This window comes from Macaca nemestrina, chromosome 8 (assembly GCF_043159975.1).
Source record: "Macaca nemestrina isolate mMacNem1 chromosome 8, mMacNem.hap1, whole genome shotgun sequence".
In the NCBI taxonomy this organism is placed as follows: domain Eukaryota; kingdom Metazoa; phylum Chordata; class Mammalia; order Primates; family Cercopithecidae; genus Macaca; species Macaca nemestrina.
This window is the reverse complement of record NC_092132.1, coordinates 8,897,239-8,969,327: the sequence shown is the minus strand read 5'-3', so window position 1 is coordinate 8,969,327 and position 72,089 is coordinate 8,897,239. Positions and strand designations below refer to the sequence as shown.

General features: G+C 37.3%; 2 long non-coding RNA genes across 2 annotated transcripts; one reads left to right on the top strand and one right to left on the bottom strand.

Moving 5' to 3' along the window:
* The first annotated feature begins 17,519 nt into the window (after positions 1 to 17,519).
* On the top strand, positions 17,520 to 41,329 carry LOC105488259 (uncharacterized). The gene is made up of 4 exons (XR_011606705.1): positions 17,520 to 17,703; positions 18,349 to 18,473; positions 19,727 to 19,947; positions 40,496 to 41,329. It is a non-coding gene; the product is annotated as an uncharacterized lncRNA (long non-coding RNA).
* A 9,083-nt stretch (positions 41,330 to 50,412) lies between these two features.
* Positions 50,413 to 51,455, bottom strand: LOC105488260 (uncharacterized). Its single transcript, XR_011606704.1, has 3 exons — positions 51,420 to 51,455; positions 51,109 to 51,242; positions 50,413 to 50,677 (listed from the first exon to the last, which is right to left on the bottom strand). It is a non-coding gene; the product is annotated as an uncharacterized lncRNA (long non-coding RNA).
* Between the last annotated feature and the right edge of the window lie 20,634 nt (positions 51,456 to 72,089).

Genomic DNA, 72,089 nt, shown 5'->3' with positions numbered 1-72,089 from the left:
AGGTTATGCATGAGCTCAACAGCATAGTTTTCTACTCATCAAGGCTGATCTGGCTACAGCCACTAGTGAGTCGCCAACCTGCTAATGACATAGACCAATACTATTCCCCAAAGGGATCAGTCAGTGTGAGGGTAGGTTGTTTATATTCTACCATGTCCATCCTGGATGAAGCAGTAGATTATTCTCACTGGAATGGGCACTTACTCTGCTCAAAATGCTTTGCCCAAACCATGATCTTTTGACTTAGAGAATGTCCTATTTATTATCATGGTGTTCCACTTAGAATTCTTTATGGCCAAGAAATTCATTTTACAGAATATGAAGTGCAATGATGGACTTTTGCTCATAAAATTCACATGTTTTTTAATGTCACCCATCACATGAAAGCTGAGAGAAAAATTGAATGTTCTTTCTGGAGTTTCAATTGCAGTGCCAGCTGAGTGACCATGATTTAGGGGCAATGCAATATTCTATAGGATGCATATGTGCTCCAAACTAGCTAGAATAATATGGAATTATAGCTCCTCTAGCCAGAACCTATGGGTCTAAAATCAAGGAGAGAAATGGGAGTGACTTATTTCACTATTAACTCTAATGATGAATTAGTAAAATTTTTGCCTCTTATCCCCACAACTTTGGTTTCTGGTTTGAAGATCTTTGTTTCTTGAAAGGAAAGTTCTTAGCAGGAAACATGTTAATAGTATGTTAAACTGGAAAGTAAAGGTGTCATTTGACCACTTTCTACTTCTCAGGTCCATGAATCAAACAGGAAAGAATGACATTATTACCTTGGCTGGGGTAATTGATTTTGAGTTTTGTTGTTATGCTCAAGAAGAATAAGGAAGATTATGTCTTGAATGCAGGAAATCTCCTTGGATGTATCTTAATATTTTCAAATCCAGAGATAAAAGTGAATGAAAACTCACAGCACAATACACATAGGACTGCTAATAGTCTAGACTCTTCAGAAACAAAGGTTTCAATAACCCCACTAGTTGAGAAACTAAAAACAACTAAGGTGTTTGCTAAGAGAAAAGGAAATATGTAATAGTGGAGGTAGAGAGAAGTTTTAACTATTAATACTGCAAACATATGACCAGATGCAGAAAGAAACACTATATTGAGTATTTATTTTTAATTTTAATATGAATATAGTTGTTAATATTTTGACAATTTTTCATTTTTCCATCTGCTAATTGTATATATATTCATAGGAATTAATGTTATATCTCAGTGCTTATGTTACTAGACATAAAATGGTGTGTGATCAAGTACAAAAAGCAATAAGTACATCACTGAAAGATGAATAAGATGACACATGAGACTTGATATTCTCTTTGGGGAAATGGTTAGCACAGTTTTGTTTACAGGAGGAATATTTGCATCTCGTTGGGTAGAAGCAAAATTTTATTAGTATTTTCATTTGAAAGTTACATCAGTTAACAGAGATATTTAAGGACGGAAAGTGGACAAGAGTGGGTTGTGGTGTTGTGTGTTGTGTTAACTTGTCTAAGTTATAATTAACTTCCTTAGGATTTCTCTGGCCAGAAGAAAAAAAAAAATCTGTGGGATTTGGGTGGCAGAAATGAAACGCTCAGCCTTTGAAATCTGGAGGTTGTCTTTATAGTTGTTGAAACCCGGAAGCAACAAAGATGCGCTTTCGTAGTTGAATGAATAAACAAACTATGGTACATCCACACAATGTGATATTATCCAGCAAGAAAAGAAAATGAGATATTATATCATAAAAAGATATGAAGGAAACTTAAGTTCATTCTGTTAAGTGAAAGAAACCAGTTTGGAAGACTTTGTAATTCCAACTACAAGACATTCTGGAAAAGGTAAATCTATAGAGATGGATGAAAATAAAAAAAGGCTAGTGGTTGCCAGGAAGTTGGGAGAGGGAGGGAAGAGTAGGTGGAACATGGAAGCGTTTGAGGGCAGTGAAGCTGTTCTGCATGACATTGTGATATTGGATACAGTGCATTAGGCCTTCATCAAATCCACACAGCTCTACAGCATAAGGAGTGATTCCCATTGTAAACTAGGGAATTTAGTTAATAAAATAATCAATACTGGTTCATTAATTACAGCACTTCTGCCACACTAAGCAAGATGTTAGTAAAAACTGGGGGCAGGAAATGAATATATGGAAAATGTACTTTCTGCTCAATTTTTCTCTAAACCTAAAACTGTTGTAAAAATAATCTATTAATTAAAAATAAATCTGAAGGTTGTAGTTATTTAGAAAAGGTGAGGGGAGAATGGTCTCCTTCCTTACTTTAGCTCTGCTGGTCAAAGCCTCTCCAGGACCGCCGCTGTGTGCTTTACTCTGCATTCACTGAGGTCAGAACCATGAAGACCAGGACCCGCACATCCACTTCTATACCTGCCCATCATGGTTACAATCCAGCAGCTGCATTCAGAAATGCATGACTTGCTCATCCATGCCAGGGCTGGCTGGGACTCTTTTCTGATCCTTTCTATAATTTTACCTCCCCAACTTCACCATCAATTGTATGAGATTTAATTCCTGATATAAAGTCTGTATCTCATAATACTTACACTGCCTCTGCTTCCCTAATTGAACCTTAACTGAATCACAAATTTTAGAATATCCTCTCTATTCTATTCTAAAGATTATTTAGTGAAAGCAGGGCTATCGTGTTTGTGATCATAAAGTGAAATTAAAAGACCATTAGGAAAAAAAAGGAGGACATTTCTATTGCTTCATTCTCTGGTCATAGGCCTTCAATATTTGTTTCTCATTTGTGGGTCTATGAATATAGACTTTATCTGAAATTGCTTTGTATATTTAAAGTGACTTGCTATTAACTTCTTGCAGAATTGGTAACATGCTCCTCTACAAGCTACTTAATTTGTGTACCTTATCCAAGCACATGTTTTGCATAATAAATAAACAGTAACTCACTGTCCTGCTTGATGAGTGACTACACATTGTATATTTTAAGCAAGTAGACCACATCTAATTCAAACTGCTTTTAATGGCTTTTATTTTTCTCCCAACAGCTGCTCCATGCAGTAGAGATAACTCTGAACTAAACCACAAGTGTTTATGTAAAAACTCTAGCACAGGGTATATTATCTGACATAATTACACCTTTGAAAGATGCAAATGTGCAACCTGAAACCCTGAACAATCCGTGAGATGTATTCTAATGTACTAATTCTCTGTGTTTCTTGGCCATTGTTACAGATACCATTTTATGCTTAATCAGCCTGTAGGAAGTGTGTGTGTGTGTGTGTGTGTGTGTGTGTGCGTGCGTGTGTTCACGTTGTGATGTTTTGGCTATGGCACTATTTCTGTTAGCTGCTCTTATGAGTATCTCCTAGGAGACAGGCAAAAATACAATTTTATGTCTTCCACTCTTCCTGTCCATTCCATTTGAATGAGAAGCTTGTAGTCACTCTAAGAAAAAACTAACAATAGAATTCTCAAGGGGATGTTTTTGTACTGTTTGACCTAATAGGATTCTCAGCATAACGCACAAGAATCCTCATTATTTAACTCCAGTCAGCCTCACTAGCATCATCTTTGTCTATTCTCTTTCTTTGTACCACAACCTCAGGGCATTCCACACTACTTTTGGTTCTCTGAAACTATCATGTTTTGCTCACCTTCTGGGCTTTGGTTTGTGCAGTTGTATATCTCTAAAATGATTTCTCAAATGCCTAATTTTTTTTATCCATTTAATTTCTATTTATTCCCAATGATGTGCACCCAGCTTCTTTTGGGGCTTTTCACATTGAGGTGGCACATGGTAAATATTGGTTACTGATGGACATCTTGGGGTTCCATTTAGAGATATTTGAATTTTTAATTTGTGTTCTGTTAACACTTCTATTTTCATGTAGTACCATGCCTTGATTAGTGATCCTCCAGCAATGTGTGTGTGATTTTTCAAGCCTACTGAGGGCAGACTCTTCTGGCTTATTCTACTCTTATTTCCTGAACACAGTCTATTGTTATTCTGTGGTTATCAGTTGTTACCAGTTCTATCAGTGCATTCTGGTTCAGTGAAAATGACTGACCAGGCTTCTCTTCAAACCTTCCCAACTCATGGTTTGAGCCTTTGGGATAGAGAAGTCAGGCAACACCATCGGAAAAGAAATGGCCCAATGGGGCATCACAAGCATAAGTTAACTCACTGATGTCTTGTTACTCATCTGGGAGAGATACTATGTCCTTATTTAGAATATACGTTTGATTAATGTACAAAGATGGTAGGAATTTGTATTTACTAATTCAATAGCAATATCAAGAACTTCTAGAATGTATTGAACACTTAAAGTAATGTTGACACAGTCTTAAGCACTTGATGTGTAGTAACTCATTATCCTCATTAAAAATCTAAGAATTAGTTACTATGACTAATCCCACTTCATGGGGTAGGAAATCAAGGCATAGAATCAGAGTGTGTTTTATTTTAGCAATCAAGAGCATAAAACTAAGGCTTTACTTAAGTAAAAATAAAAAAAAGTGATAGAATTGAATTTATATATTTTATGAGCTCCAAGATAAGACCTTTATGTGAGTGACCTCACAATGCAGTTCATTAAGTAAATAGCTAATTCTTACTGATCTTTCTACCAAGTGTAGTTTATATGAGACTTCCTGAGAGATTCTTCTCTAGTCATTCTCCATTCTTTGTATATCATACCTTTTTATATATGCCTCTTATTTTTCTTGACAACACTTACCAAAATCTGTTCTAAGGTACTTACTTCCATGATTTATTCCATGATTTAGCCAGTAAACAGGAATGGAAGCTCTCTCTTTGGGCCATGGTTTCAGATTTTTCTAGTTGAAGGTGAGGTTTCACTGGGGACCTGCACCATCTGCCTCCTGCCTCTATCACTTGTATTCCCCATAACCTAACAGATCACCATGGATCAGATTGGAGAAATCAGTTGGTTTGCTAAGAGGAAGATGCAGAAATAATAAGAGAGATTGAGATGTTGGCAATATCAAATCCTGAGATTTCCATAAATTCTGTGAGACTTTTGTACTTTCACAAAGGAACTTCTCAGAGAAGAAATAGATGCAGACATTAAGGCTACAACTCAACAAGCAGATGTATCCTCATGATACATTCTACACAAGAAGAGACATAACTTCCTTAGAGAACATCATCCTTTTACAAAATCTCAAAAGATGATCTTCTGTGGCACAGAAGCAATCTCATAGAAAATACATATTCAGGACTTCTCGTTTATTAAGCCATTTAAAGGCCTGAAAATTTCCCTCATTTTAACTCAAAATTCAACAATTCAGGCATTTTCTGTCAGAGTCCTCACTTAATCTGTTTACTTATGCTTCTATCCATCCATTATCTTTTGTTCATTTAAGATTATTTATTAAGTATTTTCTCTGTGTTAGACACTGGTTAAGGCACTGGGAATACAAAAGTGAATAAAACAGACAACAAACAAAATAAAATGAAAATACCTTGCTTCATGGAGCTTACATTCCAGTGGAAATACTTGAGTCCCAGAGTACTAATGACAGAGTTATCTGTAATACACAAGTGAGACATTTGTACCAAGCACCTCATTGACTTTTGAAAGGCTGAAACAGGAGCATCCAAATGAAAATATCTATATAAAATAGTATTTCCTATGCAGCTGAGCTATTAGCAGTAGTCTTATATAAAATTAAATCATGCCCTTTCACATTTCATGGGAATCTCCACTACCATTCCAATATCTAACTTTTTTGATTTATTGTAAAATGAAGGAATCTTTACTCCTGGATTTATTCAGCACTGATTTTCAGCTTCTACTGAATTCTGTCACACAGCTCACTTCAGGCGACTGCTCCTCTTTCTTGGTCACTGTGTGTTGACCTAAATGTGGAACATAACCCCTTTACCTTCAATTCTACAAAGCACTACTCATTACAACCCACTATGTATAGTGGATTTTTACAAAAATTCAGGGTAATGACCGGTGATTATGGTGCACAAACCCAACAAAGCACAAGAAGGGGAAAATTTTACCATTAAATTTTAGCTAGACCGAATAGTTTTTGTTTGTTTTGTTTGGAGACAAGGTCCTGCTTTGTCCTCCAGCCTCCACAGGCTAGAGTGCAGAAGCATAATCACAGCTCACTGCACCTCAACTTCCCAGGCTCAAGTCATCCTCCCACCTCAGCCTCCTGAGTAGGTGGGACCACAGGTGCCCACCACCACACCCGTGGTTAGTTCTATTCTTAAAGCTTCCAATAACCTTGCTATCCTACCAGTATCTCCCCTAGAAATGAGTAGACCCATGCAGACACGTGCTAATACACTCCCCGAGGCATCTGCACACTCACCATTTTCTTCTTAAGTTCTAACTTGTTTCTATTTTGCTGAACGTTTTCTTTTATGTTGGACTTTTTTCTTTTCAACCTCACTTACTCTCAGTAGAATGTAAGCTCCAAATGTTCCAGGGGTTTTCAGTCTGATGCATTCTCTGTTAAAGCTCTAAGATTTAGATCAGAGGTCAGCAAAGTGCAGCCTACAGGTAGTATTTGGCCTGTTACCTGTTTTTGCATGAGCTTTCAGCTAAGAGGAGTTTTTATATTTCACATGGCTAAAAACTTATTTCAAAAGAATAACGTTGTAAGGCACGTGGAAAGTACATAAAGGTAAAAATGTTAACCTTCATGAGTACAGCATGTTTGTTCGTGTTACATTCCATTTGTATGGAATTCTGTGGCTGCTTTTGTGCTATAATGGCAGAATAATAGCAACAGAGAGCTTGTATTTACTGTTTATCCCTTTACAGAAAACATTGCCAACTCCCAAATTAGAGGGTTTCCTGTTATATAGGCATTAAAACAACATTTTTAACATTATATCCAAAAAGGACTTACCACTACTAAATTGAAGATTTCATCCTATGTCCATGAATAATCATTTAATACTCACTGAATGTCAGTATCACTGAATGTCAGCATCTTCAGCTAAAACCTAGAGGAAGAGTTCTATCTGTCTTGTCAAAATAAAAAAGCCGTGAGACTCAAATGAGATGTAAATAAAGTTCTTTGAAATCTGACAAACTTGTAAATTTACATGTTAACTGAGAGTGGCAGGAAAAGGGGTAAATTGAGATGTTAGACAACATCTGAAGTGTTACATAGTTGCAGATCCCTTTATAACTCATTGAAAATGGCAAGGAATGAATCCCCACAAGTCAACTCCTCTCTGACCTCCAACTTTACAAGCATCATATGATTATATCGATATAATAATATAAATAGGCCGGACATGGTGGCTCATGCCTGTAATCCCAGCACTTTGGGAGGCCGAGGCAGGCAGATCATGAGGTCAGGAGATCGAGACCATCCTGGCTAACAGGGTGAAACTCCGTCTCTACTAAATAATACAAAAAATTAGCTGGGCATGGTGGTGGGCTCCTGTAGTCCCAGCCACCTGGGAGGCTAAGGCAGGAGAATAGTGTGAACCCGGGGGTTCCCGCCAATGGTGGAACTTGCAGTGAGCCGAGATTGCGGCACTGCACTCCAGCCTGGGCAACAGAGCGAGACTCCATCTCAAAAATAAATAATATAATATAATATAATATAATATAATATAATATAATATAATTAATATAAATAAAAGCAAAGAACAAAGCCCAAGTTTTTATGGAAAAGTGATCCCTAGTCATCCAACGGACTGTCTAAGTATCAAGACAGTGAAGAAGAAAGAAAGAAGACTCATGTGCAATGCACTTGAGCTCACCAATAAATCTTAAACCTCAGTTTTCTCATCTGCTAAATGATACATTTTTTCTTTCCCTCATCATATTGTTTTGAAACTTTGGAGAGAGATTGCAAGCAGTCACATTCTACATATTTTCCCCCTTAACCAGCACACAGTAGGTGTATGCTGATTAAATAAAGTTTTATGGTTCTGAAAGGAGTTTTGGAATGGAAACTTTTATCTGCCAAAATATGTATGCCAAAGACATGTGTTGTTTGAAGCCAGTCCCAAATGTCCTAGACTCTTCTAAAAGGTAAAGTTCAAAAAGAATATTATTAAATTCTACAAAAACAATTCAAAACGCCCAAAACAGATGAAAGTGTCATTGTGATTAACCAACAGTACACATTTTAATGCTTTTATAATAAACCAGGGTGAGTACCTTGCATTCCCATCAGCAGAGTGAGTGGTCGGGAATATTGCACATTAATGTGAGTTACAGTGTCTGGGAGTTGTTCTTTCCAAAGACGTATTAACAATTCTCACTCCATCTCCAGGGAGATTGCCATGGAACTCTTTCAGGGTGCTTATTTCAGAAACCTGAAGCCTAGATCAGGTCCATATGATTAAAGTAAAGTGGACGAGGAAGGCAAGATTTCAAATCATAAACCCAGCCACCTCCTAAAATGTCGCAAAGATGATCTAAGTTAGTCATGTCCTCTCAGACTTTGGAATGTTTCCAAACAAGCTGGGAGAAGTTGCCAACAATAAGGATGAATACAGCTCATTAGGGACACAGACTATCTACTGCTGCCTTTCCAAAAATCTTCCTACCTCTCTGATTCTCTTTGTATTTTTCTTTGACTTCATTTGTTAATTCATTCATTTATTTATGCAAAAACGTCATTTTCTATGACTTATATTCGATTCTGAATATTTATGTATAAACAAAATAAACATGGTCATTGTCTTCGAGTTGTACATAGCACATAGGGCCTACCTCTTTGATTTTGAGTTTCTACTAATGACTACCCTTTATTCTGATGTCCACTCTTAGCTTTCTGAGGCCTATGTCCGCAAGAGGCCAGATGAATTCAAAGAAGGATTCATAGTTCCCTTGGGACTTTTTGAACATTTTTCCATTTGTTTCACTGCAAATTATTTTATTTTTTACTGGTTTAGTCCAGAACTATTCATGACAAACTCTTCTGTGTACTTGCACCATTTTAGGTACTGAAGATAACATATCCTGAAAGAATTACAAAAATGATGAGGGAGACTGAAAATAAATAATACTGATATATAATACAGTCTAAAATGATTCACACAAAATACAATTATCTAGATGTAATTAAATGTTTATTTTATGAATAGGGTGATTCATCGACTGTCATGTACTGAAGATGAAGTCACAGAAAATCTCTTTAAAAAAGAGAAATAATAGAAATACTACATCTTCTTCCACATAGAAAAAGAGGGTCATTGCTGCACTGGGTTCCTTCAAAATTCATATATTAATCTTTTTTTCAATTTTTGTTTAATTGTTATTAAAAGTAAGTATTTCTTTTCTGTTTGAAAAGGGGCTTTTTGCATATTTATTTATTTATTTATTTAATCTTTTATTTCCATAGGTTTTTGGGGAACGGGTGGTGTTTGGTTACATGATTAAGTTGTTTAGTGGTGATTTGTGAGATTTTGGTGCACCCATCACCAGAGTAATATATACTGTACCCAATCTGTAGTCTTTTATCCCTCACCTCCCTCCAGCTATGAAGATGCAAAGCCATATATTAAATTTTTAACCTCTAGCACCTCAAAATGCAACTGTATTTGGAAATATGTTCCTTAAAGATGTACTTATGTTAACAAGAAGTCGCTATGAGGTGGATTAGATAGGATGGGCATAACCTCCCTTAAAGGGGAACAAACTTGCCAAATAGATGCAGAGGAAAAACTGCCCAACAGTGCACAAACCACATCGTGGGCTTATGGTTAGAGTATCCTGCAGCAAGGAGGTAGAAGAAGAGAAGGGGAAATCTCCAAATTCATGAAAGTACAGAAACCCATGATTAATGTCCTTGGGTTGACCTGTTGCTCATTATAATAGTAAAACACACACCCCTGGGTGGAGACTTAAGATGCCAATGTGACATGCGATGTATGTACTGGCATGTACATCAATAGCACATGTGCATCCGGAAGACCACCCAGAACATGCTTAATAGCAACAACCCTTCCCACCCACTTTATAAATAATCTCGTAAGCGTCCCATAAAGGGACACTCCCCAGTGTCAGTCAGTGCCATCTTACCTTTCAGCAGCCCGCTCTGACCAGCTCTCAGAGTACACTTTCCCTTTGCAGTAAATTCTCTTGTTTACTTTTATTTTGGATTCACTCTCAAATTCTTTTGTGCAGTGAAGTCAAGAACCTGAACCAGCCCACTGGCTACAACTAGGGTTGTCCCTAATCCAATATGCCTCAGAAGAAGAGAAAATTTAAACTGATACACAGGAAAGCAATCCCACGTGGAGCCACAGGCAGCAGACAGCCAGCTGTAAGCCAAGGAGAGAGGCCTCGGAAGAAACTGAATCCCAAAAATTTGAGACAGGTCTCAGTTAATTTAGAAAGTTTATTTTGCTGAGATTGAGGACATGTGCTCGTGACACAGCCTCAGGAGGTACTGATGATATGTGACCAAGGTGGCCAGAGCACAGCTTGGTTTTATACATTTTAGGGAGACATGAGACATCAATCAAGACATGTAAAATGAACATCGGTTTGGTCAAAAAATGTGGGACCACCCAAAGCAAAAGCGGGATAACTGAAGCAGGAGGAGGCTTCCAGATCACAGGTAGGTGAGAGACACATGGTTGTATTCTTATTTATTTATTTATTTATTATTATACTTTAAGTTCTAGGGTACATGTGCACAACTTGCAGGTTTCTTACATACGTATACATGTGCCATGTTGGTGTGCTGCACCCATTAACTCGTCCTTTACATTAGGTATATCTCCTAATGCTATCCCTCCTCACTCCTCCCATCCCATGACAGGTCCTGGTATGTGATGTTCCCCTTCCTGTGTCCAAGTGTTCTCATTGTTCAATTCCCACCTATGAGTAAGAACATGCGATGTTTGGTTGTCTACTCTTGGCAATAGTTTGCTGAGAATGATGGTTTCCAGCTGCATCCATGTCCCTACAAATGACATGAACTCATCCTTTTTTATGGCTGCTTAGTATTCCATGGTGTATATGTGCCACATTTTCTTAATCCAATCTGTCATTGATGGACATTTGAGTTGGTTCCAAGTCTTTGTTATTGTGAATAGTGCCACAGTAAACATACGTGTGCATGTGTCTTTATAGCAGCATGATTTATAATCCTTTGGGTATATACCTAGTAATGAGACAGCTGGGTCAAATTGTATTTCTAGTTCTAGATCCTTGAGGAATCGCCACACTGTCTTCCACAATGGTTGAACTAGTTTACAATGCCACCAACAGTGTAAAAGTATTCCTGTTTCTCCACATTCTCTCCAGCACCTGTTGTTTCTTGACTTTTTAATGATCACCATTGTAACTGGTGTGAGATGGTATCTCATTGTGGTTTTGATTTGCATTTCTTTGATGACTAGTGATGATGAGCATTTTTTCACGTGTCTGTTGGCTGCATAAATGTCTTCTTTTGAGAAGTGTCTGTTCATATCTTTTGCCGAAGTTTTGATGGGGTTGTTTGTTTTTTTCTTGTAAATTTGTTTGAGCTCTTTGTAGGTTCTGGTTGTATTCTTTTGAGTTTCTGATTAACCTTTCCAAAGAAGGCAATAAGATGCATTTATCTCAGTGTGCAGATGGATATCTTTGAATAGAATGGGAGGCAGGTTTGCCCTAAACAGTTCCCAACTTGAATTTTCCTGTTAGCTCAGTGATTTTCAGAGCCCAAGATATTTTCCTTTCACAAAACCAACCCTCATGACAGCTTGATCTTGGACGCCTAAACTTCGGAATTGTGAGACAATAAACTTATATTGTGAAAGCCACCCAGTCTGTGATAATTTGTTACAGTGACTCTAGCAAAATACAGAGAAGAATGGAACAGGGTCTCATCCCCTCCTCTGTGAAGCCTTGTCCTGTGAGGCCCATCTTCATTGCTTTTGCTGTAAGACTCCTGAGCTGCTGCTGTTTTTCCCTTATTTTTATTCTATTAGTGCTGACACTTTTTTTTCCTACCATATAAGCCTTACGTTTACCATGTTGACACTGAACTCTATTCTGAAATTATTTGTGGAGCAGGGAAAAGAAACAGTGTCTCAAGACCCCCCAGAATTCTGATTTTGCCACTTACTCAGTGACAGTAATTGAATCTCTTCACAATTTTGAGCTTCCCTGGCTGTACTAGCCCACAGAGATACTGCCCAACTTACTAGATGGTTGTCAGGAATAAATACAAGACTACAAGCCCAAGTGTCCAATAGAGTAAGCACTTAACATATTTATACTCTTGAATATGTTGATTCTAAATATCCTGGGGCAGCTTGTTCCAATTTAATGAAACTGAGTTGTGGAAAAAATATCTATATTGAGTCCCAAGATTACACAGGTACCTTTTACTCTTGAATGTAAGTTCTGCTGAACGAGCCAAGGCACAATATTTCTCTGTGGAGTCAGAAAGTAAATTAAGTAACTGTTTTCTCCTTGGTGCTTTGTTTTCATGTTTTTCTTCCAGTTGTTGAGTGTGATGCTCCACTGATTTTAGAGCGACCAAGGCAATTTAGGGGATCAACACTGAGAAATATGGGAGAGCAGAGACAGCCTAGATTGTTCACAGGGTCGATGCTGAGTCTATGTTTTTGAAAATCTAGAAGGATCTGGGTAGAAAATCCAAGGCCTTGTACAGAACCAGATGAAAAGTGGAAGGTCAGACAGAGGAAGGTGAGAGATGGCCAGTGAGACCACAGTGAAGCAAAACCAGACACAGTTCTAGAGATGTTTGTATATTAGTCTGTTTTCACGCTGCTGATAAAGACATATCCAAGACTGGGTAATTTATAAAGAAAAGGAGGTTTAATGAACTCACAGTTCCACCTGGCTGGGAGGCTTCACAATCATGGTGGAAGGCAAAAGTCACATCTTACATTGGGCAGGCAAAAAGGAAAATGAGAGTCAAACAAAAGGGGTTTTCCCTTGTGTAACCATCAGATCTCCTGAGACTTATTCACTAGCATGAGAACAGTATGGGGGAAACCACCTCCATGATTCAATTGTCTCCTACTGGGTTTCTCCCACAACCTATAGAAACTATGGGAGCTACAGTTCAAGATGAGATTTGGGTGGGGACATAGAGTCAAACCATATCAGTTTGTCAACATTAACACTGGCTTTTTCTTCACATCCTCTAATAAAAAAGCATAACTTTTCATATTCTCAAGGTAATATTTACCCATTTAAAATATTAGATTCAATTAAATAGAATAAATTTTAAAATACCTATAATTTCATCATAGAGAAAGTAGCACTATCAGCTCTTTGCAGTCTCTTTAGCCTATATATATAAATTATTGGTTTAATTCCTGAAATGTTATCATGTTGTGTACAGTCATTTGTAGCATACTATTTGGTACTTGAAAATTGAAAAAAATATTAAACATCTCCACATGTCCATACATACTTAACCTTATGTGGGAAACTGAAATTTATTTATATTTTTGGTTGCTCTGCAAATTGGTAGAATCTTTGTACCAGGTTACTTGTTAATGCAGGAAAAGCTTAAAGTGACTTGGCCCTTTGACACAGTATGGTCTTACTGATGCTTTAATTTGGACTTCTTTGATAAGAATTTAAAAGGATATATTTTATATATTTCATGGCTATTTCCATTTATTATTAATCAAGTGAAATATTAATATACATTTTCTCATTTTTTCTATTATGTATTTAAAATTCCTCACTGATTTTTTTTACATATTAAAAATATTGATCCATTATCTGTAATATATTTTGACAATTTATTCTTTACCTTTTTATATTGTAATGTTGGATGATAACACATTCAAGTCCTTTCATAGATTGATGAAAGAATCTAGGCCCTTCTTATTAGGAAAAAAATGTGGGTTTGCAGGATATTGAAAATTAAACAAGAGGGAAAAATTGAAAGAAAAAAATAAAGGAAGGAACGAAATACAAGAAGGAATAAATCCCAGTATAGATCAGGACCAACCTTATTTTATGCTAATTTTTCTTGAAGTTTGGACATAAATGTAGACAGTATTTATCAAAAGACAAGAAAAAGATAAATTTCAAGTCAATTTCTTCTTGAAGCTCAATATGCATTTAAATGGTTTGACTAACCTTTGAATTCACTAAATGAGTTAATTGAATTATGTGGTTTCAACCAATGGAGCTTCTAGTCATTTGTCTCCAGAAGAGTTTGAAAGTATTGAGCCCTTTTACCAGAGGTCAAATGGTGATAGCCTCTAGGATCAATTAGTAGGCCAGCTAATTAGGTGTGATTAATCAGCTCTGAACCATGAATTGTTCTTGTGTAAGTGTTGTCTCTTTAGCATATGAGCTTTGCTGACTAGCTGGGCTACTTCTGATGGACTGGATACAAAGATAGGCTTTGCCCATATATAGAAATTATGTCCCATGAAGGAGATGGAAGAAAATAGCTAGTCTGGAAGCAGCATGTCATATCTGTCATTTTCACTTTTTTTGCAACATGCCTAACTCCTAGAAATATATTTGGGCCGTCTTGTGTTGAGCATGATAATAATGTTAGTGCTAAAAATAGGAACTTAGTCTATGATTCTGTTTTCACTTAAGAGAAAGTAAGTGTAGATGAAAGATAATGAGCATGGAATCTGAACAGTCTCGGTCCAACTCCTGACTCTATCATTTACCCTGACTCTTAGCTAATAATTTTTATAATACTTTTTCTGAGGCTTATCACTTGTACACAAGTTCTAGATATTCCACTAAGCCTTCTTCTAACTCCATTTCCCTAAATAGGGCTAATTTTCAGGTAGTCAAAAATAACCAACTAAAAAATAATTGCCATGGTTTAGGAGTGACTTTGTTTCCCCTAGGGCTTACTAAGGTATTTTTGCCCTTGGTGATTTAAAATGATGTCGAGGAGACACCACTCAGTCTCAGGAAGAACAATAGAAAATCACCAATCACTGACACTTGATCTTTGAGATGTCAGTTCAAAGTCATCTCCAGTAAGTTCCATCTATTTATCTTTGTTTTGTTGCATTTGTTTTGGGTTTTTGGTCATGAACTCTTTACCTATGCCAATGCCTAGAAGAGTGATTTTTTGATATTATCTTCTAAATTTGTTATGGTTTCAGGTCTTAAATTTAAGGCTTTGATAAATCTTGAGTTGATTTTTATATAAGATGAGAGATGGGGATCCAGTTTCATTCTTCTACATGTGGAGTGTCAATTATCCTATGCATCCAACAAAGGACTAATATTCAGAATCTATGAGAAACTCAAACAAATCAGCAAGACACAAACAAATAATCCCATCAAAAAGTAGGCTAAGGACATGAATAGACAATTCTCAAGATACGCAACAACAAACGTTTAAAAATAACATCACTAATTATCAGCGAAATGCAAATCGAAAGGACAGTGCAATACCACCTTACTCCTGCAAGAATGGCCATACTTTAAAAATACAACAATAATATATGTTGGCATAGATGTGGTGAAAAGGGGAACACTTTTACACTGCTGGTGGGAATGTAAACTAGTACAACTACTATGGAAAACACTGTGGAGATTCCTTAAAGAACTAAAAGTAGAACTACCATTTGATCCAGAAATCCCACTACTGAGCATCTACCCAGAGGAAAAGAGGTCATTATATTAAAAAGACACTTGCATGCACATGTTTATAGCAGCACAATTTGCAATTACAAAAATATGGACCCAGGCTAAATTCTCATCAACCAAAAAGTGGACAACAAAAATGTGGTAGGTCCAGGTCCGGTGGCTCATGCCTGTAATCCCAGCACTTTGGGAGGCCAAGGCAGGTGGATCACCTGAGGCCAGGAGTTTGAGACCAGTCTGGACAACATGGCAAAACCTTTTCTTTACTAAAAACACAAAAATTAGCCAGGCGTGGTGGTGCATGCCTGTAGTCCCTGCTACTCAGGGGGCTGAGGCAGGAGAATTGTTTGAACTTGGGAGATGGAAGTTGCAGTGTGCCAAGATCATGCCACTGTACTCCAGCCTGGGAGCTTGGGTGACAGAGTGAGACTCCACCTCAAAAAGAAAAAAAAATAAAAATCATGTGGTACATATATACCATGGAATACTACTCAGCCACAAAAAGAAATAAGGATGAAGTTGGGGACAACTATTCTAACTGAAGTAACTCAGGTATTAAAAAGCAAACATTGTATGCTCTCATTTACCAGTGAGACCTAAGCTATGAAGACACAAAGGCATAAGAATGATACAATGGACTTTGGGGACTCAGGAGGGAGGGCAGGAGGGGGTTAAGGGATAAAGGACTACACGTTGGGTGCAGTATACACTGCTCGGGTTATGTGGGTGGACCAAAATCTCAGAAATCACTACTAAAGAACTTATCCATGTGACCAAATACCACCTGTTCCCCAAAAGCTATTGAAATAAAAATAAAAAATAAATGAAAAACAAACTCATCACCAATGCAGGAGCTTTTCTGATGATCCCCATTACCTTGCTTCTTCCAAGCAGTAAATTTACAGACCTGCCTTTATCTGGTATTTGTCCCTGGCTGTGACACTCTTTCATCACGCCCTATATGCACAATCAGTTGCCAAGTTCTGTTGACTCAACCTTCTAAAATCTCTGGAATCCACTTGTCTCATGTTTCTCAGGACCCCACCACCACCACCCCTGTACCTTACAGGTAATATTACACTCATTATACTCACTTACATTATTGCAACAGCCTGTTTTCTCTGCCCCGATATTTGTGCCCTCACATCTATTTTCACCATTTCCCAACTAGGGAGATTTCTACTAAAATAAATACCAGATGATGTCACTTTTTCCTAAAATCTTTTAGAAGTTACCCATTACACAAAGAGTAGAATCCCATCACCCCAGCAAATCTTCAGTCCTGTAGTGTGATTCAACCAACTTACATTTTCTGCAAATTGACCTTCATAATACATCATATGTGAAATCACGTGTCTTGCAGTTCTCCAGTCCATCAGTTCTATGTCCTTATAAAGAATGGCTGCCAGCTTGTGTACTGGTCTTTTAGGACCTTCTTCTATGAAGTTTCCACCAGTCACATTAGGTGTTATTTCTCCCAGCTCCAATGACGTTCAATCATACCTCTATTTTTAGGGCTTATGCTGGAATGTGGTTGTCAAATGATTTAAAAAAAATCTTCAGAAAAGGGATCACGTTTTTATTCCTGTGTCTCCAACTGAGCACACTGTCTGCTTATATTAAGTTTTCAGAACAGGTGTATTGAACATGTGAATCAATCCACGAATGAATTTTTTTTTCCTCCTTTGATTCTCAATTGCCTTTGACTTACTCTTGTCTCACCATGGGATGTTGCTTAGGATGCTGATCTCTACATATGCCTATCTCTCTGGTAGCATGGCAAAAGTCTAAGGACTTTTGTTTCAATTATTTTTGTATTCTTTATAATACATTCACAATATATGACACATAGTAGGAACTCTAAAAATTTGTTGAGTAATCCATAGATCCATTGATTTATTTATTTACTTGTTTACTAATGGAATATTTTGAATACCCATGGCCCACTGTATTAACCCTTGTTTCCTAGAAATGGAGCCCATGGCAAAAACTTGCATGTTCACTCTGTATTTGTGAATACAACCCCAGGAAAGTGAGCGAGTCAGGGAGGAATGGAGAATAAATAAAATCATGTACATTTCTGAGATGCTCACAGATTCCACACAAGCACAACTGATGGCAAAGCCTCACAGAACATCTTCAGAGATTATTATATATGTATGTATATAATGTTTGTATTATATATTTGTGTATGTGTGTTTGTGTGTGTGTATTTACCCCAATGTAAATGTAGAAATTAGGTGTGAGTATAGATTACAAGTGTGTTACACCAAAGAGAATGGGGCACAATATTAGTCCGGGACACATCCATTGATATGGAGTCACTTAGTAGAGATTCTGGATTTCATATGTTAATTTATGTGGCAGTAAGTGGCTTGAAAATTCACTTGTTCAAAGAAGCAAAAGCTTCCTTGGCATGATGTGAAAGAAGGAATCTGTTATCTGCAAAAGATAAAAATGTTCTAGTTGATTTACCATATGCAATCTGAACCCTCACCTCTTCACTATATTCTTCCAGACAACCCAGGAGACATTCTTTTTACTGAGACGTAGAAAAACACATTAGAGTGTAGAGCACCTTCATTTTTGAAATGTTCTGCTATGATTTGAATGTTTTTGTCTCCTCCAAAATTCATGTTGAAACTTAATCCTCAATCGAACAATCCTCTGGTATTGGGAGGTGCGGACTTTGGAATGTGATTGAGCCACGAGCGCTCAACCCTCATGAATGGTATTAGGTGTCCTTACAGGTGAGCTTGACAGAGGGAATTCATCTTTTTTTTTTTTTCTCTGCCCATTCAGCCTCTTTTGAGGTGTAAGAACACAACATTCTTCCCCTCTGACATGCCATCTTGGACACAGACCCAGCTCTCACCCAATACCAAACCTGCTTGTGCCTTGATCTTGGACTTACAACCTCCAGAACTGTGAGAAATACATTTCTGTTTGCTATAAATTACCCCGTCTTAGGCATTCTGTTATTGCTCCACAAATGGACTAAGGTGCTTCCCTTTATTGCGTCACATTTACCAGACGAGATGGTTCCATTAAGATAGATTCATCTAATTTCAGTGGGGATGATGGGATACCAGGCTGGGAAAGATGAGGTGGCAGCACTAAACCCCTAAAACCAAGGTAGGCACAGTTAATGTAAAACCAGCAGGAAAACACTGGTGAATCACTGTGTCTTTGATCAGTTTCCCTATAAATGAAATAGGTAGCCTACTGGAGTATCAATTTATAGTTATAGCACAAGGCTTTCTAGGTCTGGAAGCCAAAAACCTGACTCAAAGTTGCAACAGTGTAGACTCATAGTCCTTTGGGAGTTTTTAATCTAAGCTGGTTCAAAGACTTGATCATATTAAGAAAATATCCCCTAGCAGTTTCACAGTGTGTAATGTTAACTAATCTTGCAAGCCTTTCCTGCAGGGACCTGAAGCCATTTTCTAGAGTGGCTACAATGGGGAAACAACTAAACATGGGTTGAAAATTGACCCTAATTCCGGGGAACCCAAAATGCTAATTTAACTGATCAAAGAGGATACTTATTGCAATCATATGATAAATGAAATATTAGCTTAAGTTAAAATTGCAGGATGTTAGTGACTTTATTATATCAATATATGGTTATATTCCTAATTCCTAAATTAATAATTGGCACATAAATACCTGGAAATCTGTAGAATCCCCATTTTGGCTTTCTCACCTATTGGGTAGTGGCCATTACTGTAGGAAGGGGTAAGAAAAAGATTCTGTAGCTTTCTCTTTATAGTAATGTTAATTATGGTAATGCATGTTAATCTAGGAGCAATATTTTATTTTCATGGAAATTGCAGAGGATCAAATACTTGAAATATGCAAGGTTATAAAAACATATGATATTCACACTTAATTTGCATCTTTTGCCTGTGCAAAAGTTGAATGTGTCTTGAAAGAGACTTAGCACCAATATACCCAAGTTATGAATCCAATCGCTGCTGATATTACATATGTATTATAATTGGGAAGCAAATCAAAACAGTCTCTTTCAAAATGCAGCTGTTGGCTGAATGGTTTTTCTCCCTTTGCAATTTTCAAGAGCATCAGAAGCAGTCTCATAGTATATACCAGATCTAACAGTATACATTTTAGAATCTTGTTACAGGACTGGACCAACTCTTCTTTTCTCTGCCTAACACAGTCTGCGGAGTTATTGATCATTCTGACATTCCAAGATCATCATACCCATCCTCCACATCTATGCTACTATGGATCCGATGAGCAGAATTATACTAAATGCCTAGGAAGTACTTACAAGAACCAGAGAAACAGAGAATTTGAACAAAATTTCAAGGGTCCACTACTTCAGTGAAATTCCTAGAAGTCGAATAGTCAAGAGCATGTAAAGATAGCTCTTCAAAGGTAATAGGCAAGTTGCTGCCTTTTGTACCATCTACCTCAAAAATGAAAACCAAAAGGATGCACAAGTCTTATTACGCCTTTTTTCCTGGATTTTAGAGGCAGCACATAACATATTTAAGTATGTTTCTGTGGCCAATCTTTAGAGTCACCCATAAACTTACCAGACATCAGTTATAAACAGAATAAGAGAAGGTTCTGTACCAAGTCCAAGCTTCAATGCAAGCTTTTCTCCTAACTGGTCCTTAAGATCCAGCAAAGCGAATGTGTTTGTGGTTTGGTAGAGGTGGTATGTTTAATCTCTCAAAAGAACCAATAGGAAAATCACACAGCAAGCCTCCCTCTAATAAATCCATGCCATCTTCTATGGATAACTATTTACATTTTATACACAGCCCTTGGCTTGCTACTGGGTCATAGTAGAGGCTGAATACTTAATATGGGACATCAGATAGCCATATAAGCAGAGTTTCCTATCATGCTCTGGTTGTTATTTGACTCACCAAACCATAAAGTTGAGTGTATGAAAAAAAAAACTGTCAAGGGGAAAATAGTGCACAGGAAATTAGACTTGAGCTGGTCTAAAGGGCACAAGAAAATTATTTGCACAGATAAAGTCAGCTCCTTCAAAACAGATTACCACAACATTACGTGTTCTCATTTAATTTATGCTTATGTGACCTGGTGTGGACAAACTCAGGCTTGTTTTACTGATGGTTCAGCCCAATATTCTAGAACAAACATGAATAACTGCAGACCAACAACCCTACTTCAGAGTTTCCCAGTTTTGACAACCTCCCCAGGAGACAGAATTTCAAGTGATACATTAGATTATCTATTTTGTCTAGACAGAGATATAACCATAAATATAAATTTGCATGGATTCTTAAGCAGTCGATAACTTGAAATTGCTTGAACACATTGGATCCTATTCATTACAGAGGAACAGAGACAAATCCTATTTCCTACAGAAGTCTTTGGGTAAGCTATGTTACTCAGGCCTAGTATTGACGGGAATAATTAGAATCCTAGTTGTTATCTCAGAGCTGTGCCTTTGTATCGGCTGGGATAAGTCACGTTTACATTGGGTTGCCTCAATGTTGACTAATCTAGTCCCTACCATGGTAGTGGTGGGGGCTTAACAAGAGTCCAAAGAGGACCTTGGGCAGGAGAAGCCAAGGAGATAAACTCTGATTTGGATGAAGGGAATAAAGTTATGTGATATAGTGTATCTGAAACTTTCAGGAAAAAGTGAAAATATTAATAGGTTTTTCTTCTTATGGTTAACTCTCTCTTGCAAACTTTGATCAGCTATCCCTGTTGGTATGCTTTTTCTCTTTCTTCCTTCCTTCCATTGTAGCTAGTACTGTGATACCAGATTTTTTTTTCTTTTCTTTTCTTTTTCCTAGTGAGGTAATCTCAATCTGCTTGAAAGACTATCTAAAATTAGGATGGGAAACCAACATATACAAACTTAGAAGTAGTATCCATAGACCAGATTTGTTCTAGGATTTAACATTTTGTCTTCTTTTATTTACTAGCACCCTAAGAAAATAAAATTCTGAACTTGTCTGTTCAAGATTGAGATGTGAGTCTCAATCTTGAGAATATGTAGAATAACCCCAACAATCAGGCAGCCTGACTTGATTCTCATCTGGGCCAAGGTGGCTTCTGTTTCATCCAACTCTCCAGGATTACAGATCAAATAAAAATATAGGGGTGAATCCAGAGGTAATAAAAATTATGAAAAAAGAGAATCATGTGTATGTCTCTTCTGAGTTTAACAACCAAGGAATTGGATATTAAAACTCCTAACAAGATAGCTTTAAAAAATAGATGTAACAAAGACATACTTACGTGTCATGCACAGTGATAGGGACACCAACATGATGAGATATAGTTCATTTTCTTTGTGCTCAAGAAAGTGATAAACACTGTATACATGAGAATAAAATACATGATTACAAAAGCATAAAAAGGGGTATAATATCATTTTGTGGAAATGCAGATGGAGAATATATCATCTGTTGTAGACAATTGCTATTTTTTTTTTGCCTACCCAGTCTCTGTTTTCTTTTCTGGTGATATCACTCCGATTTCCTTTTAAAAACACATACTCCCTCCATTCTCAATCCACATGTGTTCATTGCCCTTATCCAAGCTCCTGGGTGGTTATGTGATCCAAATTGAGCCCATGAGAGTTGATAATAAGATTTGTCTGAGCTTCAGAAAAGAGAAACACTCTCTCTTTCTCCTCTTTCTTTTTTTTTTTTTTTAATTTTTCTTCTTATAGTGAAGAAAGTTTTAAGGACTATTGAAACTGCTGCCAACCAGTTTTTTCACCATATAGAAAGATCTTACCTATACAATATGGCTTCTACACTGGCAAGGCAAGGACCTAGTTGGAGAAAGAGAAACAGAGACCATGTCTTTGCAGCCCTTAGATCTAGCCATGACTGAAGTTATATTTAACTTGGAAATTTTCAGTTGTGTGAGCTAACAATAACACTGTTTTGTTTATTCCACTTTCTGTTTGGTGTATTTGTAACATTTCAAAAAACTAATCAATACATAATTCAAACAATAAAACCATTATCTTTAATTCTACCTGTGTATCAGAGTTAACTGGAAAAGAAAATAGTAATGATAATTATTATAATGAAATACACAAATCTGGATCTTATTCGTGCAGACTGACTCTGCAGTTCCAATGTGCAACACACTTTCTCTCAGTCTCATGCCTAAGCTTCAACAGGCCTTGTGTATTTCTTTTATCTCTGTTGTTCTTCTGCCTTCAGTATAATAACAGGTACATGATACCCTTTGGGAGAGGTTAGACATCTGGAACAGAGCTGAGTCAGCCTGGTTATCTCAGTTGAGACTTTAGACATTTGAGAAAGACCAACCAAAATAAGAAAAGCTGCCTGCTTAACCTGCAGCTAACCAAAGATGGATGAGTAAATTCTGCCAACCCCAACTTAGATCTATCAAACCACCATGCTAACCCATATATTTTTAAGAAAAAATAAGTAACATTATTTTAAGTCACTAGGTTCTGAGGTATTTTGTTATGCAGCAATAGCTAACTGATACACTCAGACACATTTCCACAACTTGCATAAGTTATATATCTCAGACTCATGCCTTAGTTCTATGGTACCAGAGCCCATGGGCTTTTCCAACTTACTATTACCTTGGTTCCTCTCTGCTGAGCCTTTTATTCATGAATTTTTAAGGACATAATCTTTCTGTGAAGTATATAACCCTGAGGTTTATTTTCCTTTTCAATGGAGATTATCTAATTTCCTTTCAAAGTCTTTCCTTAACCTCATCAGCACTTGTCATCTGTGCTTACCATATCAAGTGGTTCTGTGTTACTTGTGCAATTCCACTATGCAGGCCAGAGATGAGCATCCCTGAAATAAATATGCTGCCAAGAGAGTTTATCTGTCAAGAGAGGTTTGCTCCAAGTTTCTGAAATACAAGGAGACATCCCGATTTAAAAACAACAGATATGCTATGTGGGTATGCTCAGGAAACTCTTGGTTGACTCAGAGAGCTATTTATGCAGTATACTATTTTTTGTAACTATTTATAATTTAGTGGGAAAAATGGGAGGAAGGGAAAGGATTTAAAAGTTTTTGAGCTCTTCTATTATACCAAAAATATGTACATGTACTATTTTATTGTCACAAAAACCTTATGAAGTATTTATTATTCACATGTCCTAAAGTTAAAAAAATTTAGTTTAGTAAAAGGTAAATATTGTATTAGAGTTCTCCAGACAAGCATGACCAACAGGAGATAGATAGACAGATCAATAGATCGATAGATTGATAGATCAATAGATAAGTAGATAGATAGATAGATAGATAGATAGATAGATAGATAGATAGATAGATAGATGATAGAGATAATTTATAATGACTCATAAAATTATGTAGGCTGGGAAGTTCCACAGTGTGCCTCCTATAAGGTGGAGATCCAGGGAAGCCAGTAGCATGGCTTAGTCTAAGTCTGAAGGCCTGAGAACCAGGTAATGTAACTCTCAGTCAGAAGCTAAAGGCCTGCAAACCTGGAGGGCCACTGGTGCACATCCCAGAGTCCAAAGGCTGGAGAACTTGGAGTACATCTGCTGTCTAAGGGCAGGAGAAGATAGATTTCCCAGCTTCAGAAAAGAGAGCAAATTTGCCTTCCTGCCCTTTTGTTCTACCCGGGCCTCCTGTGGATTGGTTTATGCCTGCCCACATTAGATACGGGTGGATCTCCCTTAGTCCACTGATTCAAATACCAGTCTTTTCCAGCAACTTCTTTCCAGATAAACCCTGAAATAATGTTGGCCCAGCTGTCTGAGTATCTCTTAGTCTAGTCAAATTGACAACTATAATTAATCATTGCAAATATCATATAAAATATTCAGCTTGTACATAAATAAAGCTGGGGTTTGAAGCCTAGTTCTTTACATTGCATGGCAGTATAAAATCCAAATTTTGGTATGATTAAGACTAACAGAACAAGTAAGTCACACTTCTAACTAGTTTTATGACCTTGGAACAACCTGATGTCGTCATTTTTTTATTTTTATTTTTTATTTTACTTTAAGTTCTGGGATACATGTGCTGAACATGCAGGTTTGTTACATAAGATATAACCATTTTTCTCATCTGTTAAGTGAAGAAGGAAGTGGCCCAATTTATTTTAGGCTTAAAACTGCTTTATCCAATAATATCACCAATAACATTGAAAGAGATACATTCACAGTCCCCAGGGACGCAAATTCATATTTCAAATAATTTATTTTCTTTTTTAAAAACTATAAAATTTAATCTTCTTTACTTTTTCCTATGGTATTTCAACACCCACCATTGTTTGCAACAAAATGGAATAGTTGTTTAGCATTTCCAGAACAAATATAATCAGAAGGAAAAAGGCTAGCACTGAGGCACAACATCTCTCTTCAAACACATTTTTTATCTGGAATGTGATCTATGTGTACCTGAAGTGCAGGGAATACCTGATATCTACTAAAAGGCAAGCAACTAATCTTAAAGGTGATTTTCAAAAATCTTTGTTCTGGTATAGTGAAATATTTTCTCAGGCTTCATCATTACTTAATATTGCAAAATACCATGTGTGAGAAGAAATTACAAAATCCCTTATATTCATTCTTGGCTAGATGCCCATAGATTATTTTTCATTATTTAATCAGTGACTTTCCTGCTGGACTTTATATATGCTTTGCATTGCATTTGGAGAATGGACTTCAACATTTAGATTTAGAGCCAAGTCTCACCTTACCCAAGGCTGTGACCTTGGGCAAATTATTTCCTATCCAGTGGTATAGTGCTAGTAGTAAGACCTACTGAAAGGTGTTGCAGCCACAGAGGTAAATAAATATAAAAGGGTTGGCATAGAGCAGATCGTACATGCTCAACTGAGTCTGCTTAGTTTCTCATCTTTGGGAGAGAGAGTCAAGTGGAAGTGAGTTTAAATCCAAGTTATATCTTCTACTTACTATGGCAAACTCAGCAGCTCATTTCTCTGTTTTGATATAATGTCTTCATTTGCAAGATGGGTTGTTAAATTCTCTACAGTTATGCTGAGAATTAGAAACCATACATATACATACTGAGTTTTAGAACTTGAATGGCCCAAAGGATGTGATGGAATAGTAATAATAAAAAGGTACCTCTTATAATTAGATCCTCCAGTGTAGCAATTCCTTCATTTCTGAGTCTTGAGGCTACAAACCTAGAAGATTTTCCTACAGAGAAACTTCGCTGGAATCAGTGTAGCACTCACTTTTAAATATTACAACAAAGCAGCACATAGGGCTGACTTCATTGCACTAGCCTTCAAAACAATTAGGCATAATGCTAAATCAGGGTAAACTACATTTCTGAATTTATCTACAGAGTAATGAATAACATCTGCATCTGCAGGGGAACAATTTACACTGTTCTGTAAAACACAACACGGTAGTGATTAGATTCTCTTCCATCCCTTATATAATATTTCTTTATTATTTGGTAAATCTTTCTTTTCAAGAGTCATGCTGGCACTAGTAGGAGCCTTTGCTGTTCTACCAAGTACTTCATTTCATAAAGAAAGACTCTGAGGAGTAGAGCATTATGTTACTGCACCAAGGTTTCCCAGGTAGAATGGAGCAAAATTGAGCCCAGAATGTGGGAAGTATGGCTGATTAACATCCCTCTCATTGTATCACACACTTCGGTGAAAACTGGACTCTCAAGTTTGGAGGGGATCTAAAAACATATCTCATGCTTTCTTATTTTCAGTTCATGAATCTCCTCTGGATTACTGACAAAAGTGGCCATGAAGCTTTTTCTTTTCTTTTTTTTTATTGTTATACTTTAAGTTCTAGGGTACATGTGCACAGCGTGCAAGTTTGTTACATATGTATGTATCTGCCATGTTGGTGTCCTGCACCCATTAACTCGTCATTTACCTTAGGTATATCTCCTAATGCTATCCCTCCCTTCTCCCCCCATTCCACGACAGGCCCTGGTGTGTGATGTTCCCCATTCTGTGTCCAAGTGTTCTCATTGTTCAATTCCCACCTATGAGTGAGAATATGCGGTGTTTGGTTTTCTGTTCTTGCGATAGTTTGCTGAGAATGATGGTTTCCAGCTTCGTCCATGTCCTTACAAAGGACATGAACTCATCCTTTTCTTATGGCTGCATAGTATTCCATGGTGTATATGTGCCACATTTTCTTAATCCAGTCTATCATTGATGGACATTTGGGTTGGTTCCAAGTCTTTGCTATTGTGAATAGTGCCACAATAAACATATGCATGCATGTGTCTTTATAGCAGCATGATTTATAATCCTTTGGGTATATACCCAGTAACACATGAAAAAATGCTCATCATCACTGGCCATCAGAGAAATGCAAATCAAAACCACAATGAGATACCATCTCACACCAGTTACAATGGAGATCATTAAAAAGTCAGGAAACAACAGGTGCTGGAGGGGATGTGAAGTCTTTTCTTAACTGTCTTCAGTGAGCCAAAATGTACTACCTCTGGAGCTAGACTTCCAGTATTAACAGAAAATGAACGTGTGTTAGTAACAGAACTTCATCAGAAGCAGAAACAAATAAAACTGGGCTCCTCAGAATCCTAGAATCCACTTCAGATGTTCAGACTCCTAACTGTTGTTATATAAAGGTTTGATAAGGAAGCCGAAAGACAAATAGACTTAGTAAAGCAACACTTCTACATTAGTGAAAGCCATGAAAAGTTTTATTAAAAAATTGAAAATCCAAACACTTAAATGTATATTAAATTTAAACTAAATATTTTTTTAATTTTAGTTTAAGTATATTAAAATGCCTTTGGTAGAGTTTAGTTTACTATTTGAATTATTAGGTTCATCATATTTCAATTAGAGTAATTTAGAATCTAAAATATACCTGGCACTCTGCTATGGGCTTTATAAATGGCATCTCATTTACAATATTTATCTCATCCAAACCTGGAAAAGAAAAGTCACTTTTTAATTGTCCTCATATCTGGGATGATGTAATAAATGTACCAGTAGTCTTAAACTTGAGCATGCGTCAGAATCACTTGGAGAGTTGCTAAAACAGATTGCTGGGCACCACTCCCAGAGTTTCTGATTCAGTGGGATGTGGGTGGGGTCAGGGAATTTGCATTTCTAGTAAGTTCCTAGGCGATACTGATGCTTTTGGTCCAGAGTCCAGGGTTTCAAAACTGCCACTGTAAGTCATAAGCTTTCAATACAAAAAAGAGGAATAAAAGTTCATCTAATTCAGTTTACCAGCTAGGTAATGTTGAGCAAATTAATTTTGCAGAAGCTCACTTTTATTATTTGCAAAATAAAAATAATATTTCAGTTTGAATTTGTTTTAGATGATTGCCATAGAGAAATGTCACTTTCAAGACAATTATTATTATTATTTTTTGCTTTCCTTCTCCTCTTCTGAAATCAGAAATTACATATGTATGCCACTGAACACAGATAATGCAAAGTCTTTGTTGTTAATATTTTAGTAGTGTGAAGTACAGGGAAAAACAGGTGCTTAGAATCAGATTTAGGTTCAAATGCTGTTTCTACCTTCATTACCTTGGCTGCATTAAATACCGTCTATTAGCTGCAATAATCCTCATCCCCCACCCACAACTTAGGGATAATGTGGCACTTCTGCTAGCTTCAGCCAAAAGAGCCTTTCCACCTGAATGCCTGAGAGGCATCTCAAGCTCAGTGGAAACTAACCTCATTACCTTTCTCCTAAAGTCTTGATTTTAGTAGGTTACAACAAAATTTCTGATATGTAATCTAGAAATTTTGAGGTGACAATTGGTTCTTCTGCCTCAGCCATATTTATCCAGTTGAACTTTTGAAATTTCCTTCTAAATCTTTCTCAAACAACTGACATCCTTTTCAAGTCTTTGTTCAAATATTCACAGGTCTCTCACTGAATCCATTGCAAGAGCCACTGAAGTTGAGAGTTGTCATTGTTTGAGACAATCCAACATGTAAATCCCTCTTATGCGTTTAGAGAATCCTCCTATTCTTAACCAGTAAGCTCCAGGTAAACTCTTTCCCATCTTGCCTTACTGATGGGTCCCAGGATCTACTAATTAGGTGCTCCCAACTTGATCAGAAACTAGGAACACCAAGAAGCAAAAGCCCTGCCAGACTAATTCTAGTAATGAAAGTAGTAGCAGTGGCCTCAACTACTTCCTAGAGGAATGGTTATCTGTGGTTGTAGTGGAAGATTCTATGCTCAGTATCTAAGATGGTACAGAACCCAGTTCTGCCATGATAGTGACCAAATCTCTGTGTTTTCCTGGAATTGATGGGGCTGCAAGGACATGGGATTCTCAGTTTTAAATCTAGAGACAGTCATGGCAAACTAGGATGAGAGTCTGGAGGTATATGGGTATCCTTTGTTCTTGACTGCTGACACTCAAGCCTAAGTCTCTGAATCTTCCAGAAATGTGTTAGATACTTTAGGATCCTTTAATAAGTACATTTTCTGCTTACATTTACCAAATATTTTGTTGTTTGCAATTAAGAATGTGGACCAGTGTCACTTCCTACTTTGCCCCCGATTCAGATAAGTTCTTTCTGTATGCTTCTGTCAGAACAGTCTCTGTAGCACCCACACTTGTCCAGGTGGACCCTAAATCCAAGAGATAACCACCCCTCACTTACTGACTCGCACCCACATTTCACAGTGTTGCCAGGTGGAGATGTGCAGATGCAGCTTGCCTTTCCAGCCTCATCTCTCATGAGCAGGGACTATCCTTCCATTGTGTGAGTCTTGTCTTGTTGATTGAGTCTTTGTAGGATTTTCTATTAAAGGGTGGAAGTTGTTGTAAGCAGATGTTTTTTGCATGAGTTGATTTATAGATTTTTTTCCTTGAATTGTACTAGTTATGCTTGGATGCGTATTAAATTTTGAAAAATTCACAGCACAGCAAATTTAAAAGCAGGATTTCTTGTGTTTACACCTGGACTCCCACTTCTCGTAGCATAGCAAGCATTTGCAGTATCATGGCAACAAATAAATAAATAATTATCTAAAACAATGCCCGTTCATATTTAGGATTTTTAAAAGTAGGTTCATTTAGCAGCTCATTCCTTAGGGGTATATTCCTCTACTGAAGACACACAATGGAAGGGAAAAAAAAGGAAAGAATAAAGCCTATTTGAAAACAGGACAACATGAGATTTTTAAATAAGTAAAGACAAAGGAAGCATGCTCCCTGGGTTCCAAATGACTCTTCAATTATAAAACATGCCACTGGCTTTGAAAACCACAGCTAAGGGATATTGTGCCACAGTTGCACCTCAGGGTTTTGAGTAGTTTGATATCATTATCATTTGAAACATGGTGACTTTGTATTCACACGTACGGTGCATAAATTTCTAAGTTCAGGCTACACAAATTAACAAATAGAAACATTTTTGGAAACAACAGGTTTTCCTTTGTGATTTGATCCCTAAGTTAATGGGTTTGCTTTGTGGTTTCTTGGTTATCAATTGGCTAATCAATACATTACTTGTTAACTAGATGATCAGGTTATATCTCTGTTGTACGTGCTTAGAGGGTTTGTGACAAGTTGGAAAATCATTGATCAGAATCACTTTTCTTTAGAGAAGCCTATGGTTATTCTTATATAAAGTGCAGTATTATGGAAGAAAACTATATTTGAAAGTCAAATAGACCCTGATTCAATTGTAGATTAGTGACCCAGAGGGTATATGTCTTTAGATAACTTCTTTAGTTTCTATGAGTTTATTTTTTCCATCTGTAACTTATTGATTATGAAGAAGATTCATAAAGCTATCCATTTTAGGTTAAGTTTGCACAGTGGTATAGAACCTAGTATATGTGTAATAACTATTTTTTTTCACACCCTAAGAAATAAGGAATAAGTCAATGATTAAGAGATTTTATTGAACAGCTACTATTTCATCTGATTTCTTTGTTCATCTCTTTATTCAATCATCTGATGTAATCAATTGGTTACAGAGTCCAAAGATGAGTAAATGTCAAAAGGAGAACACAGTCCAATGGACGAATCAGACAATTACAATGTTTTGGGATAAGGTGTGTTATGTGCTAGTAGAGCATGATATGAGACTGCTTAGGCCCCTCAGGAAGCCAAATAACTCAATGGTTAAGGGCCAGTTAAATGTGGTTTTTGAAAAAGAAGAGAGAAGAGAAGTAAGAGAATGGAAGTTTGTGAAAGAAGAGAACCTTGTACCCAGCCAGGACAAGTGGCATGAATGTGTAAGAAGGCCAAAAGAAAGAGTAAATGAGAGAGAATTGAGAAGAAACAAGATGAAAGAGATAGTTTAGAGAAGTTTAATATACATTAAATATATAACGTATATTATAATGTGAGACTCTTATAACTATGCTTTCTGGTTTTGGCCCAGGACCTTTATTTTCTTTCAGGAACAATTATCCATTTCTGTAGAAAATATTTTCTCATAGATGTTCCATATGTGGTCTAAATGAGAGCTGATATTTTGTTAATAATATTACAGTTACTATACTTGTGATTGGTTTAGGTTGCAAGATTGCATGTTTCCTAAATCTGGCAAATTAATACCCTTAAGAAATAGTATAGTGAGGTGGTTAGGAACAAGTAATGTGGTTAGTAATACAAGTGCCCAGTTGTCAGAAATGCAAGCAAATTGTTTAACCTTATGTCTTGATTTCTTTATTGGTCAAATGGGGAAAATAGTATCTATCTTCTAAATTTACAGTAAACATTAAATTAATAAACATAGACAAGGACTGACCCTAACAGTGCCTATTACTGCCACCACCATCACTCACCCTCCAGAAGCCTGAGGACCAGACCATCTGTTGTTCCATTCCTAGTAAAGCCCCCCCCAGCAATCCCACCAACATAAGCCACTGAAGAACTCTGAAAATGATTAAAGCTGAAGAAATAATACAAAGACTAAACTACTGCATCACCCCAAAGCCAAAGACAAAGCACTCAACTCAACTGACATTATAAATGCATCTATATGGGAACACATAGACACATAGAGGGAAACAACAGACATTAAGACATACTGTAGGGTGGAGTATGGAAGGAGGGAGAGGACTAGGAAAACTAACTAATAAGTACTAGGCTTAATAACTGGGAGATGAAATAATCTGTACAATAAACCCCTATGACACAAATTTACCTGTATAAACCTACACAGGTATCCCTGAACTGAAATTAAAGTTAAATAAAAATAAATAGACATACTCAAGGAAAGAAGCACATGCCCATAGAAATAAGTCTTTCCCTATGAAAGCTACCCCATAAAATTGGAAGAAGTGACTGTTACACAAGATCACAGATATCAACATGGGGACACAAGAAATGTGAAAAAGCAAGAAAACATGATACTGCCAAAAGAACACAATAATTCTCTAGCAATAGACCTTGGAGAAGACAAAATCTATAAAATGCCAGAAAAGAAATTCAAAATAATGATTTTAAGGAAACTCAATGAGATAGTAGAGAACATAGATTTACAGTATTTAAAAGTTCAGAAAAATAAATCGTAATCTGAATGAAAAATTTAAGAAAGAGATAGATACTATAAAAAAAGAACAAAAGAGATATCTTACAACTGAATAATTCAATAAAAGAAATACACAATATACTTGTGATCGTTAATATTAGGTGTCAACTTGATTGGATTAGAAGATGCCTAAGTAGCTGGTAAAGTATCGGTTCTGGGTGTGTCTGTGAGGGTGTTGCCAGAGGGATTGACATTTGAGTCAGTGAATTAGTAGAGAAAAACCCACCCTCAATGTGGGTGGGCACCATCCAATAGGCTGCCAGCATGGCTAGAAGAAAGCAGAAAGAAGGTGGCATAAGCTGGCTTGCTGAGTCTTTTGGCTTTCGTGTTTCTCGCATGCTGGATGCTTCCTTCCATTCCTCCTGTCCATTCTTCCTACATCAGACTCCAGGTTCTTTGGCCTTTGGACTCTTAAACTTAAACCAGTGGTTTGCTGGGAGGCTCTCAGGCCTCCAGCCACAAATTGAAGGCTACACTGTTGGCATCCCTGCCTTTGAGGCTTTTGGACTTGGACTGAGCCACTACTGCCTTCTTTCTTCTTCAGTTTGTAGACAGCTTATTGCAGGACTTTGTCTTGTAATCGTATGGGCTAAATCTCTCTTTTAAACTCTCTTTCATATATACATATATTCTATAAAGTCTGTCCCTCTAGAGAAGCCTGACTAATGCAATGATCATCAAGAACTTCAACAACAGACTACATGAAACAGAAGAAAGAATTTCTGAACTTTAAACTAGGCCTTTAAAAATAACCCAGTCAGGGGGGAAAAAAAAAAAGGAAACAAAGTGTTTATGATCTACGGGATATCCTTAAGCAAATAATATTTACATTTGAGTCTTCCAGAAGAAAAATAAATAGAAAGGGGTACAGAAAGAGTATTTAATAAAATGATAGCTGAAAACGTCCCAAGTCCTGGGAGAGATATAAACATTCTGATACAGGAAGCTAAAAACAAGCCTCAAATAGATTCAATCTAAAAAGATCTCTCTCCAAGGGACAATATAATTAATCTGTCCAAAGTCAAATACAAAAAGAGAATTCTAAAAACAGCAAGAAAAAAGTGTCAAGTAACATATAAGGGATTTCCCATCATAATAACAGCAAATTTCTCAGCGTAAACCTTACAGGCTAGGAGGGACTAGAATAATATATTTGAAATGCTATAAAAAAAATAAAAAGCTACAATCCATGAATACAGTATTCAGCAAAGCTATCCTTCATAAATGAAGGAGAGATATTTTTCCAGAGAATCAAACACTAAGAGAATTCATTACCACTGGATTAGCCCCACAAGAAATGCTTAAGGAAGTCTTATATCTGGAAGCAAGGGATGACATTCACAATCATAAAAACATACAAAAACATAAAACTCATTGGTAGAACAGATACACAAGAAAGAATGAAAAAGAAACAAAAGGTTACCTCCATAGGAAAACACCAATCTGCAAACATAAACAATAAAGAGAAGAAAGGAACAAAGGATATACAAAACAATCAGAAAAGGATTAGCAAAAGAACAAGAGTAACTCTTTACCTATCAATAACAATCTTGAGTTTAAATAGTCTAAATTCTCCAATTAAAAGATGTAGACTGGCTGAATGGATTTTAAAGAAAGAAAACAAGACCTAGCTATGTGCTGCCTATAGAAACTCATGTCACCTGTAAAGATAACATAGACCGAAAATGAATAGATATAAAAAGATATTCCACACAAATGGAAATGAAAAGCATGCAGGAGGAGCTATATAAGACAAAATAAACTTTAAGTGAAAAAATAAAAAATAGACCAAAAAGGTCATTATACAATTATAAAGGAATAAATTCAGCAGGGGTATATAACAATTATAATTATAGATAGGTAGATAGATAAGTAGGTAGATGGATAGATAGATAGATTGGTCTAACACTGGAACACCCAGATTTATAAAGCAAATATTGTTTGAACTAAAGTGAAAAAACAGACCCCAATAAAACAACAGTTTGGGGCTTAAGTACCCCACTCACAGCACTGGACAAAACATCTAGAAAGAAAAATCAACAAAAAAACATTGGGCTTAAACTGTTCTGTAGACAAAATGGACCTAACTTATATTTACAGAATATTTCATCCAAAATGCATATACATATTCTGCAAAATACACATTCTTCTCATCAGCACATGGAACATTATCTAGGACAGACTATATGTTAGGCCACAAAACAAGTCTCAACAAATTTAAAAATCTCAAAATCATATCAAGTGTCTTCTCAGACCACAAGAGAATAAAATTAAAAATCAATAACATGAGGAATTTTGAAACCTGTACTAATACATCAAAATTAAACAATGTGTTCCAGAATAACCAATAGGTCTATAAATAAATTCAGAAGAAAATTTTAAAAAAACTAGAAAAAATTAAAAATAGAAACACAACATACTAAAACTTATGAGATACAGCAAAAGCAGTAATGAAAGTTTTAACAATACATGCCTATATCCAAAAAGGAGAAAGATTTCAAATAAACAACCTAACATTGTACCTAAAGGAATTAGGAAAGCAGTAACAAACCAAAATTAAGATAATAGAAGGAAAGAATAATAAAGATCAGAACAAAACTAAACCAGAAAGAGACAAAATCAGCAATATATAAAGATCAACAAAACAAAAAGTTATTTTTTGAAAAGATAAACAAAATCAACAAACTTTTAGCTAGACTAAGAAAAAAAATAAAGTCCTAAATAAATAAAACAAAAAAGTACACATTAGAACTTCTAATACAGAAATACAAAGGATCATTAGAGAATATTGTGAATGTTGGTGTATTAATTATACAGGAACAAATTGGAAAACCCAGAAGAAATAGATAAATTCCTGGGCACATATAACCTACCAAGACTGAGCCAGCAAGAAATAGAAAAGCTGAATAGACCAATGATGTATAACAAGATTGAATCAATAATAAAGTCCTCCATCAAAGAAAAGCTCAGAATCCGATGGCTTTACTGGTGGATTCTATCAAACTTTTATAGAGGAACTAATGCCAATTTTTCTCAAATGATAATAAAAAATTGAAGACAAAGAAATTCTTTCTTTGAGGCCATTCAATGAACACATTCTGTGAGGCCAGCATTACTATGAAACCAAAACCAGACAAGGACGCAACAAGAAGTAAAACTACAGGCCAACGTCTCTAATAAGCTTAGATGCAAAATTGTTAAAATACCAGCAAAGCAAATCCACCAATACATAAAAATATAATGAACCAGGATCAAGTGAGATTTATTCCAGGGATGTGAGAATGGCTCAACATATGCAAGTCAATAAATGCAATATACCACATGAACAGAATGAAAGACTATATATATAGTCATCTCAATAGACACAGAAAAAGCATTTAGTAAAATTCAACATCCCTTCATGATAAAATCTCTCAACAAATTAATACTAGAAAGAATATATGTAAACAATAAATGCAATATATGACAAATCCACAGTTCACATATTGAATGGGGAAAAGCAGAAAGATTTTTCTCTAAGATCTGAAACAAGACAAGAATGTCCATTTCACCACTTTTATTCAACATAGTAATGGAAGTCCTAGCCAGAGCAAGGAGGGAAGAGAAAGAAAAAAGGGGAAACAAATTGGGAAACCAAAAAAATAAAAAAAAAGTCAAATTGTTTTTCTTTGTAGATGACATGATCTTATGAAAAGAAAAATCTAAAAATCTCCAAAAAATGTCTTAGAACTGGTAAGCAAATTTAGTCAAGTTACAGGATATAAAATCAACATACAAAAATCAGTAGCATTTCTGTATGCAAATAATAAACTAGTTGAAAAAGAAATTTTAAATATATTATAAGCCCATTTATGCCAGCTACAAAAATATATCTAGGAAAAAATTTAAACAAGGAGATGAAATATCTCTATAATAGAACTACAAAATGCTGATGAAATAAATCGAAAAGAATACACACAACAAAAATAGAAAGCCATCCCATGAATTGGAAGAATTTCTATTGTGAAAACTTGCCATATTACCCAAAGCAATGTACAGATTTATTTCTATCTTTAACAAATTACCAATGCCATTCTTCACAGAAATAGACAAAAAAATCTCAAAATGCATACATAACTAAAAGACCTGAATAGTTAACGTAATCCAGAGCAGAAAGATAAAAGCTGAAGGCATCATACCATCTGACTTCAAAAGATACTACCAAGATATAGTAACCAAAGCAGCATGATATTGGGGTACAAACAGAAACATAGAGCAATGGAGCAAAACAGAGAACACAGAAATAAACCTGTGTATGCACAGTCTACCGATTTTTCACAAACGAGCCAGTAAATACATACTGGGGAAAGGATAACCTCTTCAATGGTCCTGGGATTAGTGGATATCCATATGCAGAAAAATGAAACTACATCCCTTTTCTTGCCATATACAGAAACCAACTTATGACGACTTAAAGACTTAAATGAAAGACCTAAAATTACAAAACTACTGAAAGAAGAATCCAAAAAATCCTTCAAAATGTTGGTCTAGACAAATATATTATTGGGTAAGATTTAAAAGCACAGGCAACAAAAATAGAAATAGACAAGTGGAAGTGTATCAAACTAAAATGATTCTGTATAGCAAAAGAAACAATAAATAGAGTGAAGAGACAACCTGGAGAATGGAAGAGAATATCTGAAATTATTCATTCAACAGGGAACTAATATCCGTAATATACAATGAACTCAAACAACTCAACAGTAACAAAACAAATAATTCAATTAAAAAATAGTCTGGGTGTGGTGGCTCACGCCTGTAATCCCAGCACTTTGGAATGCCGAGTTGGGCAGATCACTTGAGGTCAGGAATTTGAGACCAGCTTGTCCAGCATGATGAAATCCTGTCTATACTAAAAATATAAAAATTAGCCGGGTGTGGTGGCAGACACTTGTAATCCCAGCTTCTCAGGAGGCTGAGACAGGAGAATCGCTTGAACTCAGTGGGTAGAGGTTGCAGTGAGCTGAGATTGCACCACTGCACTCCAGCCTGGGAGACAGAGCAAGACTCCGTCTAAAAAAATAAAAAATTAAAAAAATTAAAAAAATAAAACAAACGATTTCAATAGACATTTCTTCAAAGTAAAGATACAAATGTCCAACAGGTATATGAACAAATACTCATTATGTCTAATCGTCAGGAAAACGAAAATCAAAACCACAGTGAGATGTTATCTCACAGCTGAGTGAGGTGGTTCACACCTATAATCCCAGGAATTTGGGAGGCTGAGGCAGAAGGATTGCTTAAGGCCAGGATTTGAGATCAACTTTGGTAACATAGTGAGACCTTTATCTCTGCAAAATAAAACATTAAATAATTAGCCAGTTGTAGTGATGCTCACTTGTAGTCCCAGCTACTCAGGAGGCTGGAGTGAAAGGATTGTTGAGCCCAAGAGTTTGAAGTTACAGTAAACTATGGTCATACCATTGCACTCCATCTTGGGAAACAGAGCAAGACCTTGTCGCAAAAAAATAAAAATAAAAAGACAGAAAGAAAATTAAAAGATATCTCACCCCAGTTAGAATGGCTACTATCATAAAACAGAAAAGAACAAATTCTGCAGAGGATGCAGAGATAAAAAATTTCATACATTGATACACTGATAGTGGGATTATACATTAGTACAGCATTTATGGAAAACACTTTAAAGCTTTCTCAAAAATTAAAAATAGAACTACCATATAATCCAGCAATCCCACAATCCCACTACCGGGTCTTTATCCAAAGGAAACAAAATAGTATATTCAACAGATATATGTACCCCCATGTTTATTGCACCACTATTCACAAGAGTAAAGACATGAAATCAACCTAAATGTCCATCAACAGGTGAATGGATAAAGAAATGTGATATGTACACACACTGAATACTATTCAGCCATTAAAAAAATGAAACACTGTTATTCATGGCAACATGGATAAACCTAGAGGACACTGCATTAAGTGAAATAAGTCAGGCACAGAAAGATAAACAGCACATGTTTTCACTTATATGTGGAAGTCAAAAATAGCTGAGATCATAGAAGTATAGAGCAGAATTGTGGTCATTAGAGGGGAGGAGAGGGAGACGTTGGTTAATGAACAATTACAGATAGATAGAAGAAATAATTTCTGGTGTTCAATAGCACTGTAGCATGGATATCGTTAACAATGATTTATTGTACATTTAAAAAATATTAGAAGATTTTGAATGTTCCCAATACAAATACAAGATAAACATTTGAGGTAATGGATATGCTATTTACCCTGATTTGATCATTACACATTGAACACATGCATCAGAACTTTACTCTGAATCCCATAAATATGTGCAAGTATTATGTATCAGCTAAAAAGAAAAAGAAAAAATAAGTAAACATAGGTTAAAAAATGCAAAACAGTGCCAAGCACTTCCATAATGCTATATAAGTTTGATATTATTTCCTGGAATGTTTGTTATTATAAAAAAGGGAACAAGGTAAACAAATACTTCTCTCTCTTCCTGGAGATACAGTCCAGGTGTTGCTAGAGATCTGGTCTGCTTTTCATGAGAAGGAAGCGAGTCTTTACTAAGACAGACCACAGTAGAGTCAAAAGTTATCTAGCCTCCTTTTCTCGCCCCTAAGATTCCTGGACCACACTATTTTCCATTATTTGATGTCTAATTATTCAAAAATTATTTTTGTTTTGTGAGCTACTCAACAGTCCTTACAATAAACACCCTTAATTTTTTTGACTAAGGGAGATTTACTTAAAGAAACAAAATGTGATACCCAATGTGGTGCTAATACAGATGGTGTTACACAGATAATGAAGAGGAGATGGAGTTACATCACTGATCATAGGCCATCATCACAATCATGAGTTAGAAAATTTACTCTGGAAGCAGGGAGGCAGAAAGGCAAGACAAAAAGCTACTGCAGGTGTCAGTGAGATGTGGGGCGAGGGTCTGACCTGCAATCATGAGAGGAGACCAGAAAGGCAGAAACATGTTGGAGGTAGAGCTGACGAAATGTGACAAATATTTGGAAGATGTTTGGGAGAATTTAGTAGAAATCCATCATTTATGAATGTTCTAAATTGTATGAACCCCTTTCCATGTTTTGGTAGGACGCTATGTTAATGGAAACTCATGCATATCCAAGCTACGTTCTTGATTTTCAGGTTTTCTTGCAGTGATCAGGGAACTGTGAAACACAAAGACAGAGTTCTAATATGTACAAGTTTCAGGTAATACAATGTTATGGAAAGTAAGAACTGCCTGTGTGCATGTGCATACTCTGCATTCCTACATTTCATGCTACTAGTGTGCAGGTTTGAGATGTTGGTTGTTCCAGCTTGATCTTCTCTAGGAGTCTTTGATTTGGAAATGAACTTTTTGAAAATATAGATTAAGCATAGGGCATTGATTCCTTCCACATAGTAGCATATCTAATATACTGCAGAAGGTCTCTAGAATTAGAGGTAATGCATAGCATTGCTCAGTTTTCTACTAGAGCAGAGGAATTCTCTATTGGGGGTTTAGCAAAAATAATACCCTTAACAATACCAGACGGTGGGGGGGGGGGGCATTGTTTCCCAAAGCCCTGGATATATGTATATGTGTGTGTGTTTATATATGTGTGTGTGTGTGTGTGTGTGTGTGTGTGTGTGTGTGTATTCATAAGTCCACCCCAAATATTCTGTGAACTACCAAATATCACTTAACAGCAGAATATCATAGGTGCAGGGACAGGAAGAACAGTCTTCCCCAGATTCAGGAAATAAGCAGGTACAATATTTGCAGAGAATTTAAAATCAATAATGAAATTAACCAAAAGTTAGTCTGCTTTTTATTATCATCACATATCCGCAATTCCAAACAATCTCAGTGTTAAAATACTCCTCCTCCCTGGAAAAGGTATTCCCTACAGACATCCCCCGACCCTGTTATGTCAGTGTCCCTTCATAAGTTTCTTCCACATAAAATTGCTAAAGTGCATTCTGTTACCTGTAGCTTAGAACTTTGGCCAATGGAGAGGAAGAGGTGTTAACAAGTCTTAGTTGTCAAGTCTAAGCAGCAGGAAAAGAGATTATGACATTAGCTAGTTGGGTGAAACTAGTTTGGAAGAATGATTATGAGTAGTTTTAGTTAACTACATTTGAGGTAATTGTGACCTATGCAGAGAAATATTCACATGGAAATTAGGAGAAAGAATAATGCTGAACCATTGCTATGAAAATGCAATAGTAGATTAATCATTTTAGCAGTGTTACAGTTGTAATGCAAATGTGCTTAATACATGCTGGACATTGTAGTACTGGTATCTTTATACTTTTACATATTTATATTAAGCATATTTAATTAAATATCAATATTTATTACATGATATAGGTGCATTTTTAGTTCTCTGTTTTAATGTTTTCTTGTGTTTCTCACTTTTTCTCTATTTAGGAAAACCGAAGGAATAGAAAGAGATTGAGAATCCTTGTAAAAGGCTACTTAGCAAGAACAGGCTAATGCCAGATTTTCAGCAAGGTATGACTAACTCTAAAACCTATACCTGTAGGGAGACAGACTGTGGACAAGATTTCCAAGCAAAGGTTGGGTTTTGAAATAAGGTGGGAAAATGGGAAATATAATAGCAAACTAGGCTATAAGAATTGACTTGAGAAGATATAGATGAAGAAGGTAAGTTTGGAAGAGTGAAGGTCACCCTTCTTCGAAGTAAGATTCATTCCTTTATTCAACATTTACTGAAAAATACGCCAGTCTGGTGCCAGTCCCTGGAGTTGTGGAGGTGACAAACTATAGTTCTGCTCTTGGGAAGACTATGGTCTATGGGTGGACACAGACTCTCAGAGAGAACCCATTACAATGCTTTAGTGAGTGTTATGAAAGTACAAGTTCCCAAGGGCTACAAGAACCCCAAAGGAGGGCTAGCTCCAGGCTTTCTGCAGGATACTCTCAAGGAGTCTTAATGGCCAGGAAGAATTAACCCTCCCAGAAGCTTGAGAAGCACTGATGCTCAAGGATCATGACCAAAGGCATGAAAAAAGGAGGCAGCAGAGGGTGTACAATGGGAACAGAAAGCTTCTTGGTGTCCCCGGACCATTAAACGTAAAACCACAGATACCCATGAAAATTAATGCTTGAAACCAAGGAAACTTTGGTTCTGTTCTATACTGGCTATTTTGGAGCTAAGTGATGAGAACACATGGACACAGAAGGGAACAACACACATTGGGGTTTATTGGAGGGTGGAGGGTGAGAAGAAGGAGAGAATCAGGAAAAATAACTAATGGGTACTAGGTAGCATACCTTGGTGTTGAAATAGACTGTACAACAAACCCCCATGACACAAGTTTACCTGTATAACAAACCTGCCCATGTACCCCCGAACTTAAATAAAAGTTAAAAAAAAAAGAGCAAGAAAGGGAAACTACTATTTATGGAACACCTATTGTATATCTGCCAGAGACAACTTCCCCAATCTGATTTAAGTAATAAGAATAGTTAACACTTTCTGAGCACTTACTATTTGCAATTTTGTATTGAGACTTTCCTGTGTTGCATTAGCTTTTATATCAGTGTATTGTTTTAACCTGGAATATTTCTGAGGTATAATCTGCAGTGGCTGAATTTTATTCCATTGAATGGATGGATGTTTGCTAGTATGACAACTATTTATTAAGTGCTTATCACATGCCACGTACCATTCTAAGTAATTCATGTAAATTTGTTTCTTTAATATTCATAAAAATGCATATGAGGTAGGCTTGCTATCATTCTCCTTTTACAGATGAGGAGGCTTTGACACAGAAGTTAAGTCACTTGCCCGTGTCACTCAGCTAAAAAGTGTCCGAGCCATCTTTCAGGGCTAGGAATGTGGCTGAGCGTCTGATTTCTTTACCTCAGCTCTCAGGCTTAAGTGACCTCCTTCTACTCCCCTGGAACAAGTGGCCTGCACCTACCTGTATCCGTGACTTCCATGGTATCTTAGGCTGATTTAGTGCTGCTAGAAAGATGTGCCTGGGACTGACTAATTATAAAGAAGAGAGGTTTATTTTGCTCACGGTGCTGCAGGTTGTACAAGAAGCATGGCACGGTCATCTGCTTCTGGTGAGGGCCTCAGGTTTCTTCTACTTATTGCCAGAGAGCAAATAGGAGCAGCTGTGTGAACAGATTATATGGCAAGGGAGAGGAAGCAAGAGAGGAGGAGGAGTTACCTTTTGAACAACCAGTTATCACAAGAACTAAAAGTGCAAACTCACTCCTGTGAGAATAGCACCAAGCCATTCTTGAGGGATCCACTCCCATAATCCAAACACCTCCCACCAGGCCCTACCTCCAACACTGGGGGGCAAGGGGCCGATTTCAACATGATCAAATTTGATAGGGCCAAACAAACCATATTCAAACGACAGCACACACCGTGAGCTCATGAGTGCAGGGGCTCCACTGTTTCTATGGAACTCCTGGTACCCAGCTCTAGGCCTAACACAAAGTAGGTGTTCGATAGGTGTTTGCATAAAGACTGCCATGATAAAAAGTCAACATACCAAAAATGTGTATCTGAAAGTGACTCCACGAGATGCTGAGCCCCACATTATGCTGAAAGAGTCCTTCCTGCACCCTTTGGTAAAGCATGCCTGCACTTTTGTGGCTCAGAATAATGGAAAGTCCCATGGGAAACTTCATGAACTTAACTCGTATAATCATTCTCAATTTGGAATTCACTCCCTTCTATGCTTCTATATTTAGTTCTCTGCTTTTGGCTGCAGAGACTTGATAAAACTCATTTCTCGAGTGACCCTCAAACCCTGGATTGAAAAATAAATCAATTCGGCTTTGTTTTTAGCTCTTTATTCTCCTTTTTAACAATGTAAAAGCGAATGTTTTCTCTTTTAATCCTAACCGCAACCATTTGGGACTATTTTTATACTTGAGGATACTGAAGCACAAAATGTATAATTAATTTGTTCAAAGCCTCACAGCTACTGGTATGTGGTAATGAAAAGTATAGAATTCCACTCATAAGATCAGCATTTGTCCAGAATTAAAACATGTATTAATGACCTCAGAAACACCTAGGCGTTTGTTGAAATGCACCGGTCCCGGGTCCACTCCAGATGTGCTAACTTTGGGTTTCAGTATCTTTGGGTTTGAGGTCTGGGAATTACATTTTTAGCAAGCTCTTTCAATGGTTCTCGTGTGTCCTAAAATTGGTAAGGATTTATTTCATCAAGTCGCTGAAATGAATTCTAGGAACTCTGACTCTTACTGATTGGCCATAGCATGTAATCTTCCTCCTTGTATTCATTACTTAGATCAAATTATGTGCCTCTCAAATCCTAAAGTGCAAAATAATGTGTCTGGATATCTGTTAAACTACAGATCCTGATGCAGGAGTTCTCCAGTGGGATATGAGCTCCCAGGTGATGGTGAGGCCAGTGGTTCACTCTGGCAGACACAGGTGCTACTCAGATCCCCCTTCAAGAAAATACTCATTACCCCTTGCTGAAGAATGTGGCCAGCTGGTAGCCACCAGCATTAGCTTCATCAAAGTCCAACTCAACTGTCCAAATGAAGCTGTAGCACTCCCAGTCAATGAGGGAGCACGGTATTGGGACAACGGTCTGGCTATTTCTAATCACAGTAAGACTCCAGGCTGCAGAGTCCTTCCATGGACTCCCACTGGGTTGGCAGAGACTTTGCTGTATGTACTGTGAAGGTCTCGCTGACCTTCTCAGCCCCTCTCTTTTCCTTGCATAGGTATTACTCTTTTTTTCACTCTGAAATTTATGTTTGCACTTGCCTTCTGGAGAACCTAGAAGGCACATCTATCGCCCAAACTTTGAGTAACAAGGAGCTTACATCTTGGTTTCCAAACTTTGAAGCAGCCAAAGGCAGTTGTTCCATCCCTATTGGACTGATCTTATCTCTGAAATCAGGGAACAGACTAAGATGAGCTTAAAACAGAGAAAAGCTGTAATCCCAGCACTTTGGGAGGCCGAGACGGGTGGATCATGAGGTCAGGAGATCGAGACCATCCTGGCTAACCTGGTGGAACTCCGTCTCTACTAAAAAAATACAAAAAAACTAGCCGGGCGAGGTGGCGGGCACCTGTAGTCCCAGCTACTCGGGAGGCTGAGGCAGGAGAATGGCGGGAACCCGGGAGGCGGAGCTTGCAGTGAGCTGAGATCCGGCCACTGCACTCCAGCCTGGGTGTTAGAGCAAGACTCCGTCTCAAAACAAAACAAAACAAAACAACAACAACAACAACAACAAAAAAAAAAAAAAAACAGAGAAAAGGAGGAGACCTGATTCATCACTCTTCTTAACTGTCAAGGTTTATTTGGACCCAGCGCTGACTTAGGTTTCTTCCTGATTCCTGAAAGCCAACCTCCTCTTTCATGCCCTTTGCAGGGGATTCATATAAGCAATGACAGTTTTTTACAAAGAAAATCTCATGACAAAATAAATAAACATTATAGATTTATATAAAGCAGTTTGGGCTAAAGTTGGGGATGGGCACAGATCCCAGCCTGCTATCCACCTCCAATCGTGAAGTTTGTCTTCAGGGCCTTAGGCTCAGTGTGTACCATTTGAAAAACAATTCTTTTCCCATGTTAGCTCTCAGTATAACAGGCTGGAATAATTTTTCACAGCTTCCTAATAGATACCTTGCTTGAAACTGCTATTTAAGTCAAAACCTCCAGTTTTCTCTCAGTGAATTAAAAGGTAATGCAGTTTTAATTTTAAGTCCAATTATATCTTGAGAGATGAATGGTACAGGGCTAATCCTTGCTTGGGGCCAAAAGGGAGTGATAAATCATTTGCTTACATGATCAGATTGCTTCCATGCTCCTCTGGGCCACTAAGAAAACAGAAATGAGTCGTTAACACCAGCCTCTTCGGTGAAAAATGAAATGGAAGGGAAAGTCACAGTAGATGTTTCCTGTATCAGTCAGGATATTTAAGTTACACTGTGGTTAAATAAAATGTCAGTAGCTTATCCCAACACCAGCATTATTCTTATTCATGCCTCATGTCAATCCAGCTCATTGAGGGATCCTGCCTCCTGCAGTTGTGCAAGTACCCACTGATACTCCAATTTGATACACACTTGGAGATTATGGCCATGAAGAGAGGTAGATGTGGTGAATATGGTGGAAAGCTTCCATTGATAATTTATCTATCAGTCACATGGATAATTTATCTATCAGTCACATGGATAAGACAAACTTTCAGAGGTAGGGAAGAGCAATCTAATACTGTCTTCCCAGAAAGAGAACTGGAAAAATACATCAAATAAAAATCACCAGTGGTTCCAATGGCTATTGCACTGTCTTTCAGTCTCTGAACATGATTTTCAAGTAAGGATGAGGCTGAGAGCAGAAGTAACATGTATTACTAAGCATCAAGTTTGGGTAGGCACTTTGAGATATAAAACTCTCAACAATGTTTTGGGATAGGTAAAATTTCCTATTTTACATTTTCTATGGCCCAGAGAAGTCCAAGTCTTTTCCTGAGATGAAAGAGCTAGTGCATGAAATCAGGATACTCATCCAGAAATGTCTGACCCTGAAGCCCACATTTGTTTCACTACTCAGTGCCGCATACTACATATGGAGATGTTCACCCTTTGAATAAATCACAGTCCTTGAGGCTGGAGTGCCATGAAATTGAACCTAGAGAGAAAGGGAAAAAGGGAATAATCAGGCAGAATGAATTTAGAAATTTTTCCAAAGAATAGATCAATCTAAAGTAGCTTAAGTGTGCATATCTGCAACAATAATGAACAATTACTGCATTTGTTCTAAGTGTCTAAGCTAACAAAATGTATTTTGTAGCTACCCCAAGAAATAGTACATGAAAAACACATTTTGTTGGCTTAGACACATAGTAATTACCTTTTGGGAACAAAGAGGTAATTATCTCTGTAACCCCATGAGATAAATTCAAATTTTAGTTCTGCTGCCTACTAGTGCTATGATCTGGACATATTCATTAAAGTCTTTGAACTTTAATTTCCCTAGTTATTCAATGGACATATTCATACTTTCTACATATTTACTTGGAAATGAAAATGTAAATGGGACGTTATAGCCATTAAATGGCATTAAACATACTAGATGCTAAGTAAAGATAGGCAGGGATCATGTGAGCAAGTAAACAACACAGGCTTTGGAGTAAGACACAACTTACATTCAAATCTCAGCCCTTTGTATTTGGCTGCATGGGTAAATGGCTTAACTCCTGTGGCTTTCCTGAGTTAGTGAAATCTGTTGAAAAATGGGGCTAGTAATTTCAGTCTGAAGGGATGCTGTGGGGAATGCATAAGATACCGTAAGTGAAATTTTCTAGGGAATAATGATACTCAGCAAATGGTGCTGACCTGTAATTCCCTTGCCGATCACAGACTCATAATGTGAATGTGTCCACCAAAGTTCATGTATTGGAAACTTAATCCACAATTGAACAGTGTCAGGAGGTAGGGACCCTGATGAAATGTTTATTTAAGTCATGAGAGCGTCACCCTCCCAGATGCATTAGTGCCGCTATTAAAAGGGCTTATGGGTATTGGGTTCTCTCCCTTCTGCCAAGTGGGAACATGGCTTTTTGTTTCTGTCTTGCCCTTCCACCTCCCCTACACACCTTCCAGTATGTGAGGACACAGTAAGAAGGCACTCGTCAGAAGACAGCACCTCGATCTTGGACTTCTCATTCTTCAGAACTATAATAAATAAATTTCTCTTTATAAATTACCCAGTCTGTGGTGTTCTGTTACAGCAGCACAAGACTGACTAAGACATAATGATTTTGAGAGAATATTCTCCCAAGTCCTCTGGAAGTCTTTTTTTTCTTTTCTTTTCTTTTTCCTTCCTGAAGGGGTGGCCTGCCCCTCCACACCTGTGGGCGTTTCTCGTTAGGTGGAACCAGAGACTTGAGAAAAGAAATGAGACACAGAGACAAAGTATAGAGAAAGAAAAAGTGGGCCCAGGGGACCGGCGCTCAGCATACAGAGGACCCATGCAGGTACCGGTCTCTGAGTTCCCTAGTATTTATTGATAATTATCTTAACCATCTTAAAGATAAGGGAGTGGCAGGACAATAGCATCATTGTAGGGAGAAAATCAGCAGTAAGACATGTGAACAAAGATCTCTGTGACATGAATAAGTTTAAAGGAAAATGCTGTGCCTTGATATGCATATGCAAACCTCTCCATAAACATTTTAGCAGCATTGCGCCAGCATGTCCCACCTTTTGCCGTAAGGCGGTTTTCTCCTATCTCAGTAAACAGAGCATACAATCAGGTTTTACACCGAGATGTTCCATTGCACAGGGACGGGCAGGAGACAGATGCTTTTCTCTATCTCAACTGCCAACAACCGCCAAAAGGCCTTCTTTCCTCTTGTACTAGTCCCCTCAGCACAGATCCTTCATGGGTGTCAGGCTGGGGAACGATCAAGTCTTTCCCTTCCCACGAGGCCATATTTCAGACTATCACATGGGGAGAAACCTTGGACAATACCTAGCTTTCCTAGGCAGAGGTCCCTGTGACCTTTGGCAGTGTACTTGTCCCTGGGTACTTGAGATTAAGAGACTGGTGATGACTTTTAACCAGCAAGCTGCCTTCAGGCACTTGTTTAACAAAGGCACATCCTGCACAGCCCCAAATCCATTAAACCTTGAGTCACCACAGCGTATGTCTCTTGCAAGGACAAGGTTGGGGATAGGGTCACAGATTAACAGCATCTCAAATACAGAACAAAATGGAGTCTCTTATGTCTACTTCTTTCTATACAGACACAGTAACAGTCTGATCTTTCTTTTCCCCACACCCACCTACCTACCTACCTTCCTTCCTTCCCTCCTTCCTTCCTTCCTTCCTTCCTTCCTTCCTTCCTTCCTTCCTTCCCTCCCTAATGCCTCTCTCTCTCTCTCTCTCTCTCTCTCTTTCTTGACCAAATTTTGCTCTTGTCAACCAGGCTGGAGTGCAATGATGCAATCTCCACTCAGTGCGAACTCCGCCTCCCGGGTAGCGATTCTCCTGCCTCAGCTTCCCGAATACCTGGAATTGCAGGCACCCACAACTATGCCAGGCTAATTTTTGTATGTTTAGTAGAGATGGGGATTCACCATGCTGGTCAGGCTTGTCTCAAATGCCTGACCTCAGGTGATCCACCCGCCTCAGCCTCCCAAAGTGCTGGGATTACAAGCGTGAGACACCATGCCCAGCCCTCTGAAATTTTTTATGAGTATTCTTGCCTTACAATGGAAAATTCCTTTGTGTTGACCAAGTTGCTTATGGCCTTCATGCTCAACTTCTTCTTGCCTGAGTAAAGACTAATCCTGCTTGGCAAAGTGTATTTCTCTAAATTTTGTTTTCTAAGTCCCACAACCACTTACTTGAGAAAATCCACTCCTGAGGTGCTTCAGTATTTTGGCTCATCTCTTTTTATTGTGAGACATTCCACTAAATCACTTCTGGGTGCTGGGGGAGAGACTCCTAGTAGTTGTTTATTATCCCATCCTCTTTGTGGGGAGAACAATGACGGACAGAGTGCACCTCTACTTCAGGGTCCTTTGAAACTTCAGCTTTCTAAAAACAGGCTTCCCTGATGAGTAGAAAGATGAAGAGGAGCAGGAAAAGCCACAGTCCGGGGCAGTGGAGGAAGTGGAGGAGAGCAGTGGGAAAGTTCTTGGTCAATTCCAGTGCCCACGATGCAAGCTGATTGCTCCAGAAGAGATAGCAAAAGTGTAGGTAGGCATCAGGGAACACCACAGTAAAGGGAGAAACTGGCAGGAAGTGGAAGTAGGGCTATGAGGACCAGAGGAGAGACTCATTCTAATTAAAATAACTTCTAGAGATCAAAGGGATCATGAAGTGTGAGTGACTATTGTCTTGAAAAAATTTACCACGGAAAAACATGCTCCTATACTACCCAAGGCAGTGACGCCAATAGAACAGAATATTCAGAAAAGAAGGGAGAACATAACTTCCAGGGGCCGTTCCAGTTTGGGAGGTCAATGCTTACTTGATTTCTATTATGATTTACTTGACCTTACCCACAACAGCAGCTTTTCTTTCTGGTGGATCAATGGTGGTATCTGTGATTTGTGCCAGTTCAGTATTCAGACACTGATAAACATCTGCACCGATACACTGACCTTCTTGTTTTGATGGACAGTTTTGGTGGAAATAACAAATCCATATGTCAATATGTGACCTCACTCAGGTTAGATTTCTACTATACCCCACAAATAATAATTTATCATGTTTTTGAACTTAAGACCTTTGAAAGTTTTTACCATATTCGCCTTACCTATGACTTCTATATAACATGCACATGCTGAATTTATGTATGTCAATACTTTTTCCCACATGCATTTTTCATTGAAATATAAATACATAAGGGCATGAACCCTGTCCATTTTATTCACCATCACGTCCCGGCACCTACATTCCACTGGCACATGGTTGATGCTCCATTGTTTTGTTGTGGTCATTAACTGATTAAATAAATGAATAACTATTGAATGAATGAGCAAAGTAGCATAAGAAGACGATAGGCTTGGGAGATAAACACACTAGCATTTTTTTAATTTGTAAAACTTTGAAGACTAGCAGCCCATTGTGTATCATCAAAGCCCTTCAAGATAAAATCTGGTTTAGGGCATGATACTAGGGAGTGATATCCAGGGCGGCCTTCAACTCTCAGCTTCTGAAATCCATAGTGGCACCTCCTTTGAGTCACTGTGTTTGACTCCCTCACTCACAACGATAATGCTCCATCACCCCAGCTCTGTGATTGCCCAGCTCCTCTTTCCTGAGGGTGTGAAGATCACCCACACGGAAGACCAAGGCAGCCTCTGAGTACTGTCAGCAGCAGGATCAAGATGGTGTTTAAGCAGGAGGATGAGTCATTAGCACTTAAGTAATTGAGGCTCTGTGGTAATAAAATTGCCAGTAATTTTTTTTTCTTTTCCTCCAGATTCTGTTTTTGTTGTTCTCCCATGAAATGAAACAAGACAATTGCCATGCATCCCCGGGTGATTTGAAAGGCCAGGATAGCGGTGCCTTTTCAGCGTGATACACAATTCTATATCAAATTACCAGGAGCTGCAGAGAATCGCAGCTAAGTCAGAATCTAATGGACACGGGGTAGGATTTATGTAGAGATGGAGTAATAGACAGGGATTTTAAAATTTGATGGAGAGCTGAAGAAATTCAATAAAAACTGGGTCTACGGAGGCATCTTTTACTGTGTGTGAATGTTTTCATAAACACCTCTGAAGAGATAATACTATACAGGTGAGCTTAATAAAAAAGGACTTTCCTTTTCATTCCTGCCAATCTGGCCCTTTCACAAACTCTCCAATGAGAGAGAAATATGGGCTTGTTGGGACTTTTCTTCCTTAGTTATCTAGTTTCCTTTTTCAGCCTTCTAATCTTGCTCCTCGCCTTTCAGCTTTTATTGAATTTTTGCAACAGGAAAGAATTTTGCTAGAAAGGATTTTACTAGAAAGAGCAAGTTAACCTGAATTGCTGACAAATGCAAGGCACTCAAATGCCTAACGAGTCACCTGCAGCTAAAGGTGCAGCATCCTAATGAACCCAGGTATCACTGGGGAGACAAGAAAAAGAGGTAGAGGGAAAAAAAATGCATATATTAGAAAAGACAATTACACTGGAAAAAGTCTTACATATGGGTTCTTGGAAAATGTACTGGCACTGGAGCCTAGAGTTCCTGGTTTTAAATCCTGACTCAGCTTCTTACAATCTCCATGACCTCTAACATATTGCTTAATTCCTATGAGTTTTAATTTCTTCCTTTTGAAACAGGAGATGATTTTTCTCCCCAGGATAAATGGACAAATAAATATGATGTATGCGGACTACTATATCCACAGCCTTGGCACCATAGTTCTTCATAAACTCAAATTCCCACTCTGCCTTCTAGAGCCATAAAGAAGGCAAGGAGGAAGTGGGAGAGGCAGATTTTTTGCTATCGGACGAGAATTAAACCATTAATGTGTAAGCGAACTGAACACCTACCGGAATTACACATTCAAACGACTCCCTTTTCATCCATGCGTCTTTTAGTCCAGAAAGCAAAACACAGGAGAAGGGTTCTGATTATCTTCGCTTTGGCATCACCCTGAGGCTATGCTGGGGAATGAGAGGAAGCCCTAGGTCGGGGAAAAGAAAGAGGAAAAGCTCAGGATGCCTGGAGGTTCCACTTGAGAAGCTGCACCGATGGAGAGACGCCTTTAAATGACTGCAGACCCAAGGGGAGGAGGAGAGTTTGCTGGAAAGATGATGGGCCTCAGGTTAATCTGCTTGAACACCCACACTGCTCAATTTACCTTGTTGGTGCGTCAACTTTATCTGGTATATTTTCTCCACCGTCAAAGCGAATCCTTACTGCAGCAAAAGAACAGAGGTACCTTGTTAATAAAAGCAGTTTCTCAGCTGGCATGTGGTTGGCCCATGCTTCAATATCAATCTGTGTGTCCCTCTATCGTTTTTTTGAGAGGGAGTCTCCCTCTGTCTCCAGGCTGGAGTGCAGTGGCATGATCTCGGCTCACTGTAAGCTCCGCCTCCTGGGTTTAAGCGATTCTCCTGCCTCAGCCTCCCGAGTAGCTGGGACTACAGGCGCCCGCCACCATGCCCGGCTAATTCTTGCGTTTTTAGTAAAGACGGGATTTCACCATGTTGGCCAGGATGGTTTTGATCTCCTGACCTCGTGACCCGCCCACCTTGGCCTCCCAAAGTGCTGGGATTACAGGCGTGAGCCACCGTGCCCGGCCTGCGTGTCCCTCATTCACATTCTCTTATTCATTCGGTTGATCATCTATTTGTCCTCCAAGTTGGAACGGGAAGATCATCTGTCTCACTCGAGTTTACTTCCTTTATTTCCCTCCAGAATTAGTCTATTGCCGTTTGGTGTGAACCAGTGGAACGGTACCAGAGGAAGTGAGGAAGGAGGCCGGTCTGTGTGATTAGGCTATGTGTGTTTGCTAACTGGCACTCATCAAAGTTAGGCTCCTGCCCTCCTGCAGATACCAGAAGACAGGATGTGCTCTCTCCTCGCACAATTACATTTCGAAGAAATGACTTCCACTCCTTAAGAAAGATGTTACTGGATAGTCCAACTGATTGGAAGATTTACATCCCAAAAGGAGTGGATAACAAATTTATAATTGAAAATTTTCTGAAGTAAATGCTTTAAGAAAGAGGAGATCAGGAGCCTAAGGCCAGGAAAAAATTAATTAATTAATTAAAGGCTGTCTAAAATATAGTCAAGTTGTGTTGAACTTCAAGTCCATCTTAATTACTCCCTCACCAACTGAGGACTGCACGCAGGTTATACGTGGGAGTCCTGCATCTTCCCCTCTCACTGACTCAGAACACGGGTCTGGAGCACTAATGAATAGAAATGAAAATTCAAGTACACATGCCTAAATCAAATGGCTAAAATTACTCTGTTTTTCCCTTAGTGGAATATTATCACTCCTGAAGACATATAATGTTTTGTCATCTTTTCTGTTCACTTAGATATCTGTTAGTTCCTAACCCAACCTCCCCCTGCTTCACTCAATAAAGGCTTCTGATTTCCACTTTCATGTATAGCCTGGGCTCCACTTGAAGAATACAACAAGGAAATATCCTCCGTGTTGTATTCTAGTAGTGGAACCCAGGCTATACCTGAAAGTGGGAATCAGAAGGATAAATCAGTGAGAATAAAAGGATACACACAGACACAGATGTCCCTTTATTTGGGAGACTAATTTAGAAGATAGCATTCTACCATGATTAAGAATGCAGAGAGTAAGTGAAGCAAGTTTTAAGTGGAAAATTTAGAAGGAGGTTCAATTTTAATAAAATGGAATTGCAGTTTATATAGTAAATTTTTGCTTCGTCTCTCCGCCCAGAATCACCTATATCCGTAATTTAATATAGGTAATAAAATCTAGGTAAGGTCCTGTTCCTTCCACCATGCTCTTAACGTTATTTCTTCCACATTGCTGTTCTTAATGATACAATATCACACTTTCTATTCTCTGATTAATCCTGGATACAACCTACTTACCCACCCAGTCTTTTTCTTAAGAAAGGATCTTCATCTTCCGTGGATGTTCAAACAATGATCGGTAAAGGAAAAGTGCGCTGTGAATGAGGTGGACCCTTGGATTTCTGAAGACATTAATGTTCTTAATAGTTTCCAGGTTCCTTGCCAACAAATCAGCAGAGGTTTAATTTGTCTTTATGAAGTTTTCATTCATCATTGTACAATCTGTATTGGATGTTTCTAATTATCCAACTGATGTATTATTTGGAGACCTTCTAAGACTAGTCAGATTCACTGGAAGTTTCTCTTTATTTTATTACCAATAAGAACGTGTATCAGCCAGAAAAAATTTATATTGTTCCATGTTACCCAAGAATATTGTTCATTATTTACTTTAAAAGAAAAGCTGCTCAGGGAAAAAGAGAAAAGCGCTTTAGTAAATTAGTTTTTAGTTTATTTTCTCAGCAAAAATATATAATAAGTATATTATAAATAATTATATATTATATATAATAGTTATATAATATACTTTATATAATATATTAGTTATATATAATATGATGTATTATATAATATATAACTAATATAGCATTTAATAGTCTTATGTAATCACTTAAATACTATAATATAATACATAATATATAGTATATGTGTAATATATAATATATGCAATATATAAATATAATTATATAATATATTATAATATATTAAATATAATAAAATGTATTCTATGTAGTAGTTACAAATAATACATAATTATTATATATAATATGTTTTATTATATTTAATATATTATAATATATAATAATTATATATAATAAAATGTATTATATATAATGGCTATATATGTAACTGTTATATGTTATACATTATATATAATATATATATTATATATATAGTCCAAGGAGAATATATATTATATATAATGTATAACATGTAACAGTTACATATAATCATTTACCATCTTATATATAATACAATATATTATATATTAAATATTTCTCATATGTAATTATATATTAATATATTATATATTATATTTTAATCATTATATCACATATCACCTATAATAGTTATATATAATAGTTATATATAATAGTTACATATAGTTACATATATAACTATTATATATAACTCTTATAGGTGATTATATATATAATAGTTATATATGTAACTATTATGTATTAGTTATATGTAATATATAACAATATTATACATCATAATAATATATAATTATTATATATAGTTATATATTATATATAGTTATATATAATTATTATATATAGTTATATATTATATATAGTTGTATATAATACATTTCATTATATAATTATATATTATTATGATATATAATATTGTTATATATTATTATGATATATAGCTATGTAGTAATTATATATTATTATATGTCATATAGTTATATATAATAGTTGCATATGATACATTTTATTATATATAATAATTATATATTATTATGATATCTAATATTGTTATATATTATATATAACTATATATAATAGTTACATGTAATAATTTACTGTCTTATATATAATACAATATATTATATATAAAATTAAATATTTATCATATGTATTTAATTATATATTAATATATATTATATTTTAATCATTATATCACATATACAATTATATATAATAATAAAATATATGTTTTATGTATTATATATACTATATATTATATAGTACATGTTTTTATATATGAATATAAAATATATATTTAAAATATTTGGGTTACAATAGTAAGGCTCAGTTTTTAATCCTCCATGAAATTATTATTAATAAGTAATGACAGTTTTACTCTGATTTATTAACCTACCCACTTTTCTATTAGTTTAAAAATGACGGTGATATATATGGTGTCTAATTTTGGCTATGGGCCAAGGTTTAGTGCTATTTAATAGAGTAATTATTGGCAACTAGTAATGCCTGATCTCACCTATGGTGCGTTGCTTTATTGTTCTCAGTTCTTTTTCCCTCCTAGTGTCCTGGCTTCTAGCCATATGACTTTGCAGTTACTCTTACTAAAGTCGATCTCATTTACGCTGTGCTTGCATGGGAGTTTGGTCAAAGGTTCCAAGACTAAGTCTAGTGTTTCTACTTACTCCTCCTGCACTTCTGCCATCACCATAACAACAGGCACCCCAGGGAGCCATTGGCTCTAGGAAGACCAAGTAGATCTGGGCTGAATACTGCAGTTGGACAGTAAACTGACCAGCAAATACATGAACAAGAATAAATGATTTATGTCTTATGCTACTGAGTTTGTGTTGTCTATTATAGAATATTATTATGGTAACAACTGACTGATATATCTGTCTTCTTTCAGGATTTATAAGGGAGTTATGGACATACAAGACGATAGTGATAGCAGACTAGAAATCAAAAAGTTGATCTAACGTAAAAGAGTACAAACTCACTGCCTGCATGCAGAGTCTTAGAAAGCCTGGGCTGGTGCTTGTGGTTTAGCCCTGAAGTCCAAGGAGAATTTTTTGCTTTCCCTGAGTCTTGTGGCCTCATCAATTCAGCTTGGTCTAGACTGAACAATAAACAAAAGAGAGTAAGAGGGGCATTGATAGGCCTGGTTCTGGAGATGAATGTGGCCAGCATCTGTGAAAACTGCATGTAGGCATGAACTGACACAACTACTTCAAAGCATACTGGAAGCTGATGGCAACTGAAAACCCTTCCTTCTTCTTCCTTTCCTTCCTTTCCCTTTCCCTTCCTTCCCCTTCCCTTCCCTTCCCTTCCCATCCCTTTCCCTTCCTCTTTCCCTTCCTTCCCCTTTCCTTCCCTTTCTGTCCCTTTTCCTTCCCCTTCCTTCCCCTTCCCTTCTCCTCCCTTTTTCCTTTCCCTTTCCCTTCCCTTTCCCTCTCCTCCCCTCCCCTCCTCTCCCCGCTCTTCCCCTTCCTTTCTTTTCCCTTCCCTTCTCTCTGTTCTGTTCCCCTTTCTCTCCTGTTCCCTTCCCTTCCTCTCCCTTCCTCTTCCCTTCCCTCCCCTTCCCTTCCCCTGCCCTCCCATTCCTTTCCGTGCCCTCCTCTTCCCTCCCCTCTCCTCCCCTTCTTTTCCCTTCCCTTCTGTTCCATTCTGTTCCCTTTTCCCTTCCCTTCCCTTCCCATCCATTTCCCTTCCCCTTCCTTCCCCTTCTCCTTCCCCTTCTCCTTCCCCTTCCTTCCCCTTCTCCTTCCCCTTCTCCTTCCCCTTCCTTCCCTTTTTCCTTCCCCTTCCCCTTCCTTCCCCTTCTCCTTCCCCTTCTTCTTCCCCTTCCCTTCCTTTTCCTTCCCCTCCTCTCTCCTTCTTTTCCTTTCCCTTCCATTCCATTCTGTTCCCTTTTCCCTTCCCTTCCCTTCCCTTCCCTTCCTTTCCTTTCCCTTCCCGTCCCATCCCTTTTCCTTCTTGTCCCTTTCCCTTCCCCTTCCTTCCCCTTCTCCTTCCCCTTCCCTTCCCTTTCCTTCCCCTTCCCCTTCCTTTCCCCTTCTCCTTCCCTTACCCTTCCCTTTTCCCTTTCCCTACTTCTTCCCTTCCCTTCTCTTCCCTTCCCTTTCCTTCCCCTTCCCATTCCTTTCCCCTTCCTTTCCCTTCCCTTCCCCTCCTCTGCCCTCCTTCCCTTCCCTTGCCTTCCCTTCCCCTTCCCCTTCCTTCCCCTTCCCTTCACTTTCTCCTTCCCTTCCTCTTCCCCTTCCTTTTCTTTCTCTTCCCCTTTCTTTTCCCTTCCCTTCCCTTCCCTCCCCTCCCCTTCCTTTCCCTTCCCCTCTCCTTCCCTCCTCTCTCCTTCCCATCCCTTTTCTTCCATTCCCTTCCGTTCCCCTTTTTCTTCCCTTCCCTTTGCTTCCTTTCCCTTCCCTTATCTTCCCCTTTCCCTTCCCCTTCCTTCCCCTTTCCCTTCCCTTCTCCTTCCTTCCCCTTTCTTTTCCCTTTCATTTTCCTTTCCCTTTCCTTTTCCCCTTCTTCTCTTCCTTTCCCTTTCCTTTTCCCCTTCTTCTCTTCCTTTCCCTTTCCTTTTCTTCCTTTTTTTCCTTCCTCCACATCTTCTTGCTCTTTTTCTTATCTTCATATTTATCTTTGTCTTCCTCCACCCCTTTTACTGGCAGCTTCCATGATAAAATTAACATGAGCAAAACAGAAAACATCCAGTTTCTAGACATGTTCACATCTTAGATAGCAAAGCTGTCTGGGAGTCCTGTGACCCAAGGAGCTAGATGAGTAACCATCACTTTGGTTGGAGTAAGGGCAGTGGCCACAATCACCAGTGGAGACAGATGTGCTTACTGGGGCAGCCAGCCCATGATGGCCCTCAGCCGCAGCAGCAACAGCGAACAGCAATATACAAAGACACATGCACCTGGGAGATTGCTTTTCCTCACCAAAGACAAGATGCCATGTCCTGAGAAACTCAGAAAATGTTACAAAACATTCCTATGCACTGAATGACAGTTAATTTTTATCAAGTATTCTAAAGAAAGCGTGTACCCTAATAATATGCAAACAATAGGAAATGAATATTTATTGTGTAAGCATAGAAGAGCAAAATTTTTGTCTCAGTCTGTTAGTGCTTCTAGGACAAAATACCATTGACTGAGTAGTTTACAAAAACCAGAAACTTATTTTTTTACAGTCTGGAGGCTGGGGAATCCAGGTCCAGACATGGGTGTTCAGTGTCTGGCGAGGGGCCCAGTCTCTCCCTCCAAGAGGGAGCCTGTTGCTGTATTTTCTGGAGAAGAGGAACATTGTGTCCTCGCATGGCAGAAGGCAAAGGGGAAATGAGCTGATGACTGTGTAAAGCCTGTTTAATCAAGATCTTAACCCCATTCACAAGGGAGGAGGCCTCATGGCCTAATCACCTCCTGAAGGCCCCACCTCTTCATAACTTCACATTGGCCACCCTTGAGGAGCTAGAGGGGATCCTTTTAAACTACAGCACACAAGATGGTAAAATTACACAGTGATGTGAAATCCGCATCCCTTATAACCTCCAAGATGTTGCCAGAAATCTATCAGAACTGGCCATAAGACAAAACTATGGTATTATCTACAAGGAGTCCGAAAAATATATAAAGAAATCCTGCCTATGATGCTTTACTTTATTGAAAGTAAAAATTCTATTTTTTAAATAAGTGTTCCACAAATGTTCATCCTTCTAACTCTTTAAAGATGATCAATACTAACTCTAAACAGCGAGGGAGAATGGTGTTCGTGCTTCATGTGGTATTATTGAAGATGATTGAGTGGAGGTGGCTTGGACAAAGGAGAACTTTCTGTTCAGAGTCTGCTTTCTTCTGATGTTTTTGATGTGTTTATTTATCCACATAAATGTCATATACTGTACTTATAAATACACAAATCTTGGGTTGCAAGATTTTCTGCCTGCAGTGAGATGTACATTATCTTCAGGAGCTAAATATTTCTTAAGTTTCTCATTTCGGTCTAAAAGCAAACAACAGTTAAAAACAATGCAAATGGCTATCAAGTGTGACTTTCTGAGTTATTCTAAGACACAGACATGAATGTCCTCCGCGTCTCGTTTCAGGCTGCTGGCTTTTTGAAACAATCCTAAGTAAGGAAAACAGTCCAAGTCAAGTGCAGGCTCTAGTTTGAGTCTAATGGTCTCAATACTGGCATTCAGTTACCCAGCATGACTGTAGGCCACCCGTGTGTCCACTCACTGGGCCTACTCCACTCCTGCAAAAGCTTCTACCTGTGCGTCTCAGTTGGCACTTGAGAGTGGATACTTAACCACCTTTGAAATAGGCAAAGCCTGGGGCAGAAAGTGAGGCTTCAGGAAAAGCAACTTGAGAGTTGAAAGAGTTTACTTTCAGGGCTCCGTTTGGAGGGGACAAGTGGGATTCAGGTATCAGCAGGAGAGATGTTCAAGGGACGACTGTGGAAGGAAAGTGAAGTGAACCTCAGCCAGTAATGAGATAGAGAAATGTGTTCTTGGCTATTCTCTGAGCATGGTCTTCTGTCTGCAACTTTGTGTGCTGAGTGAAGCCCTATCCACTACAGTTGTCAGGCAGTATATGCCATAGTATTCCGAACAGTTTGGAGCCACACAGCCTGAGTTCAAGCCCTCTTTCACGGTCTGCAACTACTTGGTGTATCAATTTGTCTAAACCTGGAGTTCAGTGGCAGAAAGTCTACCTTCCTGCATAAATAAGGACATTTTTCATCATCAGATTTACTAGCAAGAGAGGCATATTTGAGCCTTCACAATCTTACCGTTTTTTTTTTTTCTGTTTGTTTGTTTGTTTTTTTGTTTTGTTTTTGATAATAGGGTTTCATTCTGTCATCAAGGCTGGAGTACAGTGGCACAATCATAGCTCAGCCTTCTGAGTGTCTGGGACTATAGGTACATGCCATCATGCCCAGCTAATTTATTTATTTATTTTATATTATTTTTTGTAGAGATGGGGTCTCACTAGTTGCCCAGGATAGTCTCGAACTCCTGGCATCAATAAATTTCTCCCACCGAGGCCTCCCAAATTGCTGGGATTACAGGTGTGCCTTTTTTGATATAAGTCAATTAGCCAGCCTGTTTTCATTTTATAAAAAAATAAAGAAGAGTTCTACTTATTAATACACTTGTATCTTTCAAGAAAAAATTGCCTTTCTCATAGTGTTATTGTAAGTCTTAATTGTATATCTCTTTAATATATCCTGACACATAGAAACAATAAATAAATGGAAGATGTTACTCTTGATGTTTTGCTATCAATTTTGATATTTTATCACATTCTTTCTGTTCTTGTCATTTCTATGGATACATCAGGGGAAACAGAAGCATGAGTCATTCCCGTAAACTTAACTCCAGGTAGGCAAGGGATCTACTCAGGAACGTGTTTTCTTGAATGTAAGACTTGTGAATTCTTAGAAAAGTATCATGAAAAAAGATCAGCCTTTGGGGTTAGGAAGAGTCATATTTGACGTCAGTTCTGACATTTTTCAGCTCAAAGGACTTCCCCGAACTATCCAGTAAGAATGGTAGTTCATACTTCCTAAGAAGCTGTAATTGCCAGACACTGATCTAACTGGTTTACATATATAAGTAATTAACTTTCATAAGGCCTCTTTCAGATTAATGCTATTTTTATTTCCATTTCTTAGACAATGAAAACAAACCAGAAAAAAAATGATGGTAACTCACTGTGCTCTGAAGTAGCTCAGCTCCAAGGACTGTGACTTTAACTTCTAAGCAACACCCCCACTCCACTTCGGTTTTCTTGCTGTGCAATGGGAGTGATTCCCACTATTCAAGCTTCATTTATGAGGATTAAATTCGCAAACTTTAGTAAAAGCCCTAGCACACTGATTGCCACACTCTAATTACATGTAAATAATGACTTTTATCATTAAGTTTCTTGGTTGCAAGCAATAGAAAGCAACTCTAGCTAACTAAAGTAAAAAAAAAAAAGGAATTTAGTAAAAGGATTTTTGGTAGCTGAAATAGTTATAAGAAGGCTGAAAACCAGGCTACTCAAACAAGCAGGACCCAGAAGAAATTTTTTATCATATGTAACAGCCAAAGAATGCATGCCTCCGCACCTGTTTATTTAGGAAGTTGATGTACCTACCATCATCACCTTTTCTCTGACATATAGCCACTGTTAGACAGTGTTTCTTCAAAGTGTAAGTAACAAGACTGAATCAGTAAAACAGTCTCCTGAAAAAGAAAAGTCTAGAACTGCATAACTTCACTGCTGATTTCTATGCAAGTTTTAAAGAAGAAATAATACCAATTCATCTCAAACTACACCAAAACTTAACATGGAAGGAATACTTCCTAACTCATTTTACAAGGCCAACATTACCCTGAGAGTACCAAAACCAGGGAAGGAAAAAAGAGAAAAGGAAACTACAGGTCAATATCCTTGATGAAAATAGATGCAAAATTCCTCAACAAAATATTAGTGAACTGTCTAACAACACATCAAAAAATAAAGAACAACACCATGATCAAGTGGGATTGATTCCAGGAACACAAGAATAGTTCATCATACACCAATAAATGCGATATATCACCTCAACAGAATAAAGGACATAAATCATGTGATCAGTTCAGTAGATACAGAAAAAGTATTTGACAAAATACTTTTAAAAACTCTCAATATCATGAAAGGATGTTGAATTTTGTCAAATGCTTTTCTGAATCTGTGGAAATGATCATATGATTTTTGGAAAGTACCACAATATTTGCAAGCTATACAAAATTTTGGAAAGTACCACAATATTTGCAAGCTATATATAACTTTTGGAAAGTACCACAATATTTGCAAGCTGTATATAATTTTTGGAAAGTACCACAATATTTGCAAGATATACATAATTTTGCAAGGAAAGTACCATGACACAATAAAGGCCATATATGACAAACCCAAAACTAAAATACTGCATGGGGAAAAACTGAAAGCTCTTTCTCTAAAAACTGGAACGAAACAAAGATGCTCACTTTCACTACTTCTATTCAGCATAGCTCTGGAAGTCCTAGACAGAGCAATTAGTCTAAAGAAAGGGCATACAAATTGGATGGAAGGAAGTAAAATTGTCCTTATTTGAAAACAGCATGATCTTATATATGGAAAAACCTAAAGACTCCATCAAAAACCTCTTAGAACTGAAAAACTAATTCAGGAAAGTTGCAGGATACAAAATCAGCATACAGTATCTTATTATTTTTGTAGCTATTAAAATAAAAGTGTTTTTGTAATTTTGTTTCAGATAGTTCACAATTAACATGTAGAAACACTAATTCTTTCTGTATATTAATTTTTTTGTACTGTAACTTTACTGAGTTAGTTTGTTAGTTCTGAGATATTTTGGTATTTAGGTTTTTCTAAATATAAGATCATGTTGTCTGCAAACAGTGACTTACTTCCTCGTTTCCAATTTATATTCCCTTTATTTTTGTCTATCTTGTCTAATTGATCTGGCTAGGACTTCCAGTACGATGTTGTGTAGAAATAGTGAAAGTGGACATCCTTGTCTTGTTATAGATCTAAGAGGAAAAGCTTTCAGCTTACCCTCATTCAGTATAATAGCTGTGGGTTTGTCATATATGGACTTTATTGTATTGAGGCACTTTCCTTTTACACCTAATTTGTTGAGTGGTTTATTGTGAAAGAATGCTTAATTTTGTCAGATGCTTTTTATATACTTACTGAAATGATCATTTAATATTTGTAATTTATTCAGTTGAGGTGATAAATCATTTATTGATTTGTTTATGTTGAACCATTCTTGCATCCCTGAGATGAATCCCACTTGATCACAATGAATAATCTTTTAAATGTGTTGTTGAATTTGATTTGTTAGTATTTTGTTGAGAATTTTTGTATCTATACTCACCAAATTTATTTGACCTTTCTTTTTCTTTCTTTCTTTCTTTTTTTTTTTTTTTTTTGCTTGTTTTATCCTTGTTTGGTTTTTATATAATGGTAATGGTAACCTCAGAAAATGAATTTTGAAGTATTGCCTTTCTTTAAATTTTCTGGTATAATTTGAGAAAAATTGGTATTAATCCTTCCTCAAATATTTCATTGAATTCCTCAGTAAAGACATCAGGTCCTGCACTTTTTTTTTTGTTAGAAAACTATTTACTATCAATTCAATTTTCTCACTTGTTAATGGTCTGCTCAAATTTTCTATTTCTTCAGAATTTAATTTTGGAAGGTTGTATGTATTTGAGAATTTCTTCTACATTAGAAAATTTGTTGATGTACAGTTGTTCATAATTGTCTGTTCTAGATCTATGTGCTTTTGTGGTATCAGCTGTAATGTCTCTTTTTTCACCTCTGATTTTATTAATTTGTGTCTTTCCTCTTTTTTCTAAATACATCTGGCTATGATTTATCTTTTTATCTTTTCAAAACAACAATTATTCATTTTGTTGATGTTTTAAATTGATGTTCTAGTTTCTATATTATTTATTTCTGCTCTGAGCTTTAATATTTTCTTCATTGTGCAAAGTTGGGGCTTATTTATTTCTTATGTTTGCAGATTTTGTGTGGTGCATCATTAGGTTGTTTTTTAGAAAGTTTTCTTTTCTTAAATGTATTTGTTTCTCCACGTCTTCTCTCTGCACACTCCTATAATGTAAATACTTGTTTGTTTAATTAATAGTGTTCCATAAGTCCCATAGGCTTTTAAAATTCTTTTTAAATTTAATTTGTTTCTCTGACTGGATTATTTTTAAAGACCTGTCTTCAACTTCAGATTTTTTTTTTCATCTGCTCAATCTAGTATGTTGCTAAAGTTCTCTGTTGTACTTTTTATTTTGTTCATTGAATTCTTCACCTCCAAGGTTTGTTTGGTTCTTTTATATGATATCTACCTTTCTCGAATTTCTTATTCAGATTATGAATTGTTTTCCTGATTTCATTAAATTGCCTGTGTTGTCTTATATCTCATTGAGGTTCCTTGAGATCACCATTTTGAATTCCTCTTCAGGTGTTTTAGAAATTTCCTTTTACTTGGGGTCTGTTACTGGAGAATTATTATATTTCTTTGGGAGTGTCATGCTTCCTTGTTTTTTCATGTTTCTTGTGTCCCTACTTTGACATCTGCACATAGAGTGGAACAGCCACCTTTTTTGATTTTATGAAGATATTTTTAATGTAGATGGGTCCTAGGGTGTTGGATGGGTGTAGTGCATTGGTTTGATTCCGGCTAGACTCAGTAGTGTGGTCTCTGTGATGTTTCCTCAGCTATAATCCACATCAGTGATATTTGTGATTGTGTCAGTAGCTTAGGTGACAGGAGTGAGAGCAGTAGTTAGTTTTTGCTGATGGAAGTGGTGCCACACTGGCTGTCACGCCAAAAATGTGCATGCTTCATGGATCAGCTTGGTATGCTATGGGCTTTCCAGGGGATGGAGTCATCTTTGCTCTGGCTGTTAAGCATGGTGACCCATGGACTGGCCTACTGTGTTGTTAACTCTCCAGGGACCTGAGCTACCACTCTACTGGTGGTCAGATGGGACATATTGTACGTGGATATACACAGGTGTGTATAGGCATGGTGGACCAGCCAGCTGTGTGTCACCTTTCTCACTCTACAAGTGTCTCTTTTCCTTGGGATTTGGGGTTCTACGTAGGTTCACACATGGGGTCTAAGCCATGTCATTAGACCTAGTTTTCATGTCACCATGGCCAGTTGCTGCAGTGATCTGCCTGAGCATGGTAAAATGATGATGGAGATTCAGGGACACAAAGAAGCAGTGGCCATTGGCCCCAAGGGCAGGGACATACTCTAGCTGTGGGTTCAGCTTTGAGATGGAGCCATCTTGGGTTGCAAGGATGGGGTGTCCTCAACCTAAGCTCCTATTCTGGGGCAATGCAATTGAATGATCTACAGGTAACTCTCAAAACTGGATTTGGAGTCTGTGAGGACTGTGAGACTCTCCTGTAGCAAGGACTACAGGCATCTGCAGTTGAAATGGGTACTTCTGGAAGTCTCCAGCCTAACAATGATCCCAGCTTGGGAGATGGTATGGTAGAGGTAGAGTGCTTCACTCACCATTCTATGTTGCTGTCCTAGGTGACCATCTTCTACAGGAATTTAGTCACTCCTCTGGTTCTCTCCAGCATATTTTCTTAATCATTCTAACAGAAATATGGTTGTTTGTTCATTGTCTTGGTTTATTTCTGTTGGCTGACTAGCACCAGGAAACTTTAGTAGGGTATCTTGCTAATGTCACTTATAACTCTTAGTTTATGCCATTGAACTGTAAAATTCCTTGGAAATAAAAATCATGTCTATTGTTTGTTCATTTTGTAGTAAATACTCAGTGCCCTATATTCTATTGGGTATTGAATTTTTATAAAAATAGGATCACATTAAGAAGCTTGGGAAGCAGAACAAGATGGCAGAATAGAAGCCTACACAATTTGTTCCCAGTCCCACAGGAACACCAAATTTTAACAACTATCTGCACATAGAAAAGAGAAAAGCACTATCATAAGAACCAAAAATCAGGTGAACAATCACAGTACCTGGTTTTAACTTCACATCACTGAGAGAGGCATTTAAAAGAATAGGAGGTACAGTCTTGACTAATCAATGCCACCCCTCCACTGGCAGTGACCATTCAGCACAGAGAGTCTATGCACTTGTGGGAGTGAGGGTGAAATGACTACTGGACTACATTGAATTCAATGTTGCCAGGTCACAGTGAAGAGAAAGACCATGCTGGGCTCAGCCAACATTCACACAAGGAGGGAGCATTTGGACTAGCCAGAAGGGAATTGCCCATCTCAGCAGGCAGAACTTTGGTTTCTTAGAAAGCCTGGCCACCATGGGCCAAAGTGCTCTGGGGTCCTAGGTAAACTTGAAAGACAGTCTAGAACACAAAGACTGCAATTTCTAGGAAAGTGTTAGTACTGGGCTGGGCTTAGAGCCAATGGACTAGGGAGGCACATGACCTAGGGAGACACAAGCCATGACAACTAAGGAAGTACTTGTGTCACTCCTCCCCCAACACTAGGCAACACAGCTCACAGCAATGAAAGTGACTCTTTCCTTTTGCCTGAAGAGAGGAGAACAAAGAGTAAAGAGGACTTTGTCTTGCCTCTCAGTCACAGTAATATAGAATGCCAGGATGAGTCATGAGGTCTCTGTTTCAGATCCTAGCTCATGGATGGTATTTCTAAACACACTCTGGGCCAAAAGGGAACTTCCTGCCTTGAAGGGAAAAAACAAGTCCTGGTGGGATTCATTATCTGCTGACAAAAGAGCCTTTGAGCCCTGAATAACCAGCAGTGATACCTAGGTTGTATGCTGTGGGTCTTGAGCTCTGAGACATGCTGGCTTCAGGTGTGACCCAACACATTTCCAGCTATAGTGGCTACAGTGAAAGATTCCTCCTGTTTGGGAAAAACAAAAACAAAAACAAAACAACAACAAACACAGGGAAAAGTTAAGGGGACTTGGTCTTGTACCATACATACCAGCTTAACCACAGTAGGATAGAGCAATAAAGAGGATCTTGGGGTCCTCACGTCCTAGCCTAGGCTTTTGAACATTATTTCTGGACCTGCCCTGAGGCAGAGGAGAGCCCAATGCAGAGTAAGCCCCAGGCTTGGCAGCATTCGTCACAAACTGATGAAAGAGCCCTTGCACCTTAAGAGAACACTGGCAGTGACCTAACAGAATATCCCCATTGACTGGTGGTGGTGGTGACCATAAGGAGAAGCTCCTCTGTCTGTGGAAAGGGGAGGGAAAAGTGAGAAAGACTTTGTCTGGTGATTTGAGTGCCAGCTTAGCCACAGTAAATAGTACATCAGGTAAATTTCTATGTTTTTTTACTCCAATCTTTTGCTCCAAGATAGCCTCTTTGGACTTGTCTGGGGCCAGAGGGAGCTTGCTGCCCTGAAGGGAAGTCTATAAACTGGACTGGCTTTGCTATCTGCTGATTATAGAGCCCTAGAGCCTTGCATAAACACAGATGGTAGCCAGATAGTGGTTATAGTGGGCCTTGGGCAAGACCTAGTGCTTTGTTAGCTTCAGGTCTGACCCAGCACAGTTACAGTGATGGTAGCCACAGGGTTGCTTGCATCATCAAACTCCCAGTTCCAGGTGGCTCAGCACAGAGAGAAACTCCATTTGTTTGGGAGAAAGTAAAGGAAAAGAACAAAAGTCTGTGCCTGGTAATCCAGTGAATTCTTCTAGATCTAATTTAAGACCACAAAGGCAGTACTTGTATGAGTCTGAAAAAAAAAAATCACAGCATTATTAGGCTTAGGGCTCATGTCCTTTCAAATAGCTAGAAAGCTTTCCCAAGAAGGATGGGAACAAACAAGCTCAGACTATGAAGGCAACAATAAATACCTAACTGTTCAATGCCCAGACACCAATGAACATCTATAAGCATCAAGACTATCCTGGAAAACACGACCTCACCAAAGAAACTTATTAAGGCACAAGGGGACCAATCCTGGAGAAACAGAGATATGTAACCTTTCAGAAAAACAATTCAAAATACCTGTTTTGAGAAAACTCAGATAAATTCAAGATAACATAGAGAAGGAATTCGGCATTCTATCATGTAAATTTAAAGCCAGTTCTCAAGGGAAGATAAACAAATGGCCCATGAATAAAAGAAAAGGAAATGTTTGATATCACTAATTATCAGGGAAATGCATATTAAAACCAGAATGTGATACTACTTTACTCCTGAAAGAATGACTGTAATTTAAAAATGAAAAAATAATAGATGTTGGTTTGGATGTGGTGGAAAGGGAAAACTTTTACACTCCTGGTGATAATGTAAGTTAGCATAACTACTATGAAAACAGCATTGAGATTCCTTAAAGAACTAAAAGTAGAACTACCATTTGATCCAGCAATCCCACTACTGGTTATCGACTGAGAAAAACTAATTACTATATGAAAAAGACACTTGTACATGCATGTTTATAACAGCAGAATTTGTAATTGCAAAAGTATGGAACCAGCCAGATGCCCAATCAATAAGTGGATAAAAAAAATGTCATATGTATACACCATGGAATACTACTCAGCCATAAAAAGGAATGAAATAATGGCATTAGTGGAAACCTGAGTGCAGTTGCATATAATTATTCTAAGTGAAGTAACTCAAGAATGGAAAAGTAAATATTGTATGTTCTTGCTTATAAGTGGGACCTTATAAGCTTTGAGGACACAAATGCATATGAATGATATAATTGACTTTGGGGACTTGAGGGGAAGCAGGCAGGGGGTGAGAGATAAAAAACTACACATTGGCTACAGTGTACACTGCTTGGGGGTTGGGTGCTCCAAAATTTCAGAAATTGCCACTGAAGAATTTTTCCACTTAACAAAAAAACACATATTCCTCAAAACTATTGAAATAATTTAAAAAGATATTGAAATAAGAAGAATCAAGAAGAAATTCTAGATCTGAAGAATGCAATTGACATATTCAAGAATGTCTCAGAGTCTCTTAATAGAGAATTGATCAAGCAGAAGAAAGAATTACTGAGCTCGAAGACAAGCTATTTAAAAATACACAGTCAGAGGAGACAAAAGAAATAAAGAATTAAAAACAATGAGAGCACATCTGCAAAATCTAGAAAATAGCCCCTGGAGAGCAAATCTAAGAGTTATTGGCCTTGAAGAGGAAGTAGATAAAGAGATAGGAGTAGCAAGTTTATCCAAAGGGATAATATCAAAGAACTTTCCAAACCTACAGAAAGGTGTCAGCACTGAAGTACAAAAAAGTTATAGAACATCAAGCAGATTTTAACCCAAAGAAGATGACCTCAAGATATTTAATAGCCAAATTTCCAAAGGCCAAGGATAAGAAAGGATCCTAAAAGAAACAATATAACAGAAACAGATAACATATAATAGAGCTCAAATATGTCTGGTAGTACACTTTTCAGTGGAAACCTCAGGCCAAGAGAGAGTGGCAAGACATATTTAACTGCTGAAGAAAAAAAGAAAAACAAAAACTTGTACCCTAGAATAGAATATCCAGTGAGAATTTCCTTCCTGCATGAAGGAGAAATAAGAACCTTCCCAGCAAAACAAAAGCTGAGGGATTTCATCAACACCAGACCTGTCCTACAAGAAAGAAAGTTCTTCAATTTGAGAAAAAGGGCATTAATGTGCAATTAAAAATCAACTGAAGGTACAAAACTCACTGGCTATAGCACAGAGAATAAACAGTATATTTTAACACTGTAATTGTGGTGTGTCAAGTACTCATATAAGTAGAAAGACTAAATGAGAAACCAATAAAAAATAATAACTACAACAACTTTTCAAGAAATAGTATAATAGGACATAAAGAGAAACAACAAAGAGTTAAAAAGTGTGTGTGGTAGGTGTGAAGTTAAAGTGTAGCCTTTATTAGTTTTTCTTTTGGTTTGTTTGTTAATTTATGCAATCAGTGTTAAGTTGACATAAGTTTAAAATAATAGGTTATAACGTAGTATTTTCAAGCCTTATGGTAACCTCAAATCAAAAAACATACAACAGATACCAACAAATAAGAAGCAGTAAATTAAATTATAACACTGAAGAAAAATCACCTTCACTAAAATGATAACAGGAAGAAAGGAAAAAATGAAGAGAATACAATTAAACAACAGGAAAACAAATGACAAAATGCCAGGAGTAATTCCCTACTTATTAATAATAACATTGAATGTAAATGGACTTAACCCTCCAATCAAAGGACATAAAGTGCCTGAATGGGTGAAAATACAAGACCCAATGATCTGTTGCCTACAAAAAACACACTTCACCTAGAAAGATACACACAGACTGAAAATAAAGGGATGGAAAAAGATATTCCCTGCCAATGAAAACCAAAAAAAACAAAAAACAAAAAAACAAAAAAAAAAAAACAGGAGTAGCTATACTTACATCAGACAAAATAGATTTCAAGGCAAAACTTGTAAGAAGGCACCAAAAGGTCATATATAATGATAAAGGAGTGATTCAGCAAGACAGTATAACAATCATAAATATATATGCACCCAACACTGGAGCATCTAGATATATAAAGCAAATGTTATTAGAGCTAAAGAGAAAGATAAACCTCAATACAATGAGAACTGGAGACTTCAACACTCCACTTTCAGCATTAGACAGATCTCCCAGACAGAAAATCAACAAAGAAGCAGAACAAATGGACCTAATAGATATTTACAGAATCTTTCTCTGAACAGTACAGAATACACATTCTTCTCCTTTGCACATGGATCATTCTCAAGGATAGACCATATGCTAGATCACAAAGCAAGTCTTAAAATATTCAAAAAATTGAAATAGTATCGAGCATATTCTCTGACCACAATGGAATAAAATTTGAAAGCAATAACAAGAGGAATTTAGAAAACTATACAAATACATGAAAATTAAACAATATGTTCCTGAACAACCTGTGGGTGAAGGAAGAAATTAAGAAGGTATTTGAAAAATTTATTGTAAAAATGATAATGGAAACACAGTATACCAAATCCTATGGAATGTGCAAAAGCAGTACTAAGAGGGAAGTTTACAAGTGCCTGCATCAAGAAAGAAGAAAAACTTCAAATAAGTAACCTAACAATTCATCTTAAAGAATTAGCAAAGCGAGAGCAAACTAAATCTCAAATTAGTAATGAAAAAGAAATAATAAAGATTAGAGGAGAAATAAATGAATTTGAAATAAATGAAACAATACAAAAAACAAAAGTTGGCATTTTGAAAAGATAAGCAATATTGACAAACCTTAGTCAGACTAAAGAATAATAAAAAAGGGAAAAGTATCAAATAAATGAATCAGAGATGAGAAAGGAGACATTATAACTGATACAGCAGAAATTCAAAGGAACATTAGTGGTTATTAGAAGCAATTGTATGGGCCGAGCACAGTGGCTCACGCCTGTAATCCCAGCACTTTGGGAGGCCTAGGCGGGTGGATCATGAGGTGGGGAGATCAAGACCATCCTGGCTAACACCGTGAAACCCTGTCTCTACTAAAAATACAAAAAAAAAAGAAAAAAAAAAAAAAGAAAAGAAAAAAAATTCCAGGCATGGTGGCAGATGCCTGTAGTCCCAGCTACTCGGGAGGCTGAGGCAGGAGAATGGTGTGAACCTGGGAGGTGGAGGTTGCAGTGAGCCGAGATCACGTCACTGCACTCCAGCCTGGGTGACAGAGCAATACTCTGTCTCAAAAAAAAAAAAAAAAAAAAGCAATTATACGGCAATAAATTAGAAAATCTAGGGGACATGGATAAATTTGTAGACACATACAACCTACCAAGATTTAACTCTTGAAGAAATCCAAAACCTAACCAGACCAATAACAAGTAATGAAATCAAAGCCATAATAAAAATTCTCCCAGCAAAGAAAAGCCTGGCACCTGATGCCTTCACTCCCTGAATCCTATCAAACTTTTGAAAAAGAACTAAAACCAATCACTCAAACTATTCTGAAAAATAGAGCAAGAGCAAATACTTCCAAACTCATTCTACAAAGTATTAGCTTGATATTAAAATCAGACAAAGACATATCAAAAAAGGAAACTACAGGCTGGTATCTCTGATGAATATTGATACAACAATCCACAACAAAATACTAGCAAAGTAGTATTCAACAATACATTTCAAAAGATCAATTATCATGACCAAGTGGGATTTATCCAATGGATGCAAAGGTGGTCCAATATATGTAAATCAATTACTGTAATACATCACATTAACAGAATAAAAGACAAAAACCACATGATCATTTTAATTGATGCTGAAAAAGCATTTGATAAAATTTAACATCCTTTCATGATAAAAATCCTCAAGAAAATGGTCACCTACAGAAGGAACATACATCAACATAATAAAAGCAATAGATGATAGGACCACAGCTAATATATTGAATGGGGCCTTTCCTCTAAGATCTGGAACACATCTGGGGTTCCCACTTTCATCACTATTATTCAATTAATACTGGAAGTCCTAGCTACAGTAATCAGACAAGAGAAAGAAGTAAAGGCCATTCACATTGGAAAGATAAAAGTCAAATTATCCTTGTTTACAGATGATATGATCTTATATTTGGAAAAACCTAAAGACTCCATCACAAAAACTATTAGAATTGATTAACAAATTTAATAAAGTTAAAGGATAAAAAAATCAACATATGAAAATTAGTACCGTTTCTATATGCCAACAGTAAACAATCTGAAAAAGAAATTTAAAAGGTATTACTATTTACCATAGCCACAAATAAAATTAAATACATGGGAATTAACCAAAGAAGTGAAAGATCTCTATAATGAAAACTATAACACACTGATAAAAGAAATTGAAGAGGACACAACAAGATAGATATTTTGTATTCATAGGTTGAAAGAATTATTATTGTTAAGATATCCATATTATCCAAGAACTCTACTGAGTCAATGAAAATTTCAATCAAAATACTAATGACATTCTCTATAAAAATATAAAACACAATCCTTAAA